At 40.5% G+C, this 63,121-nt stretch overlaps 1 protein-coding gene across 1 annotated transcript; it reads right to left on the bottom strand.

Annotated features, from left to right (window-relative positions):
- Nucleotides 1-19,524: 19,524 nt before the first annotated feature.
- tshz3b (teashirt zinc finger homeobox 3b) lies at nt 19,525-59,935 on the bottom strand. The gene is made up of 3 exons (XM_042728150.1): nt 58,811-59,935; nt 58,101-58,469; nt 19,525-27,269 (listed from the first exon to the last, which is right to left on the bottom strand). The coding sequence occupies exons 2-3, from the start codon at nt 58,138-58,140 to the stop codon at nt 23,866-23,868; spliced, it is 3,444 nt and encodes a 1,147-aa protein (XP_042584084.1). The 5' UTR covers nt 58,141-58,469; nt 58,811-59,935; the 3' UTR covers nt 19,525-23,865.
- Between the last annotated feature and the right edge of the window lie 3,186 nt (nt 59,936-63,121).

Genomic DNA, 63,121 nt, shown 5'->3' on the forward strand with positions numbered 1-63,121 from the left:
AAACGCGTCGATTTTTACAAGGCTTATCGGTCTGAAAAGTGAGGTGTGCTCTGATTGGCCAGCTATTCAGTGCGTTGTGATTGGCCGAAAGCCTCAAGCGTGTGACAGAAATGTTACGCCCCTTAACATACTATGCCATCTCCCAGGCCAGCAGCACAAGACTCAGATAGATTTGGTGAACTGGTTCGACCGGTTCACTAAGAAGATCTGGTTAAATAGAAGGATTCGTTTGCGATCCGGACATCACTAAACGAGAAAACAAATAAAACCCATTACAAACAGGCATTTGTTGCATCCAGTGGAGACATAATTACTGATTATAATGACATATACTGTCTTTTTACGCGTTGTGTTGCGTATCGCGCTGCATAAACATAAAACCATGTCTGCATTTGTGATCTGAGAAACAACAAGCCTACTCTACTGCTCAAAACTCGCATTTGAATCATCATTGGCAAATTATTTAAATATAAAAAACGTACCTACAGGTTGTGAGTCAGAAGCACCAGACTGTCCTTGCAAAGTTTGAACTGCCCAACTTTATAGAAACAGCCGTTGTGCCACAGACACATTGCAGGCTACCGGTTCAGGAAACAGTCCTCATCCTCCATAAAATGCGAAGCATCGGAATATTTGGGTTGAACTGTTCTGGAACAGTGTTGAAATACAACTTAACTACTGATTTCTAGTCATGTCCTCTTTTGGTAGGCCAAACAAAGTTTCACTTCAATGAAACACACAGCGATTCCACAACATGGCAGCTGCGGCAACAGAGAGAATAAATGGTACGCCTTCATTCTTTGCATGAACATTTGGGCGGCGTTATGGAAATCTTCCCACATACTGACGTAGAGATGTGGGGGCATGTTAGAACGAGCCGTTTTGGGGTGTGTGGTTGACTCTTAACTTTTATAAAGAATATCTCTTTGGATTTGAGACTTTAGTCTTTGCAACTTTACAGATCTTCTTTATGCACCAAGAGCTTGTAACACTCCAAAGAGAAAGGAAAAATCGAAATCGCATCATATGACCCCTTTAAGTTCTGTGTAAAAGAATGTAATGACAAAGAGAAAAAGTAATGAACACATGAAGAAAGGGAGGTGCAAAAAGGCATGGAAAGCCGAGACACCAGCTGAAATCTATCAGTAACTAGAAAGCAATCTTGCCCTTTGTCAGTGGGAATTAATATTAGCTAGTTCAGTCCCAACACCTACAGTACCAGGATGATGAAGATGAAACAAGGGTGGACATTTCAGCAAGACAATGATCCCAAACACAGCCTAGAAAACTCTCAGTTGGTTTAAGAAATAGAAAATGAAGCTGTTAGAATAGCCCAGCCAATCACCTGACTTGAATCCAATAGAAAATAAGAACTAAAGATCAGAGTTCATAGAAGACGGCCACAGAACCTTCAAGATTTGAAGACTGTAGAAGAATGGGCCAAAATCATACCTGAGCAATGCATGCAACATTTTCTCCATACAGGAGGCATCTTGAAGCTGTCATTACCAAAAAAAGGCTTTTGTACTAAGTATTAAAAACATTTCAGTAGTTCAGTACTTTTTACCTGGATCATTTCATTCTATTACACATAATTTATGAACTTACAGTATCTGTTTTGTTTTATTTTTGTATGTATTGATTACTTGGGTTGTTACCAACATCTGGTGAAAATTTCAAGTCAACATGTACCTTTAGAAATATATTTACTAGGAAACATAGTGACATGTTCAGTACTTTTTTACTCGCTGTATTTTAAAATGTTAAATCCGTGTTCATTCATTAACACAGACAGTCAAGTTGTGCAGCCAACCCTCTCTCAGACAGTGTATCCGTATCCACGTCACTCATGCTGTGGCCCAAACAGACAGCTAAAATAACACTCTGGTAGCGTAAACAAAGCGAGATTACACCCATGGGAGTGTGCAGTCTATTGTACACCCTTCACCCCTCTCCTCCTCTCTGCTTGACTACAGCCTCCTGACATTCAGCAGCACTTGTCAGCTGAATTGTTTATACTCTAAGAATTAAGTTTGTGTAGGATTGTGTGTGCCTTCTGTGTGGATGTCTTTCTGTAGGTTTACCCACAAGACTGAAATTTGAGGGGGGGAAGAGAACAAGAAAGACTTCTTTAACAGATACATAACATAAAGAATAATACAAAGGCTTGAAATTAAATTGCATTTAAAATCATGAAATAAATAAGAATATCAGAACTGAAAAACCATATCGGAGCATGTGAGAAGAATAAATCCTGTGTTTTTTGCCATAATGAGATTACAGCCATTTTGCACCATAGTCATTAGCACTGCAGTAGAATAATCCAGCCAATCAGAGTGCAGGAAAGGCATCAGCTCTGTCTCTGGTGCCCATCAGCTGTCGAGCGGGGCCAGCTGGGTGACATCATGGGGTCTGTTTCCGTGGTGATGATTGACACTGTGTCTGTCAAAGCTGGAGAGCTGCACACATGTGACTCGTCATTAGCGACGAGAGCGGGAGAGAGAGAGGTCTCCGCTGCCACTGTCCCCCATCCTGTCTAATCACCTGCCCATTGTAGCTGAAACGTGTAAACATTAGCAAAGAAAAAGTGACTGATTTCATCTCAAGGGACACATCGCAGATTAAGTTTTTTTTTCCCTACATCATTATCTTTTACGATGTGTTACACTGCATCCAAAGATGACATATATTTACATGTTTTTTAGGCTTTCTTGCATGCAACGTATGTCAGCAACACTGCTACGACTGTACTTCAATTGAACACTTTGTGCATAGTGATATTCTGACACTAGTGTACGGGTTAGTAGAATAGCTGTGTAGATAGATAATGTCATGCATATAGATAGATATATGACAATATAACATACTGTGCTTAAATACTGGCTTGTAAGGTTCTTCCCTGTTTTTCTACATATTAAAAAATGACCTCCTGACCAGTGGATGACATTAGCATCTGAACCTTGTATCTAACTGTAAAATCCTTCTTGGCTGCTGTGCAGTTGCTAAAGATGTTCCAGAGTATCCGACAACTCTGATCAGGCAGAGCAACATTTCCACCTCTCAGTGGATGTTAAAGTCAAGCGTACGTCTGTGACTAATCGCAGTGAAGGCCTTGTGTCTCCACGGGGTCAAAAGACATGCGGACCCCCAAACCAGCCAGCTTAGCCCTCAATGTCAGTGAGTATACAATGAACTGACATTTCCGATTCGCTCGTTTAGCAAGAGTGTCGTATCCACACTTGGCTACTGACCAGTGGAGGCATCATATCACACGTGAAGTGGCTCCAGATGTTTCTGCTCTGGCTGGCCACGAGCTGCACATCTGCTTAAGGCAAAGCACATATCCAGGTGCAATCGTCAAAGAAAAGATTAATTAGCCAACACTTTAAATTAATGTCTATTGATGGACCTTTAATTATGGAGTAATTAATTATCATTACAACACAGACTAATTATATCATTAAGTAAAGACAACCAAAAATAATTTCACTACACCAAAGTGGTTCCAAGACACTCTACTTATTTTCAACCCAAGCGCACGGATAAGTAAACAACATCATTGTTATTATCCGTATGTTCGTGTTCTAGCAAAACAACGGAGGTGGCAGCTAACTGCACCTCTGCTCTTGGGTGTCGGCTTCAATTAATTTCCTTACAATCTATGAAGTTATTTTGAACATTTCTGTAGTAATAACATCTCCAATACAGGAGGGGAAAAAAACCACATCTGCTTTTTGCAGTGATACAGTACCAGGACTGATTAAAGGATCCTGTCTGTGATATCCGCACTCTTTTACGCTCTCCCTGTTTTGTTTAAGATTGAAATCCCCACAAGACAGCTAGAGACTGACGGTTCTTCAGCAAAGTTCACACTGTGTGTGCCGTGAAATGCACTGAGCCCACCCAAAACTGTCAAAACGACAAACAGTACATCTCCCCTGCAAGCAGAGCCCTGATATCGCAGCCCATGTCATTGCAAATGGACGACATCTTCTGTGCATGCCTGATAAGGGCACTCACCTCACGGTGACCTGATTCGATGTACACACGCACACGCTCGCAAATATACGCTCGAACGTGAGCGTATACAAACACAAGCGCACATCTCATGCAGATACGCAGAGAGACACACAACGAATCTCTCGTTCTGTCTCTCTTCCCCATCTTGTTGCCTAGACGTGCATGTCTCTGGCAGATGTACAATGTCACAGGCAGGGGGAAGAAAAAAAAAAGTTGTGTTCCCAGGCAAAAGCGGGCCTGCCAATCACATTTCACCATGTCCAACCTTGTGACAAATCCTGTCATTCAAACCTGGCATCACAGACCTGTCCATATGGTTACCTGTCTCCTGTCACTCTGTCAATCTCAGCCTACAGAGCTAAAGCATGTGTCGGACAAGAGCGTGGACGCAAACCCCATGAGTCAGAGAAACTCTTCACCAAGCTAAAGGCTTCCAGTCCTGCAAATGAGTTGACTGACAGCTCATGATTGTCCTTCCTCAGCAGTGACACGTTGGAGTACTCCTAAACTACCATTGCCTCGTCTTCATCGGGCTTCGCCTTTTCTCATCTTCACTCATTCGTCTACCCCCCACTCGCTTACTCTCGTGCTTTTTTCCCCTGCATGCGTGTGTCAAGACGTCAATTTCGGCACGACAGGATGTGACAAGGCCCGTTGCCCAGGGGGACGGCTAGGAATAGAGGGCTGTGCAAATTGATTTTGATTTCATTCCAAATCATTCAAAGAGTTTAGTTCTAATGGGAGCTGATCAGAGCGCAGTTCGGAGCACGGCACCGGGTCTGGAGATTAGTTCTGTCATTCGGGCGATCAGGGACTGTCGGGTCCACTCCCTCGCTGGAAGACGGCGAGGGCCACATCACATCGTCAGCCAAGCTCCATCTAAAGCCTACGGTTTACATAAGAGACACGAGCGATACCCTCTACCTCACACGAGAGGTGCAGAGATCCACCCACTGGCGTCCAGAGCTGTCACGAGCATATGCTAATTCGACAAGATTGAGGAAAAGAGCCACTGCTACAAGCACTGTATGCAAACAGGCTTCTGGGACTGGAGAAAAAGACAGAAGTCTCGCTATGGATGGAAAACGAGTGGAAGCTTAGGAAGACTTGAAGGTTTTGTGGCTCTTGACTGCAATTTGCGCTTCATGCTCTGCAATCGTGTGATTTTTCAAATGTCACATATTTAGAACAAGACCTTCAGCTATCTTAGTGTGGAGTAGACTGCCAGTTATGCATCATTTCTCAACATTCATACATTTCTCCCATATGTAGCACTTTTTCCTAGCAACTAGCATGGGGAATATATATTGTGAATGTCTAGACCAGCTTATAACCAGGCTTGTGTTCAATTCAGAATTGAAAAATCTGTTATTTTTCAGTTCACGAGTTGGAAACCGAATTATATACTGGTTGCATCAGAGGAGTGACTCGAAGAATTTATAACCTTCAAACAAGCATTTTTGTTTTTATGGTTTTTGGAAGGCTGTCAAGCCAACATTTAAAGATTGTCTAGACAAATTTTCAGTAACATGAATTTGAATTCATTTTAATTTTACTTCTTTATATTTAATTTGAATGGCAGTTCTACATCATGTTTGCTACCAAAATTTTAATTCAGCTGGAAATTAAAAGATTATTAATTCAGTTCTGAATTGGGCAAAACCCTGCTTAGAGCATCATGAATATCAATGCAGTAATTGTTGCTGGTTAAGCTAGTCAAGAAGCCTTGTTGGAACACCATCCTTTGGGGACCAGCACCCAAAAATATTGACATCTTTGCAATTATCAAAGATCACCTTGTTCAGTTCCTTTCCTTGGTCAATTCCAGTCTAGGTGAGAGTCACAAAAAACTGGGGTCTGGACCTCCTGTTTTGTGGTGGGTATGAAACAAGATGCAGACGGCTGCACAATTGTTACTCCATGTACAAGGACATGCTAATTTGCAAGCAGTTGATGGGCCAGAACTTTCTGAGCCGATCAAATGTGACAGCATCAAAGAGTGAACTAAAGCAGACAAACTTTACAGCCTCTCCATCAGATATGAAATCCCAAGAGAGGGCGTAAAGGAAGACTAAAGAGAGAGAGAGCAAGCAATAAAAGAGCTTGAGGGTTATTGTGGGATAGACTACCTAATTTGCACATACAGATAGACCCACAAAGACACATGGTATATTTAACAAAAGCCACAGGTTTATGAACACTGCGAATGTGCATATACAGTATATATATATATATATATATATATATATATATATATATATATATATATATATATATATATATACACTGTATATGTGTAAGTTATGGACTGTATTTAAACACTACTTCGCCACAATCAGTCATCTGGTCTCGTCTGTATCCAGTGAGTAAAGGACTCACCTGCTATACTTACCTGCTGTTACTCCTTCTTCTTGAGCTTCCTCAGACTTTTACCATGCAGTTTGAAGATCTTACCTTACTCCATTGTTTACATTCCTGTTTAGTTCTTGCCTCTGAAGTTCGTCAAAAAACGCTCAGTGCTGATCCTATCCTCTGTGCCTCTCGCTCATACTGTGTGATAGTAACATCTAAAATTGTATAAAACTAAATACATATTGAAGGTTGAATAATCCATCCTAGTCACTAGAAAGCTTCCATCTTAAGATGTGCCAGTGGGATCAACCTCAATCAACAGCATCTCATCAGCCCAAGCTGGACTTATTAAAAACTTTCATCAGTGTGACAGAGGGGCATCGCTCCCAGATAGGGTGTGAGCGTCCGTGTGGAATGACAGCGGGGCGAGATGCCAGTCTTCTTAGGGGGCATGACTGTGCCAGAACCCTGGAGCCTGTGCCCTTATACCAAGGACAGGTGTGGTGGAACACTTGATTCAGACAAATTTGATCGAATTTATACATTTGTTTTCTTTTGTGCAACCAGTTGCATTGTCTTTTTTTAGGAATGTCTTAATTTTAATAGTGAGATAATGAACAAACTAATAAATAAATATTTATAAAAGATGTAATAAATGTATTTTATATTTTTATGTATTTATAATATTCATTGTACTTATCAATATATGATAAAATATACACAAACTGTTCGAAGAGCATGCATTTTCATTCTAAGCAAACATGACAATCAGTAACATTCAAAAATTCAGTAAGTTTTGCCTTATGTTCATTATGCAAAAATGCAGTCAAAAACAGCAATTTTGGGAAATATTTTTTCTATTTTAGTCTATTTTAAAAATGTAATTTATCTTTGTGTTGGCAAAGCTGCATTTTGAGCAGCCATTACTCCAGTCTTCAGTGTCACATGAACTTATTATTATTAGTTAAAAAATGGGTGTTGCTTAATGAAGTGTGAACAGAAAGTTTTAAGAACAGCATTTATTTGTAAAGTATTTTTTGTAACTTTTTAATGAATCCTTGCTGAATAAAAGTTTTTCTTTCCAAAATATTTTTAAAAATCTTCTTAATTTCAAACTTTTGAGCAGTAGTGTATATTTGCCTATATTAGACACTACTTGACTTTTAGTTCATTATTCTTAGATATCACACACACATTAACATGAGAGCTCCATTCAGATGGAAGGTGCAAGTTCACCTGCTAGCATATCTTGTTAAGGCTGTTTTTTATTCTGTGTGAGATCAGAGGCCAGATCCCCATGAGGTCAGCACTTTCTCTCTTCCCCCAGCGTCTCACCACTGCTTTAAGGTGCCTACTCATGCCACGAAGAGACAAGATCTAATAGATTGATACACAGGTTTTGACATGCTATTTGAGCGTGCAGCCGCCCTGTAATTGGCCACGTCATCATGCATTAAATTAACGATATATAGAGAAGTGCCCAGAGACGAGTGTCTTTGGCCGATCCATCAGCCGTCAGGACAAACTACATCTGACGGCTCTCTCCGTGGGGCTAAGAGCAGCGAGACAGGGAGGGAGAGAGAGGAGCAGGAAGGAAGGATTTCAGCAGCAGGCCTTTTTATAGTATTGCTCTTGCTGATGAGGATGTGAGATTGTGTGAGAAGGTTTTTATTTTAAAAAAGTCTTTTCAGGTTGACCTCTCAAACGTTCATCCAGATGATAATCACATGTAGCTCAATGTACTTTCTTTTTATTTGAAGTGTAACACACTACAAGTTATGTTATCTTACTTTTTTTAAGTAACTATTAAAGTAACACATTCCTTTTAATTTAGAAGGAAATATCTGAGTTACTTTTTCAAATAAGTAACCAGTTAACTTTGTTTTCCTTATCTTGACTGACAGCTCTCGTGTTGTCATGTTGAGAGAAATCGTGAGTGCGGAGGCGTTGTGTGCGCTGTGTGAACTAAATATGAACATTTACTCATCTCACCTGCACAAAAACAGATTCAGTATTCCTCAAAATGAATAAAAACAGTCAAATGCAAACTTAGAATATTATACACACCTGCAATAATTAAATATTCTAAGACAAATATAATTTATGCATTTAATCCCATTTTATTAACCAATGTCTCTACTGACCTTTGATGATCCAATTCAACCATGCTAAGCAAAAATGACACAAAATTATTATTATTATTATTATTTTTTTTTTTTTTTGCTGAATAGTGTTGAATTTTCTTTTCCTGCATATTCTTCATGCAGTTTGTTTGAGCTGCACCCTCTACTGTACTCTACATTTACAGTACTCCACCCTGAGGCATATTTATTTCGCTTTTGGTGAGAAAGGGCTTTTAAATTTGTAAAATTTATTTGTGACTAGAGAAAATTACCCTATGGCAAAACTTTATGATAATATTTTATATAAAATGTACCTTATTAAAGGTGTGGTATGTATTTTTTCCAAAAACTTTAGAAAATTTAGTTGGGCCGAGTCCCAAAACAAACTTGTATCCAATCAGCAGTAAGGGGCGTGTCTACTCATGATGGGGACGAGAGAGAGAGTGCTCAGTGCACAGGACGGACATTAGCCAAACCGAGCGATGACAGAAAGAGATGGATAAAAAACAAAAGAGTGGATAAAAAACAAAAGAGGAAAACATCTGCGGAACAAAAGGATGCCTACGATAAAGCAAGAAGTAGTACTTGTGTAAATATCAGATCAGCTTTCTAGCGCAATAGAGAACTCGAGGAGCGGGAAGGCCTGTGATCGGATGCCGAGGTTACTTTGTTTCTTCTCGATAAGTGAGTAACATTGGTTTGCTTTGTTTCACAGAACTAATATATGCTGTTAAAACACATATTCACGTTAAAACACACAGTACTACCAAAACACATTCGACCGGTATTACCATATAACACACATTGCTTTCACTTATTGATGAAATATATACCTCGGCCGGCTGGCATAGCAGATTCCACCATAATTGTTGCCTGGGTTGTGTACATATGTGTGGGGTGGAGCTATCAAAATAGGGGCGAGACCCTTTTTGGGGTAGGGGCGTGTTTTTTTTTTGGTGATTTGAAATATCAACATTGGCTACCAGAAATCACTTACCCCACCTTTAAACCTTATGTAAAACTAACGAATTTTACATTACATAATGATCAATAAAGCTACTCCAGCTTAAAATGCAGAGATATTTTATAAGTAGACCCTATAAGTATGTCATTGTAGGTTGTTTCTTATGAAAAAATGTCAACACTTACTATCAAAACATCGGTCAATGGCGTGTGTTTGGAGGCGGGCCTATTTAATTATATGACCAATTACTTTTCATTTTTGAGTGAACTTATCCTTTAATGACTTTCATAATTCATCACTGTCCTTTCTTTGAGAGGTAATTTCTGTTGATTGTGTATTGATTCTATTGATTATGTTATTGATATTGCAATAAAACTGCAGTTTTCCCATTGTTGTTTTTTTTTACTGGATTGACTCAACAGTGTAACCCTGTAAGCATCTCACTCCCTTCTAACAGCTTTTATATACATCAGCCCTTTTCTCTTATTTCCTGGAGAACCTCACTTTCCATGTATGGTGCTTAATACAGCAACCATACAATGATTAGCTGATTGGGTCCTGCTGTTAAACTAAAAAGAACAAAGGGTGAGATGGAAAATATGACATCCGTTTTTATGAAGATCTGGATTCAGCCCAGTCTGGAGAACAATTATTCTGTTGGATATATTCACGTAGTGCACAAATGATTAAAAAGTATCACCTCATGCTGCTTAAGGGTGCGAGCAAGATGGAGGTGTATAATATGGAAACACTGACAGAAGCCATTTTGATCTTTAAATTCCCTTAAACAAGAAGATTGACCTTTACTTAGAAGTTATATAAAGGTGCAATTTAAGCAGACTCTCTGGAGTTCAGATTTATTAACATGAAATCTGAAGTGGAGCATACTTTATTGCCCCATGCTCTGCCGCAGGACTTTCGGGTGCCTTTGCCATTTCAAGCTCTTGATATTACCATATTATTATTTCATTATTTCTTTATACTGATCCCTAAACTCAAACGCGGCCATAAGTGCCGACGACGTCAGTTTAAAAGGGAAAAGTACTCGCGATATATATTGAAATGCAATCATCGCAGTGACTCATATCTACAGGTTCTCACCCATGGGTTTTCTTTGGCTGAGGGTATCGCTTGCAAATGCTCACTCACCTCAGCCTCTCACACCCTCCCACTTTCTCTCTCACACACACTCCCCACCCTTTGTATTCACACAACACCGTTATAGATAGTCAAAGGGCCCAGGTTTATTTTCCTTTGCACGGGGGATGTAAGCATTGAAAACACAAGCTGTGTTTGAGGGAGGAAGTTGGCGAGACAACAGAGGATGCTTTATGCCGCCGACACAATGGGGAGAGGATCACAATGGCATCCTGCCGAGCCAGTGGCACACAACGTGGGATTACAGCAAGTGGGACTTAAAGCACTGCAGATGGGGAGGGGGGATCCACTGCAATCAGATGCATCACAAACAGAGCTCAAGAGATGCTTGCTTCGCTCCTAGTGGTGACCCAAATGTTTAAGCTGAATAAAGCTTTGAGGGAAGTGTGCCGTGTTGTATAAATACCGTACATGGCACTTGTTCTTTCCTCCCACCTCGTGATTGAACCAAAGTGTGCACTGGAGATCAGTGAGACACATCCAAACAAACACCATATCTCATAGTCAGCAGTGAAGTGGTTGCCACCTTCAATTACAGAGCATCAAAACAGGCAGTCGTGCAGTCTCTTTTTTCCCACTTCTTCTTGATACCTGCTCAGACTCCAGTCGTTAACATGCTCAACCTGGCACTTCCCGCTCATGACTTATCGCCATCCCCCTTGTTGACTTCACGTCCACATTTTAGCCCTTTGCGTGCGTCACTGTCCTACATTATGTACCTCCAGGTGTCCTTACAGAGGGCTATCTGCAGCCATCTCAGCAGGGGTGCCGAGGGGCTCTGTCACGGGCCCTGCTGTCAGGCCTGGCCCCTGTGACAGGGAGCAGTGTGGCTGCTAATAAGGGTATTCATCACGACGGCCAGGAGACGTGACAAGAGGGCCTGCGCCACTCGATTGTCCCTCAAATATGAACTTATCATTTAATTACTCTCCTGTGCCTCTTGATTGCCTTGTCAAGATGCAGGTTAGTTAAGAGAAGAGATCTCTTCTCGCTGCCCCGGCCCCGGCCCTTGCCGTGACAACTGTTCATCTCATCAAAACATCAGCTGCCCATGAGATCCTCGAAAATGAGATTCAATTTCATCCGCACTGACGCCGACAGGTTTTTTTTTTTCTTCTTTTTTTCTTTTTTTCTCCCCCCTTGCTCAGGGTTGGAGTCATGAAGTGGGAAGATCCATAAGTGAGAGAGCATTTGATTGCTACACGGTTAGCAGAATAAACAGGGGAGAGAGAACTGTGAATCTTTTTTTGGATCTTGGTGAGATGAAAGAAGTAGTGAACATTGATTTTACTCAATCATTTACTCACACTTGTGTTGTTCCAAATATTTATTCATTTTGTAGAATAAAAATAAATTAAAATAAAATTTAAAAAAATGGACAACTCACATGCACTATATTTAAAGTGTTCGGAAGCCATATGAGAGCTTTATGTAAACCAAAAGTTATTATTCTCTGAAGAACTTGCCCATTTGAATCGTTGAGTCACTTCAGAACTGTCAGTCCAACTTGTGGACAAATCATTTAGAATGTCTGTGAACTTGATCAATTAATTATTAAAAAAATATAAACATATATATTGTTAAAATGATTCATTTATGCTACTTCTCTTATTAACTATCAAAGGTGTTTTTTAAATAAATAAAGACTAAATTTGCAACTTTTTCCTTGCATAAAGCTGTGGAATATAGTACATGATTTATATGGACCACTTCTATATGAAGCCCCAGTCTTCTTTTACTTAAATTAAATCTAAAAAAGTAGCCAGGTATTTCTTCAAAAATGCATCTTCATGTGTTACTTGGAAGTCATACAGGTTAGAAATGACATACGGTTGAATAAATGGAAGATAATTGCAAAATAAATAAATAAAATACAGAGAAGAATTGAAGAGTTCCAATGAAAAAGCCTCTAAAAGCCATCTTGGTCAAAAATGAGATAATGATACTCTTCAATTAATAATTATAAGGAATGTTATCAAACTTGCCTGTAACCATACAATAAGAATTCAAACATTCTATTTGTAGTTTTTTTGTTTTGTTTTGTGTAGCATATCGTAGAGTGTGTATAATGAATGTTTATACTTTCATGCTGAAATAAACTGAAAATAACAACGTATTATGCACATAAGTGCACTAAATGCAGAAAAATGGCACTGTGAAGTCATGAAAGTCAAGAGACTCTTACGCTTCTGACATACTCTTTTCTAACTGTGCCATTTTTGGCTGGCAAGTCGTGCAATTCCACAACTCCAATTCTGTTCAACACTCATGTAATAAAATCACTCTCAGTATTAAGAGGGATCTTGGCATTTCTTTTTTTATTTCTGTGCAACAGTTTACAGCCCTCTAGGGGAAACAGAGCCCAACCTATAAAAGTTCCAGCCTGGCATGAACTGACGCCTTTCAAATGAAGACGTATGTCATGGAGTCAGAATGAGAGAGAGCTAAAGATCGAGAGATGGAGAAAAGCCGAAGTGAGGGAGGGACAACTTTTTAGTGTGTGCCGTAGATACCCTTTTAAACAAAAAGACTAATAAATTCCACCTTTCTGATGTGATACAAATGAAATTGTGAGCATGAAATTTTGGCCATTTATTTCCCAGATGACTGGAATGAATGCAGGGTAGTTAAAGTTTAATATCCTATTATGTGTCTGTTTTACTCTCACTGTCTGTCAGAAAGGTTACTTCCAGCTGAGTATCGGCTCTTATAGATGCAGACTAGCAATTGGGGACAAAAATCTTAGACCATGTTCTCATGAACTCTTCAACAATTCCTGTTTACATATTTAAATTAATTTAAATATATTTTAAGTGAAACATTGCTGATCTGTGTATTAATGCAATTTTCCATGTATATACGCAACCGCAATATGGAGCGCAAACAATCCAAAAATCCAGTCCCATCAGTCACAACACAAAGAGACTGAATATAACTGATCACTTACCTCACACCTGTGACAACTCTTCTGGCATCCCTCCACTACCGCAAATCCACCTTTATTTCAATGAACTTCTCACTCAACATTATTAATTAAATAGCATAGAGGGGAATTTAGAGCTCGGGTTCCATCTTTATGTTTGGGTTATTCTCAGTTGTAAATAACTTTGGATGAAATTGTCTACTAAATTAATAAATGTAAAAGTAAACAACTTGTTTTCACATAAATCTACGGTTCCTCGTCCCCTCATTTCATACACAAGAGGATGTATAAACTTATGTTCATTTTCAACACAGTTTAGAACAATACTTATGGACATAAAACTTTTTACAACCAGAAAGGTTCCAAATAGTGTCTAATCTTCTTGGTCTCTTAAATACAGTTGGATTACCTTAAATTGCTGATATGTCTTACAATTTATTCTTTATAATTAAAGTTGTTGCCAAGTAACATGAATTTTCTACTTTTTTTTTTCTCCAGTCATAAGTGGCCAGTTGACCTTGCACTGTAGTTTATTGATGCTCTTGTTATAGGAACACAACAATTACGCTTTTGGCAGATGCTTTTATCCAAACTGATAAGACAATTTATTGCAACCGGGTCCCATTTTTTCATTGTGTCTGTTCTCTGGGAATCAAACCGATACCGATATTGAGCTACTGGAACAGTGAAACAATATTGACTCGTGATACCTAGAGTGATCATGCATCCTCTTTTTCCAAGAAATGTCCTGGCCTAAAATACCCAGTTTTTGGATTTGTTTTCTTGTTTTGATTCTTGCTGAAGATAATGATCTGAAAGTAGTTTGACCAATATCATGCATAGCAATGCAAATACACATACATATTAGGTGTGTTGGACTGTGCAGATCGATCAGTTTATTAGCGATTCAAAACCATAAAGAGCCATCTGCTCTCTATAGCTCTCATGGCACTTTGATGTCATACGCCGATCGGATCTGCGTAGTGTTGCTTCAAGTTGAACACACCTAATATGTACATGTATTTGAATCACTTTGATCATTCTCTGTAGATCCCACCATCTCACTTGCCACGATTGGCTGATTATGTATAATGCCTGCATGTTATTGGTCAAATTACTTTTCGATCATTCCCTTCAGCAAGTATGAAAACAAGAGAACAAAGCCCAAACCTGGATATTTTAGGCATTTAGAAATCTTGGCCAGGACGAGTCTGGGAAAAAGAGGACGTATGGTCACCCTAGTGATACCATAGCACTTGGCTCAGTGTTGTACAGCCCTGAACTGCATTCATAGTATGGTAGACAACACCAAAATATCAAAGTAAAAAGACTGCAGATGTCAAATCAAGAACACCAAGATGAGCTCACTATTTCGAATGTGCATTCACCACCTTCAAGAGATCAAGGATATAAATGCCCAGCATGCTTTGTTGATATTGCTGGAATAACATGATAATGGCTGAAATGTGCCCACCCTCCAGACGCTATATGAGGTTTTTAAAGGCCTCACGGCTCTGTGTAAGGCATTTGACGCACTTTCCTTTAAAAGTGCTCTCTGTAACGATGCTGAAACCCATCTTCTCACAGCTCAAATTTTATCGCTCACAATAAATCCCAAGAATGGCAGAAAGGTGCTGCTTAAAGTGAGGTGCGTGGAACTTTCAGATGAATTGTGGCAGTCAGAATGCTGACTTTGACAAGCATATCAGCACGTCTCCCCTGGATCCCGCATCAGAGGCGCAGTTGAAAAACATACCGAGATCTACCTGGCCCGTCTCCTCCCCGGGACAGAGATAGCGAGGACGATGGGCTGAAATCACACCGCACTTCCCCCATCTGTGCCGAATCCTGCAGTGACAAGCATGAAAACCTGCGTAATCAAAGCGTAATTGATTATACTAATTGCCAGGGCATAATTGGATCCGACTCAATTAAAAAGCCTGAGTAATTGAAATGAATTACAAATGACGCATTTATTACCATCGGAATAAAAAAAAAAAAAAAAAATCAAGCAGGCACAAGAGAGGGAGAGAGAGAGAGAGAGAAAGCGAAAAGCTTGCAGGGTTGGGCTTTGTCTGCAGAGCTTGGGGTCCTGATGCACCTGCAATGCTAAATCATCAGCGCCTCACTAGATAGCGCCGGGCCGGGAATGCTTTGTGCTGTTTTTGCAATTCCTCAATGCGGATTTATATCTTTTGCTTCAGGAAAGGTTGTAATATTTCACGGCACACGGCACAGAGTGCGACTCAGTACTGTGCGGGCGTTCAGAATGAGTGCTGGAGGGGGACGAGGGGGAGGGTTGAAATACAGTATCAGCATATATTGTAATTTTATTTTGATAAGGCCACGCTTAAAAGCCGAGGAGGCTCCCATGCGCACGGAGGGCAAGTGGGTTTATTTATTTTACATATACACAAAGCCTGCGGACGCATCCTCAGCCGTCATTAGCAATCCCTCTACGACAGGGGATATCGGCAAATGAGAACAGGTGTGCCCCTCCCCCTCGCGAACCACCATTCAACAGTGGACTTGATAACGTAAAACACTTCCTGAGATGCAGCATGTGTGTAGTCGGCGTCTCCGAGCGCCTGAGTGTGTATGTGCACATGAGTGTGCTTTTTTATTCTCCAGCCCTGTCAGAATTTCCTTTCAAACTCGTCTGATCGGGTCGAGTCTCATCACGCTGTCACCCCAGCTCGCTTTTCATTAGTCTGCCTTCCTCACTCTCTCTCTTAGCCTCCCTCCCGTTCTCTATCTGTCTCTATTCGCCTAGCCAAGCAGAAGAACTCAAACACATGCGCAAATTAAATCGACATCCAAACTCTCTCATATACAAAGCAATTTAAATGATATTCATTAGAGCGATGACAAGTCCTGATGAGGCTTCCAGGAGGAGAGCACTCCTTCAGTGCTTTTGCCGACTCCGTTTCATGCTCACAGATGCATGATGCCCGTCGCCATACCATCACTTAAAATACAGAGAGAAGTGAAAGAGAGAAACGAAAGAAAACACATATCCCACAACACCTAGGGCTTGTCTTGAAACGGCTCCCCCCTTCATCCCATTCTTTCTCTTGAACACAAGCACAAATTCACTTCCCTAGACCCCTTTCTGGGTGGCTGTTTGGCTTTTGAGCCCTGTCCAAAAATCTGACCTTTCTGCTGAAAGATTAAACTTCACTCATTTTTCACCAAAAAACACTGGAAAGGGACGATTTTGGCTATTTTTGTCTCTTTTTTCTGTCATTACTCTATTTATGTCCATGGCAATTAAGTGCTGTCAGCTGCTCTTAATGTATTAAAAAGCCCAGCTCTTTCTCTCTCTCTCTCTCTCTCTTTTTATTTTACCCTTCATCCGGACGAGAGCCAATTAATTTGGGCTTTTCTCTCGGCCCCTAATTAACCCCTTCAGGACTGAGATGATGGCTAATGCTACTGATTGAGGCCAAGCCTGAAATTACCCAGAATTACCCGATTGCTGTGAGCGAGAAGGGAGATTACCGCACGCCCATTGTTCACAGGGCTGCCATTCATTAGCTCGCTTACCCATAATTCATTAGGACGGAAAGGAACAAAATGGAGTCGATAACGTAGCGAGCGTATTACATACATTTCTCTTACTTGCTCCTGGCCTCCTTTCCTATCCTCTCTCTTTGTCTGACTCAAAGCTTTGGCAGACATGAGAGCCTGATGTTGTAATCAATATATTTGAGCAGACGTGAGTCTGGACATGCGTGTTAATTAAGCAGCTTGTGGGTGGAAATAATTTGAGTGTGATAATGAGTTTTGAGAGGGGACTCGAACAAGATAACTGTCTTTGGAGTCCAGCCACTGACATGTGGTGCTGTCTAACAAACCCCGCCCGCAATTGTCAGCCCACGCTGACAGACAGGTAGCAATCAACCAATCACAAATGAGATTCATGTTAACTTGTTCTCAGCTTTTGTGTGGGGATTTAGTTGTGCACCTGTTAGCTAACTCAGAGTGTGCATATGATCAAGTCAAATGTCATCCTTTGTTAAAATTAACACCTGGACGGTGCAAGTTTCACGTTTATAGTCCCCATAAGTTTCCGAGTAAAATATAGAGATTATTCATATATAATTTAATTAAAATTATTAATAAATAAATACATACAATGAAATACTTTCATGAGAAATTTTAATACAGTTCACTATATTATGCTATTGCAACACATTGTATTACGATCGTGTCATTGTATTCACTAATAAACAACTATTTCATTAAGCATATATATAAATATAAAATAATATACATAAATACAACTCAACGTATATTCATGCATATTCATGCATTGTGTTTTGCTCAAACTAGTGGCAAGAAGATAATGATGAGAGGAAAAACAGCCTTGGGCTGATCACCACCCTTGCCATTTCACAAAATAAGATATTCGCTATAGTTTGGTCATGCTGACCTCTTAATTCTGTTATTCTGTTAGAGTTGGGGTAAAATTGAATTTGTGTGTGTGTTTATGGAGCAGTGTGAGGGGTGTTCAGGTTAAATGGTGCTTAGCACTTTCCCTTATCACCCCGCTTTAGAAGATTCACCTCTGACCTTTCTGAGAGGTCTTCTTCAGTCTGAGCCTTAGGGCAACCAACCCTTCGACATCAGCAAGCCAAACAGACACAATCAGTACACATCACTTCTCTGACTGCCCTCGAGCGACACTCGCAGAGGGATCCTTTCCTTTCCTTTCCTTTCCTTTCCTTTCCTTTCCTTACCTTTCCTTTCCTTACCAAACCAAACCAAACCAAACCGTTTATTTTATATATATATATATAAAAGGTTATGCATGAAGTCAACATCTGTAGCCTTTCTTTTCAGAACTGAAACAAACCAAACCAAACCAAACCAAATAACACTGGATTCATCTATTTAAAGATGAACGTAATGGAGGAACATTTGAAGATAAATGAACAAATGATATGAAATGTCAGATGTCAAATAACTGTTACAGTGTGAATAATAAAAAAAAAAAAATGAAAGATGAAAGCCATGCATTGGTGTTGACAGGCTTAGAGGAAACTAATGCTTCTGCACACATAAAGTGGCCATCATCCAACAACCATGTGGCACTAATTGAAACGGTATGGTGAATGCAGGGTAGGCAAGAAGACTGGTTAGCACAATTGTCATACTTTGTATCCTTGTTTTTCATTATCTCACTTTTTATTCAGCTAGACATATTAAACAAAGAAAATGTAAAATTGTTAATTGATTTAGGACTATTTACTGGGGAAAAGCTGAGCGGCAGAGGTTGTGCATAAATTCAGCTTCTGTAGCCTGCCATTGACCCCATGCTCAGGTCAAAGGGCAGAGGTAAGTGACAGGACAAGAGGACCATGTCAGGGCTGTGTTTATTTAACTCTTCAGCCAATGAAAGGGTAAAAAAGACTAACACATTAATGACAATGACACACATACAGATGCAAATTAGCCATTTGAATAAAGGATAGATAGATAGATAGATAGATAGATAGATAGATAGATAGATAGATAGATAGATAGATAGATAGATAGATAGATAGATAGATAGATAGATTTTTTTAATGATTGTTCTTCTTATTTCTTTTATAATTTTGCCTTGAATTAATTTAATTTCATTCTAATTCTCTTAAGGGTATAATTTCATATGTATTATGTAAAATATGTGAAACTTTCTGATTCACACATTCAGCCAACTAACAGCTTTGTGGCATCTAATATCATGAACACTCTGTACTGAGCATGGCGACATTTAACATGCATAATTTTAGTTTGTCTCTAGGGCATAGGTGCAGTGCAAACAGAAGTAATGCTGTTTTGAAGGCAAATTAAAATGAATTAGTACATAAATGAAGACATGGTGCAGGCATCAGCAACTCCCAACCATCTCAGACAAATTTTATTGTGTTACAAGCACTAAAAGATTCACCCTCAGTGTCTTTTATATGCATTTTATAGTGGCTTTTTTCATTCATCTGTGTTGGTGGGCTTTAACGCCTGCCGTTTGTGATGAATACTGAGGCGTATGTGTGCATCTGTATTGTAGCAACTAACTGCTTTTGCACTGTAGATAATTCTTCCCCCCGGTATGTTTGTCTCATAGACACGCAGGCCCATGTGGGAATGTGAGCGGGTTGGGAGGGAGTGAGTGTGCGCGCTCACTGAGACCTTATTACCTCTTCCTGCGTGGAGTGTGTTGTGTCTCGAGTGATTGGTGATCACATTTGTAATGGCACACTGCTGCACAACGCCATTATGCCCTTTGTCATCTTACTGAGCCACTGACAGCCAACCGGCTCTCGGAGACAAGTGGTATAAATGACAAACACACACACACGACCACGTATGTGTGATGGTCCTGAGACTACAGGTGTGTGTTTAAAGCTTTTAAGTGAGCATTAAACTCTCTCTAACTCCTAGTTCCCTAAGATGCGCAGCGTATTGATTTCTTGTTGTGAAAAGAACCGTTCAAGCCCCATTTAAGATTTCTATCCTGCAAGTAGCCGGGAGCACACCAAGGCCCCGTAAATTAGGGAAATCACACATTCATCACACTCATTATTTTAAGATACTTTGGGAACGTGACAGCTTGAAGATCTATGGCGGTGCATTACAAAACGCAACGACGCCTCCCCTTCTCTCTCTCTCCATTACTACTTGGGGTAATGTTGGGGTCATTGGGACACGCCCATGATTTAAAGGAGATTTTTTTTTTTTTTTTTTTGCTAATATCTGCTTTTTTCTCATCCGTGTGTGTAGATTGTCTACGCATAAACGTGTGATTGAATGAATTTACAAGGTGCTCTAAATTAGCATTTGTAATGGGAAGTGCTTCCAAGGTGAGACTGCAGATGGTGAGTGAATTACAGTGCATGTAAATTACACAGGTTAAGAGAGACAGCTCGCCTCAAAGGCGTCCACAGACAAAGTGAAGCCTTGGGTCAGCTCAGCAGTGAATCAATCAGGCCTGATTGTTGAGTAGCGGATGCGCATCGCCTGCATCATTGTAATTTGCTATGGCGGGACATGCCGGTGCCCACTTATTGTAAAGGCCTACTGAAACGCTCTGCGTGTGTTTGTGTGTGATAGCGCAAACACAGATACATTTCCGTTGCCGGCGTGCATAATCCGCAATTTCGTTTATCTGAAAAGTCCAGCAATACATAAAGTCCCTCAGTAGCTCAATAGCATTACAACACAGCATTCATTTGTGTTGGAGAGGGCTGCTTCAAGAGTTTCACTGAGCTTTAGACACTCTGGCCTTTTGTAACAGCGCAACAGAGATAAAGCCTCCAATGTGCAGTTCACTCCCGCACACGTAAACCTCTCATTCTGAGCAGATTATGTGTACAGACCAATTACGCTCCTCACATCCTGGGAAATATACTCATTGTTGGGGTATTTAGACACAAAGCAATTATGTAGGCCTTTTCTACACAAACATACCTTTGGCTGTGCATGTGTGTGCCTGTTTACAATTTGTTTACTCCCCGTCGTGAAGTGGGTCAAATTCAAATGCAACAGTGATCCGGCACATGCGGTGTCCTGTGCGCAGCTCAAGTTGCTTTAAAAAGATGGCATTAGCATTGGGGAGGAGTGGGATATTGTTTATTTGCATGTGTGGGAGTGTGTAGGCATTTCTTAATAGTTAAATGTCTCCATGTGTAGTTGTTTTCAAACTTAATAACCCCTAGTTTTGTGGCTTACCAGGCTGGGAGAGAGGAGAGAAAATGGCTTTCTTACACTTCAATTCCATGCACATTTTCTTTGCGACTAATGAGCACCTTAAATATGGCGCCAGACTTCAGGGAAGCCTGTGAAGGCTGACATTTTCACACACAGCAGCACCTTGTCACCACACATGATGTCCCCTCTACCTGGCTCCTGACGTCTTTGAATGTGTGTGTGTGTGTGTGTGTGTGTGCATGCTGAATGCTCTCTGACAGTTCTGACGAGGAACATATTCGGTAACTAAACAGTAAACCATTTTTGAGAAAGTGTCCCACCATTATGAGATATTATCTTATACGTGCCCCTACTTCCACTGATCTGTTCACAAAGGTTCTCTCTCTCTCTCTCTTTCTCCCTCACATACACAAACACCAAGCTGGGAATCAGCATATACAGTATGTCATTTACATATTCTTTGAGTGCAGTCTATGCCAAAGCAGAATTTTGTAGTCATACTCTAAATGCGATTCTGTTGTCATCCTGGATGAGGCCCAAACAAATTTGTCCCTGCAAAATGGGAACCTGAGCTAATTACAACAGTGAAAATGGTGAAAAAGAGACAGTTAATGCCAGAGCAATTATCTGTTACATTCCTTTGTAGAGAGGGAAAGGCGCATCGCTCTTCACGCTGCCTGATGCTTCCCTAGTTAAACCATATTAGGAGACGTTGTGAGTCGATGTGTCACCAGGCAGGGAATTAGATGAGAGGAGTGATGGGATAGATCTGCCAAAAATATATGACACCACTAAAGTCTGCCGCATAAGAGATAAACACTTAATATTTGGGAGACCAGTAGCAGAGGTCTATGCTTGTGCACACACACACAAGCCACCTGGTGGATTTTAATATGCTCATACCTGTCAGAGGTCCGGTGGTCTACCCCTACTGCCACACAAACGTCTTTCACACACTTGTCGAATGCTATTTAACTGACAGCAGTTCTCTTTAATCTGCTCATTTCTTATCCCCCGGCGCCCGACAGAATTGTGAGCCACGACACATCAAGTTATTGCAAAAAACCAAAACAATTTCAATTTAATGCTGCAGTAGAAAAAAGGTTATATGAAGTCATATAATGAGTGCTTCATTGTCAACAACAACAAAAAAAGAAACACAGCACAGAATGCATAACAGTGCCTGTGCTGTTAACATGCCAATATTTTACACATAAGATTTCCATTCACTGGCAGCTGTCAGTTACTTCAGTAAATTAACTGCCAAAATGTAGCAGAACTGTCAATTGGAGGTAAGGTAACCATGGTTACCTTTCATATCCCCAAAAATGATGAAGCTGCAGTGTGGTTTTATGGAGGAATAATTAGACAGAACAACAAAATAAAAGATACCAATCAAAAAGGCATTCTACAATATGAAACAACAACCAAGAGTGTTTATAAATAAAAGGTTACATTGTGGAATTCCTCCTTACATTATAAAGTAGCATCTTTTTATACAACCATTTAAGTGAAATGATGGAACAAGTACTGTCTTGTACAAGAAGTTTTAACCCTTTGAGCACGAGTTGGAAATAAAACTTTAGGGTGATTATTTTTTTCTTCTTCTCATTTTCATATCTTCTGATTAAATAACATATTTATAAAACTATTGTGCAAAACAATTTAATTAATGTCTTCATATATTGTGCACCAGTAGATAGTCATACTCATCTTAAATTAAAAAATATAAAATGATGCATAATTTAGACAGAAATTAGTTTATGTTTTTATGTACACATTTTTACACTGACCTGAATTCATAAAGGCCCCTGATTTGAGCAAACTAAAAAACTGCTATTTTGGATTCACATATATTTCTGCACTGCAAGCTGTGTAAGAGGTGATCCATCAGACAAGGTGATTTTTAGTATATAGTCAAAATACCCTTGAATTTACCCACTCGAATACATACAAACTCGGTGATTTCCAATCTCTTAATTTCTCTCTTTTTTATACATATATTTTTGTTTACTTTTGGGGGGTTGTAAATATAGAAGTATTTAGGCGTACTCAGAGGGTTAAATTTTTCTGCTGACACCAGCATACTTAGGTCACATTAAAAAAAAAAAAAAAAAAAAAAGAAAAAAGAGGGAAAAAATGAGAGAAGTAAAGCGAGAGATAAAGAAAAGCCCAGATTTAGTTGTTATCAAACATTGAACTAAACCATTTCATTAATGCATGCAGCTTACTACATCTCAAGGATGCCAAAAAAATTCAATTTACACAACTTTCAAATACATACAACTTCATTTTAAGTCTTTTTATTTACCTTCATATTTTACCAGTGACCTCTTCACTCAGCACTGCACAGTTAGAAAATCATTTGTCATCATTTTCTCTGTTTTCCATTGTGAACTAAAAATGCAGAAAATTAATGTCTCTAGGGCCAAATGAGTGTTCCCCAGAGGAAAACTCCAAATGATGTGCCAAAACTAAACAGTAGTTTTCTGGCATCTATGTGCAGTTAGTTCTTCGTTAATTACTTTCAGTTCTTTTAATATTTTTTTTTTCCTTAAGAAATGTTAGTCAGAAGGCTTGAAAAAAGGACAGGAAATAAAGAGATGAGAGACAGTTTTTGTCCTTGGCCATCGCTAAGGTTTCTCAAGTTCACTAACATACATAAGATGGTCCTCAGGGGATTTACCATGGGTCTTACTCAGATGGAGCTTGACAGCGTGCTTGCTGGCAAAAGTCCGGTTACACAGTTTACACTGATATGAGGTGCCATTTGCCTCCTCATCCGGGGAAGGGGAGGGGGTGAGTGAGTGAGGACTGGGGTTGGGGATTGAATGGGCCAAAGAATGCGCTTGGGTTGAAAGCAGTTTCTCAGAAAGCCCCTTGCTATGGCGTGAGATCTGGCTAACGAGATGCTCTCCAGACAACTTGGCCAGGTCCCTGAGCCGGAAGCCCAGATGTGACTCAAGATGGCTGACATAGGTAGAGGGGGAACGGATCTGTGATGCACAGTCACTGCAGAAGAAGACAGGGTGGCCAGAGTCTAGATTTTTCAAGAACTTTGTGCCACCTGTCCGCCTCAGCTGGTATTTGACGTTGGCCAGCCAGTGGCTGATGGTGGTCATTGAGAGGCCAGTGAAGCGGGAAATATGCATGCGCTCCTGTGGACTGAGGTCCGACATAATGTACTTGCCATCACCCGTTTGCCGCAAACTGGAGGCAAACTGTGCCTGCAAGATAAGTAGATGTTGTGGATTCCAGTTGGACTGCCGACCCTTTCGTTTCTGAGCGGGAGAAATCTCGTCTGCTTCCTCCGGCGTCGATCCGTCTATATCTGAGCGCTCTGAAAGACTTGTTGGTGTGGAGGACTTGGATGCATGACTCTCTGTGAGGTTACGTAGCATATCAGAGATATCGGACAGGGCATTTTCGCGCAGAGGCGAGTTGGACATGAAGGAAGCCACAGCAGATGAGGCTTTTGCCATGGTGATGGTCGATGATGGTGAAATTGAGGTGGGAGTGGAGGTGGAGGAGGACAGGGCAGCAGATCCCAGGGAGTTGCTCTTATCGCTCTTGCCTTTGGTCAGATCAATAGGCTGGTCATTGTTGATGTGGTAGAAGTAGCGGTCTAGATGCTCGTTGGTTTTTTTGGTCTGAGATGGAGTGGAGGCAGCTACAGCTGCCTTCTCTGCCAGGCTGTTGCTCATCTTAAAGAGCATGCTCATGGGGTCAAGGGACGGCAGGGCAGGTTTGGCAGCTTTTCCTAGGTGAACATTCATGACAGACTGAAGCGCACTTAAAGGGTTGACAAATGGCTGCTCTGGAGGATGGTCGGTTATAATAGCAGTGCTGCTGCATAGGGTAGACACAGGGGTTTTGGCAGCATGGTCAGTACCATTCTCCAGGGACTCTTTTGTAAGTGCATCACCGTTTGAGTCTTTGTGAGTGTTTCCGCCCCCATTAGTCTCAGGGGTTTTGGCTCCTCTCCTTTCCTTGGGGGACTCCCCTCTGGCAGATTCCCCTGCATCGCTACTGCAAGGGGAGGGTGTGGTCCGTCTAAGTGGAGAAGATCTAGCTCCAGGATCCCTCATCTTCTCCTCTACTTTGGCCACTTTTTCTGTGACTTTTTTGACTAGCTCCTCCATGGCATGGAAGTTGTTTTTGGGCAAAGGGGATGTTTGGCAACTAGGTGGAGAAATTAGAGGTTGGCATTTGGTTGGAGACAGGATCTCTTCTCCAGAAAACATATACTTCAGCGGAGAACTTTTCCCTGAGTTGCGCAGGGACAGTTTCATAATGTTTGGAAGCTGGTAGGCAGCGTGAATACTGGGGTAGCCTCCCCAGCTGGGTGTGCCATTCTGTGCTTTGTTGATGGCAGATGTTACTGTATTCTCGAGAGACTTCAGAATGTCAAACCCCCCCTTAGGGCTTTCTTCAAGATCTTCCTCTGTCAAATATGGATATTTCGATGAGACTTCAAACTTCTCGTCGGTCTCACTGTCTGTTGCCTTCTTGTCTTTGCTATTATTTGTCTCCTTGGTACACTCCACTTCCTTCTCCTCCTTTTTAATCTCCATGGGTGTGATGGCAGGGGAGATACTAGGGGGAGGAGGTGCAGGTGGTGGTGGGGAAAATGCGGTGGCAGCCAGTGGCACTGACTGTACCTTGTCTTCATTAGTAGGTATGGTGTTAGGAGCCGTTGTGGACATCGACTCCATGATAGGTTTGCCTTTCTTTATGGCAGAGTTAGTGACCTTGATGAAGTGTCCTGTCACCATCATATGGGCCGTCAGCTCCTGCAGTGTGTCATGCGAGCTTCCACACTCCATGCACTTCAGGATTTGGGATTTCCGTGACTCAAACTGCCATGCATAACTAGCACCATTCTGGTGTCCATACCGATTGTTGGGTGTGATGTAGGGATTGGGGGTCTTTTGAAGAAGGTCGTTGGGGTCAGACAAAGAAGGCTTGGGGGTGCCACCATTGGAATCTGGTGAGCTGGGTATTTCTAGCTCAATGGGAGCTCTTTTACGAGCTGAGGAGATAATCTTGGCTGCCACAGGAGTTACTGGTTCCTTAAGAGGCACTTTCTGGTAGTGTTTCGTCTTGATCATGTGAACACTAAGGTCCTGCAGTGACTCAAAGGAATGACCACAGTACATGCACTTAAGAACTTTCTGGGCATCCTCTTTTCCTTCCATCTCCAGCAGGGAACGCTTGCGAGGCTTTGACCAACGCTTGGCACCTTCACTGTCTGTCTCATGGTTATCATCTCGGTAGTGGCCGGTCTCATTCATGTGCACGGTGAGCTCGACCAGAGTGTCATAGGCGGCACTGCAGTCTTTGCAGCGGAATTTGCTTGCACCAGTGAAGATGGAACCGTAGAGTTTGGTGCTCTGCCGATAAAGCTGCACAGTACTGAAGAGGTTTGGCTCAGATGCTGGGTGCATCAGTCTACTCTGGTTCTGTGAAACATTCTGCAAGGTCTTAGCCACTGCTGTCTGGTGCCAGTCGTAACCACCACTACCACAGCTACTGCTGCTGCTACTACTGCTGCTGCTACTACTGTGACTACGTGGGGGCTTTTCTGCTGTTTGCTGAGACATATTCAAGTTCAGCGATGACCAGTAGGAGTTGGTCAGGAAGCTAGTGTAGATAGCTTTCATCTGCTCCAGGCTGTCTGGGCCTAATTGTGTCACCTCCTCACTGCTTGGCGTGGCTGTTGTCGTCATCATCACTGATGAAGTTGAAGAAAGAGATGTGAGGGGCTCCTTGGCTGAACTATCTTCTTCGTTCTTCACTGAGGCACTCTCAAAGTCTGACATTCGGTCACTGGACTCACTCAGGTGTGACTCGCTGTCCATGTCATGGCTGGAGAAATCCGCTGGTGGAGAGTCATGGAAGCCTTGCCTGTCTTTAAGGAGTAAGTCCTTGTCCTGGCACACATACTTCATGGCAGGTTCCTCCTCCACAGCTGAATCCTCTCCTTCAACATCCTCATCTAGTAAGGCAGCCTCCTTTAGCTCGTCTGGCACATATGCTGCAGGTAAAAAAAAAGAGATAAAAGAAACAGAAAGAAAAAAAACATGTTATTACATTGTCCAGTGATGAAGATTTGACACATTGCATTCCTACAATGCCTTATATGGTGGATAGACAGTTGATAGAAATGTCAGGCATCAGTATGTTTTCTCCAGGAGTAAAAAAAAAAACAACAACAATCAGTCAGACTTTTTTATATTATAAAGTGTTGCAGTAATTCCTTCTCTGCTTTCCAATTGCATTACATTGCCACATGGAATGAAGTTATGTTTCTCTCTTCCTTTGTTCTGACAAGAGAGTGCGGCAGGGGGTGGGGTAAAAGAATGGAAAAAATGACTCTTCAAACCGAAGTTGCCACCTTATTCTTCTCAAGGGGCAACAGCTTGAAGTTAAAACTAAATTTGAAATTAATGAAGCACATTCTGGAGGTGGCATTCGTTTCTGAAGTAATAAATTACTTGTATCAACCTCAGAGACAGCAGTTCCTGTCTGTCAATTAATATGTCTTACGCTTCTTCAGCAGCCCCTAATGCATTCCCAAACAGACACACTCACCATTTAAATTAAGAAAGCATTCTCACTCATTACCCAGCAAAGGCTTGCCTGCTTGTAAATAAAAATGATTGTATGTACATTTCCGACATAAAAATCCCTGCACCAAACACATTTGTGTCAATTACGAAAGATTAGAAAGTTGAAAGTTATTATTTACAGTTTAGCCTGGAGAACGCAAATGCTCATGAAAAACACGGTCATATTTGTGCAAGCCTAAAGAAATAAGCTACAAAAAATATATTCTTTTTAACTTCCAGTGGACGTCATGCAAAGAGAGAAAGAGACACAGAGAGAAATGTAATGCATTGAAATAATTCCGTGCATTCCTGACTGTGTCAGTTAATCACGCTTTTGACCAGGTATGTAAACAATGGAGAGAGAGAGGACACTCCAATGGACACATTGGTTTTCTGTGAACACATTCTATCATGTCTAAATACCACAAATGTCAAACTACTCATGCTACAACTTCAACACACAGCATATACATTTAATTCTAAATACAATATTGTCAGTTTGTATACAAGGAACATTCCAGGATTTCCTCAACAAGGACTACATCAAATTTACATCAGCCCCTCAAAAAAATTTTTTGAGAGAAAATATTTCATTTAAGTTTAACAAAACAACACTGCTGTGATGCAGATATGATGGCTATGAAACAACAACAACCAAACAGCAAAAAGAATGCCATCAACACCAGGACAGTGATTTTGTAACCCTTGGCAGAATGATGCCAAGGGACTGGCAGAGGGACAGACCCCTTTTTACTTTTTTCTAGTTGTAATGTGCATACCTCACAAATTCAAGCATTCTGTGCTGTTTCATTACACTCCACAGAATTCCATTGTTTTTTGTAATGTCAAAAAATCAAAATCAAAATAATCTACTTATTACTTAGGCCTATAATTAATTAACTAAATGATTATCAGTTTTGTTTGTATTATTATCATCATTATTTATTAACATAATGCATATACATTGATTACAACAGCTACTGAAGTGTCAAAACAAAGAAAAAAAAAAGACCATTCAATAGTGATTTTTTACAGCATTATTATTAGGATCCATCTTCTCACACACATCACAGCCAGTCTGTGAAATCGAATCGCCCCCTACACAAATCACAACCAACTGTGATCGTGCAGCACACATAAACTCACATGCACACGCTCACACACAGCCATCTGTTCTGAATCAGCCAAAACGACAGCTGTTTAAGAGAACAATGCCTTCGTTCAGGAAGCAGGAGAAGCCGAGCTTTACATCAAGGCCAAATAGCAATGTAAAAACCTGGTTCCTTCAAATTCATACACTTTAAACCTATTCACAAAGATTACAACACACACACGTGCGCACACACACACACACAAAGGTGGAGGTTTAGCATGAAATTTTTAGCTGCCGCTAAACCACTACATGTAAAATGTAAGGTCAACCTTGAACATAATTACACAAAATGATTAGCTGGTAATTAAACTTAAAAAGGAGGGTGAGGGTGCCAATGGGCAAAAAAAAAAAAAAAAACGAGAGAGAGAGAGAGAGAGAGAGAGAGAGAGAGAGAGAGAGAGAGAGAGAGAACATTTGCTCATCACTTCAAGTACAAGCAAACCTGTCTCACTGTAACCTTGACCTGAACTTGACTGTATGTAGAGCACAGAGTAAGTATTGCCAGTGAGTAGGCGTACACCCTACAGCAAATCTGAGGGAGATGTGTGTACATGTTTCTGTGTACGTGTGTTTTGTTCAAAATTCATTTTCCGATACCAAACACAGAATTAGCACTGCTTGACAACACAACAATCGGTCATAAGCCCCAAGGTATCCTGAGAGGGGTGGAGAAAGACTTGAAGAAAGCAGAGGCAGGGGCTAACAAGAGAGAGACCCGACAATCTGTGACACACACACACACACACACTTGCACGCACAGAGTGTTGGTGCATGTCCTGGCTGTATTCCAGGTTCCCAAGCCCCCAGTGTACCTAGAGTCTGTGTATTCTGGCTGGGAACAATATTAAGATTTCATCCCTGGACCTTCTGAAGCCAGTGCTCCGGTACAGGCCTACCCACACCACACAGGTGCTGTTTTAATTAGAAAACAGGATGCTTGGATCCAAGAGTGGTAGGGTGGGGGCAAAATGAGAATGACCTCCCAATGATTTGGCATCAGATTGGAAGAAGAGCCTGATCTAATTTACACTCGGACATCCAGGGAGACGACCAGCAGAGAATGCTGTTTTCTAAGGCAGTGGAGAGCATAACCTTGCAAACTTAAAGGGCCGCCTGGGTCTGGACTATTAGAGCACATACTGTCTTCAAACATATCAGAGTAAGTAAAAACCTTAATACATATCACAGTGATAAATCTAATACTCAAGCCCTTTAATCAAGGAACACGATGAATGTTAACTAAGTTATGCAAATATGACTAAACCATTTGTGATTATATTGTTTGAATGATTGCAAGAACTAAGACTTTTTAATTAAAATAAAGCAGCTACTGTCAACCATAAATCTAATTTATTGAATATTTACGTAATACATTTAAAAGTGATAACAAATGAAATGTACAAAACATTCTGAAATTATATATAATAGGCTATTATATTTAGGCTATTAATAGGAATGGTATCCGGTATATAATAAATAGTAGCATAAATAGTAAGAATATTGTGTGTTTGTGTGTGTGTGTGTGTGTGTATATGCATTACTGCTAAAAGTGATTAGTTGGAAATAAAAAAAATTATAATTTTATGACGGCAAAGCTGAATTTCCAATGGCCATCAGACTTCAGTGTCACATGATCTTTCAAAAATCATTCTAATATGCAGATTTTTTGCTCAAGAAACATTTCTTATTATTATCAATGTTAAAAACAGTTGTGCTGCTTAGCATTTTTTGTAGATATTGTGATACTTTTAAGGATTCAGCATTAAAAATATATATAAGAACAGAAAAAAATTCTCAGCCTTCAGTTGTCATGTCTTTTTGCTGTGTGTTTCTTTCTATACATGGACAAGAGAACTTTATACAGTACGTGTGAACCAAGTTAACACCCCCCAAGGCAGCTGCTGCTATTTGTTCTTGTTTGCAATCGGCCTCACTTATACAGACAGCCGCTGAAGTCGGCAGCCCGGTCCAATACTTCTGGGTGTGCAGATGAGCTGAAGAGAGTGAAAGAGTAAGTAGTTGGTAATTAAAGCTGCTATATATAGCCCCTAAAGCCCACATTTATAATGGGAGGTATCTCTCTCTAATATGCCACTATCTGCAATGTGATATCATTAAGAGGAAAATGGTTTGTAGCCTTAAGCAGACAGGCTGTCTGTGTGCAGCTGGAGAATATGAGATAGCACCAATCCACTTCTCTTCTCCTCTTTCCTCTCGTCCTATGCCCTCACTACTTTCCTCACCTCCCCTCCATCTCTCCTCGGCTATCATGACCTGCGTTAATGAAGTTAATTGAATTTGAGATCAATAATGCTTAATTATTGCAATTTGACATGCACAGACAAATTGGTGGGGAGGCCAGACGTGTATGTACGCATGTGTACATTAGATGTGACTGTGTGTGTGTGTCCAGCACTGGGGTGGGTGAGGGGGCATGGCTGGACAGCAGAGGCAGAGAGAGAAGGATGGACGAAGCAGACAGGCGTGCCATCGATTCCAGAGAGACGCCCCATCGACCAGGCCTACTGACTGATGGAGGCCCTGCTCCAAGGCTAGCTGGAGAGAAAGAGAGAGCTCACTGAGACCATTTTCGCCAGCCTGGCCTGCCCTGCCTATAAACGGCACATTGAGATGGATTGGATGGACAGAGAAGCGTAACACAGAGAGAAAACAAGAAAGAAAATGACCGACGCAGTCACAGATAAAAGGCCTCTACCTATGGAATCATTGGTGTTTTGTTTATAGAATGCGTGCCTGTTACCAAGTGATGGTTACCATGGCTATAACTGTAACAAGTTTTGTTTCCCTGCATTGTCTCCGCAACCAGATGAAGACCAGAGGTATTTTCATTTATGAAAACATTAAAGGAATATTCTGGGTTGTTTACAACTTAAATGTTTATGGACAGCATCTGTGACTTTAATAGCAAAGTTGATAGCTGCATATTTTAAACGTTTATTTGTGATGTTGCATACTTGCCTGCTAGGTTTATACTGCCACTGCATTACCATAACATGGTAATTGCGTTAATGGAAATTGTTGTTACAGCATGCCACAGATTTAGTACACAAACATTTAAATGATAAATAACATTCTTAAAATATTACTAAATTCCTAAAATATTAATCGAATGTGAATTGCCATTTGCAACCGATTTTACATCCATATTTCCCGGGGAAAAAAAAGGTGACTCGATTTTATCTATCAGTAACTGATTGGATTGTGGAAAGCATGTTACATACTGTAATGTAGCCAGACTGAATGAGAGTTTGATAAATATAATGATTTCAGCAAAAAGAGAAAGTCATTTCCAAAAAAAAACAAAAAAAAGGAGCTAAGATTAAACATTATCAAGACTTTTTTTTTTTTTTTTTTTTTAAATAACATGTAACATGAATCATTCCCAATAAGACCAGGGACAATAAGAAATTAAATTCTGGTCCATTTTAATTATTTAAGGTTCACTTTAAGAAAGAATCACACCTATTGTACAATAAAAAACCTTGAGGAAAAAAAAACTGTTAAAAAAGAATCACAGGTATTTAAAATCTTTAAAAATGCTCTCATCATTTTTTATAATAATGTGAAAATGTGAGCTGGTGGAAGAGTGTGAGAGAGAGAGAGCGAGAGAAAGAGCAAGCTGGTGTGGATTAAAGAAAAGAAACAGGGCTGGAGGTGCATCGGCGCTGGCAGAACTGAGAGAGAGAGCTGGTAAACACAGACGCTAGCACGGCTAATCGCCCGCTCATGCCACTCAGCGGGAGAGCCCCTGACAGTGTGTGTATGTGTGTGTATGTTTACACACCCCCGCTCTCCCCCCTGCATGTGCACAGCAACCGGTAACCACGCTGGAGAACAGAACTTCCCCCTGCTGCCATAGCACCTCCACTGGAGTTAACACTCCTACACGGCATCAAGATTCGACAGCCTCGAACACACACGTGAGCGCTCAGTCATACAAATGATCCTGTGTGCAACACAATAACGTACAAACAAAAAGTTGATTTATATTCAAAAGCAGGCTCAGTGCTGATGCAGGCATTTAGAAAGCCCTTGCTAAGGAAACGTAGAGGGGGTCTTTAACCTCTGATGAGAGTGTTTTAGCACCGATTATTACAGGAACTGCTCGACTGAAATAATGTTTATTCATCGACTTCAATGATGTATCGCTCAGTGACCGAATACAGTTCTGTTGACAAAATCGTTCTGGAGCCGCATCCTCACGAGAGGCCTCCAATAAAAACCTTACATGTGCTTTTTGGATCAAATGTTTGAACTGAGAGGTTAAAAAAGCACAGCACAGACGTTCTCAGAAGTAAAAACATGCTCCACCTCTTCCAAAATGCTATTAGTCACTAATGAACACCAGCATCTGCCCTGAATGTCCCCAACGATTTTGGCCAACACTTCTTCCGAAGGTCTGCCCCACTGTTGCTCCTAAGAAAGATCACATCACTAGGCCATCTGTCCTATCAGACGAGCATTTCCACGTACACATTTCTAACTGCAGGGAGTAGCCTACCATGCTCTATTAAAAAAAGACAGTCGCTTTATGAAAGTAATACTAAGATAAGATTTTAATACTAATAATCTATAGAGCTAAAAGTGTGTGGATTGAAAGCACCATCACTCCTACTTTTAACAGTGTGTTTAGTGATATTTTTAGGTCTTAAATCTTATTATGTTTAGTGCACCAAAGCATCAATTTCTGTTCTGACACCGAGGTGAAGAAACAGTCTGTGACTTTTACTTTTTTTTTTTTTTTTTTACATGTGTAAAAAAAGACCAGTTGATTTTGGGGCAAAACTGATAAAATTCTGTCAAATTAATTTTAATTAATTTAAACAAATCTGAGCTGAGAGTATGCAGTAAAAAATATAATAATAATAATAATAATAATAATAATAATAATAAAAAAAATAATAATAATAATAAAATATCTTATTTAATCATTCTATTCTTTTGTTGATATAAGGTAGTCATTTTCATTCAGTCATATTAAATAAAATGTTATATTCATAAAATATGTTAATTTTACATGTTAATGCATGAAGGGCATTTTTAGGTTACAAAACATTTTACACTGTGTACTACAATTGAATTGGTAGCTGAAAGAACAAACAAAATCATTAAAATATTTAATAAAGGAAGCAAAGAAAATGGAATACACTACCATTCCATAGTTTGGGGTCATTTTTTTCTGGATTTTTAAAATATTTTTGAAAGAAGTTTCTTACACTCACCGACACTGAATTTAATATTCAAAAACCTAATAAAAACAATCATATTGTGAAATATTTTTACAATTGAAATTAACTTATTTTATTTATATATTATATATTTTATTAATATATTTTAAAGTGTTATTGTCTTAAAAATGATTAATTTTCAGCAGCCATTACAAATGCAAAACCAAATAATATAACCAAGCCCAGCTCCATCACTACTATGATCTGTGTTTCAGGATGTCACACTGGAAATCAGCAGTGACTGAGGCTTTTGTCTGAATGATGAGCGAATGTCCTCGAGGATAGACAGAAATCTGTGATTGCAGCAGGTGTTTCCTGTACTGAACAGACAATGAAATGAACTTACAGCTCACCTGTGCAGATATAATCAGATAGAAATGAAGAAAAAATCTATATTTGTACATATCCTGTCATATGTGTGTACAAATACAAATATACTTAACTGATTTTTTATTTTTATTTTTGACCTTTGACTTTTGAATAGTCAAATATATCCTAAAAATGGGCACAGATATGAAGTTAGTTAATAATCAGTCTAGTGTGTGTGTGTGTGTGTGTGTGTGTGTGTGTGTGTGAGTGTCTGTCTGTTGTCTGAAGCAGCTCTCAAACAGACACCACAAACAATTATAAAGCAGGAGGAAGATGATCTCCAGCAAATGATCCACCTGCCTGCCTTTGTTATTCAGATGCGCTCCACTTGGAGAAGTCACATTCCTAAAGCACAGGGCAACCAGAGGTCAGACACATCTACACAAACACTGGGAACTCCCAGGAGGACTAAAGAGAGCGGGAGAGAGGGAGGGAGGGGCGACTGAATGAGTTTACATGTGTGTCTTACTGAGAATCTCTCGGTTTTGCTCTGTGACTTGTGCTGTTCCTTTTCCTCTTTTAGTAAGCCCTCCCATAATGTGTCTTTCCCTCCCTCTCTCTCTTCCCTCTGTCCCACTCAGAATCACAGGAGTGTGTCAGTCTCCCATTAGAGAGGGTTGCTGGGTAATGGGAAAGAACAGATCTGCCTTGCTGTGATCCCCAGGGCCTCACTCGGCTCTGCTACCACATACACACACACACAAAACACATATTAACAGCACAATATAAACATGCTTATGTCTGTGCACAAAGAAGAAAAATATATGTATAGAAAGAAGATGAATACGGAAAAAAACAATGCATTTTCAAAAAGCTATGGCTTCTCTGAATGACGAGTTGGCCAGTCAGGATAGTTCAGCAAAAAATAAAAATTCTGTCATAATTTACTTTCTTTCTTCTGTGGAAGTCTCTTTTTTGTCTATACAATGGAAGTCAACAGTAACTGAAATGGTTTGGTTACCAAAATTCTTCAAAATATGCCCTAGTTAAAAATATACTATGATGTGTTAATGTATTTGAAATACTTTTATTTCATGCTAAGTATACTACAATTACATTTACATTTATAAAAATTCCCTGCAATTGTACTTTTGTTATAAAAAAAAACAACAAATAAAGTACTCAAAACACAAAAAAAAAAATTTCTAAAAAACAACTAAAGATATACTGAGGGACATTCCAACTAAAGATATACTGAAGTATATTTGTGATAAAGTGGAACTATTGCAAGTATACTTCAGGTACACTTTAAATATCTTGCTTTTAAAGACCGATTAAGCTTACTATTAAATGTGCATTGTGCACAAGTGATACTCCATTCCAAATAAAGATTAATTGTATATATATAAGTATTGAGTGATATATCAGTATACATGTTAATAGATTTAAAATATAAATAGTATGAAATAAATGTATTTTAAATATCTTACTTTTTTACTAGAGTCTTCATGTTCAACAGAAGAAAGAAAGTCACACAGGCTTGGAACAACATGAGGGTGAGTAACTGATGAAATAATTTTCATTTTTGGTTGAACCATCCCTTTAAGGAACATGTTTTTTGAGGGCGTTTACATAATACATGTTCTTGCATTTTTAATAGTTTGACTACTTTTAATTTGACATGCCATGACGGGACGCTCAGCGCAAGACATGACGCAACGGCCAAAGACCATTCCATCTGAATGTGTAACTGCAGTGTTGCTGCTTTAATGCGTCCGCTAAAACATGCTCCTAGCACGCCAATTAAAGCACCACACTTACAACATCAAAATAAAACTAAAAAATCTCAGGCACGGACAAGTCATCCAACAAGCGACAGTCGTGACCCATCCCTCCCGCAAATGCACAAAGACAGAAAATAGACAAGATCTCTGATTTGAAATGAAAAAAGTGGCTGTGTCTCTCCCACGTACACAAGCCCTGAACTTGGCAGATACGTTAGGCAGCAAAATAATAGGCATTTTCCAACCCATAATGCAGAGTGTTAGCCGGTGGCAGTCCACTGATTTAGGTACTACGTCGAGACGTCAATCTGAAGGCCTTGGAAGAGAGAGAGGAAGAAGGAGGGGGATGTAGATACACAGAGAGAGTGGGTCTGCAAAGCAAAGACGAGCTAGATAGAGAGAGCGAGATGCTCCTAATGTGAGACATGCAGTCATCTAGTCGCTGGCTCTCTCCATTCAGCGTGTCACTGGGTATCCATTACCTGCCACTCTCCTCTGATCTCTTTGGACAGCTCTGATCAAAAGATGTCATTTGACCTACTCGCTCGCTCGTGCCAGCCCGCCGGGGTACGTGGTCCGCCAGTGCGGGCCGGGGAGGGGGGCTGCCTCGCCCGTAAATAAAACGACATCATCGCTTCAGCGTCCCGTCATGTTCTCGGGCCGATTATTATAATAGTGGATCTGTCAGCACGTAAACGGACAGGGCAGCCACGGCGCTAATGCACAGGATATAGCCTCTCTGCCTCCGCCGCCTTAGTTCCTGCTCGGCTCTTTATTGGGTCGACTTTTCCCTCGCTCTCTCATTGGATGGCACCTGAGAAGCAAGCCCTGCTTGTTGAGGATGTCAGGGTTAATCTGTTAGCATCGAGCTGGGCCGCGGAGGCAAACAGAAAGAGATTTGCCTTATTCTGATTTGGAGGCAGACAGGGCAGAGGGTGTAGATGAGCTGGGAGGGGACTGATTGGCTATGATATTGTTCGAGAGTCCGCCGTCGGGCTGCAGGGCAGACGTGAAAACAGACACATAATCTAAACAAAACCAGACGTAGAAACAACACGCCGGCGCATGGACACATCATAGAAGATGAAGAAAATTACACACAACGCCGCATGAGGAGAAACACACACACACATATGCCTAGCCTCGGTGGAGGCAGGACGGCAAAAGGCAGGCAAACGTGCAGGGTTTTAGAGGCGAGAAAAACGGCGCACAATAAAGCGAGAAAACAAAACAACACTGCTCCGAGGCAATTTAGACTGCAAAACACAAACCATTAAGTTTGTGCATTATCTTTTAATTTAATCTGGAATGATTTATAATCCATCACGCAAGGATTCAACCATATCCAATTATTCTCTGTGCCTTGATTGACAACAAAGGTGATTTATTAAGCTAATAAAAAGTGATGTGCACCCAGCCCCCCCTCTTTCCCCCCCTCAAAACCCCCCCACCCCCCTGTGAAAATAGCCAGTGAAAGAGACACTCTGCTTACAGCAGTGTAGCCAATCACTGCCGCACCACCCTTTGCCGCGGGGCTGGGGTCAGGTTTATCGTTCTGGAGATGTAGTTAGAAAACAGATCTGAGATCAGAAGCGCCAAGACAGAACATCATTTTCTGAATGACTTCATTTTATCTCTATGCAAAGAAATATGCTGGTGTAGTACCGCTCTCCAACTACCGAGACATGACAGGAAATTAGCAGTAGCCTGATTCTTGTGAAGTTAACACACTATTTGTTTATCCCCGTTGACCAGAAAAATTACAGAAATGCATATTCAGAGGGAGAGAAAGATGCTCTCTGGGTTTTGGCAGAGAAAAATGACATTATGTCTTGGATTCGTTCATTCTGAGTATGCATGTGTCATCTTGTCGCAGCTGCTATGGGCTAATGTTCTGCTCTGGATATTATTTGTGATTATTAATGAAAAGCCGAGGACAGGAATGATGCTTTTCTTCAGGAGCCTCATAAATAATATTAAAACTGTGCCAACAACACAGTAGCCCCTCACTGCAGAACACAAGATCCAGGGGGCGTGGTTGGATCCACATCTAGGGGGTGGAGTTTGGTAAGTTTAGGGGTGGAGCTCTGGGAGATGGGTAGGTTTGGGGTGCAGATGGGTGGGTTTAGGAAATCGGGGGTGGAGACGGGTAGGTTTAGGTATATGTATGGTGGGAGGTGTTGGATTCTGGATCCAACCACACCCCCTGGATCTTGTGTTCTGCAGTGAGTACCATAGCCAATAGGCCCGGCCACCCAATGAGCCTTTAACCCTATGCCTCGTGTTCATTTTAGGCCTATAGCTATGAGGGTACGTTCACGCAGTTGTGTGAAGAAGTAGAGCAAAGAACCCACCACTTTTTTTACCAAAAATAAAAGATATGGCTTTAGGGTACAGGATAGTTCATGTGCAGATTCTTTCGACTTTACAGTATATCGTCACGTGAACTGTCGATTGCATGTGTGTATATGGGTGCACATGCTCTGAATGGCTCATAAACCACAGGAGGACACATTAATGTCCACAATGTTCAGCCTGCCCTGGTAAACACACAACCCCCTCAACTAATGATGCAATAAGAAAACAAGCCATCACAGCCCCTCCACAGAGAGAAGCACACATACACACCCGCTGTAGCCGACAACAGATTTAAGATCTTAATATCACATACTTAATAAGGGTGGGGAAATATGTTGGTGGTCTACCAGAGAAGTATTAACTTGTTTTTTTTTTTCTTCACAAAATTCTCAGAAACCTCAGGGAATAGCCAGAGAACAACAGCAGAAACACAAAGATAAGAAACTGAAAGGTAAAGAGTCACTGAATGGACAACTTATAATGTTGTAAATAGCACATTTTCCTCAGCGTGTGTGAAAGCGAGGCTTGAAACTGGCTTCTTTTTGTCCAGATAAGCAGACGCAGCTCTGGCAGTACATTCTCTTAGCTCATAAAACTGGGGCCCAGGGCAGAGGACCCTGTTCGCTCTCTTTACAGGCTTCCACTGTTAACGAGAGAACGGCTCTCGTTATAGCTGCCCCAGCACTGCTGCGGACCTTTGCTTTGAGACGTTTAAAAATGTCGTCCAGCTACGCCAGGTCACTGTGATGCTACAGAGCCATTATTTCGCTATCTTTATCTCCTGCCCTTCTCTCTCTTATATTTGTGGCAATTCTATATATGTACAGATCTACAGAAAATCTATATTATACACGTATAGATGAAAGTGCAGGGCAGAGGAAACTCACTTGTGTGCTACGTGCCGAAATGAAACACAATAGGATGTAAACAGGATGTGCAATTAAGACACCACCAATCCAGACAGTTGGGCTGCTGCATAACACACACACACACACACACACACACACACAGATAAACATGCACAACAAAATACAGAATGTTATTTTAAATAGTGATATCTAAATCATCAAACTAAATAAGAAGGTTTTATCAGTTTCATCCTGTTCTAGAGGAAGTATAATTATGAATATTTTTCCTCAAAGCAGAAAGGCATCGCATGCTTTTAAAGGGTAATACAATAATTTCTTATAATAAAGTCATTGCACTATGATTGCATTTAAATCAGCTGATTATTGCTTTTCATTAATAAATAATTATGAAATTCCTCTCTGTGGATTTTACTTTTAAATCAATGAGGGGGAAAATATTGTATAGATATATTCAATAATAAAATATCTAGCTGATTCAGAACCATGTGTTACATTAATTTATAGTACCTATAGTAAAATATAATAATTATCATTGTTGTTATTACTTAAAATAGTTTAAAATTGCAACAAGGTCTGGTTTCTATTTAAGTGACGAGAATCCAAGGTGCTGCATATCAATCAATTTTCAGAATTCTTTCGGGCCATCCGAACGAGGTTTGTTTCCCTCAGTGTCATATTGCATCTTGCATATTTTCTGCTTAATTTGATATTTCAAAAACCTTATTTGGAATACAACTTTGATTATTCTGTTTGTCTTTCTATGATTTATTGCACGACTGAAATTAAAATGCAACTCTAGAACTTTTAAAATGGCATTCGTTCTAAAAGGGCATTCGTTTACTTTGATATTGCATTACAGACAAGTTATTCCTAAAATCACAGTGAATGATGGATAGCTAGTGCTCCATAGCCATCAACACCTCTTAGTGGGAGCCGCACTCTGATTGGTCGAGTGCCGCAGGGCCCTCTCCTCCCCTCCCCTTTGAGTCCTAGGGGCCGCAGGGCCACTGATCTGGGCTGGGAACTGATAGAGTATCCATTTCAAAGGCCTGGCCTGTTCCACGGCTCCAAAAAGGCGGGGGGGGAGTGAAATATAGCAGGAAGAGGGATGCCACATTTAATTATCTCATTATCACACAACGACAAACGAACATAAATGAAACAGGCCAAAGAGTGATCCCTGAAACTCAGAGCGTTAAAACCACCCCCTTTGTGTGTGTGTGTGTGTTTGAGAATCGTGTGTCAAAGCTCAAAGAACTAAAGGCTTGTATTTAGATGTTTAGATGTACAAGCTCTTTTAAACTGCCATTTAAACACACACACACACACACACACACACACACCCTCAGGGCTTATGCTCGGGAAGATCATTAACCTCTCCATACCCAATTAAAGTCTGTGCGAGTAAGTGTGTGTGTGTAAGAGTAAATGTTTGCTTCCATGTGTGTGTGTGTGTGTGTGTGTGTGTGTGTGTGTGTGTGTGTGTGTGTGTGAAATATTGCATCTTTTCCTTTGTGTGTTCTTGATGTGAATGTTTTGTAAATTAATCACACTGTGGATAAAAAGTGTGCACAAATAGACACACATACACATACACACACACACACGCACACACACAAGCTAATCAGTGTGTCTGTTGTGAATGCAGTAAGGATGAGGAAGAGTTACCACCTAGCATTGTGTTTGCAGGATGGAACTCCACAGGGGAGCTCGGAGAACTGCGCCATGGCCATGAACCTCACAATAACACCACAATACAATCAATACCGCACACACAAACACACACACACTCTGCACACAACTCACGGCTACTAACAAAAACCAGAGTTCCTGCAATAACCTGCAGCATAGACGCTGCTGCACGCTACAAAGAACCAGTTTCGCCTTATAAAAAACAATCATAAATTCTGTGAATGCTGCACATGTATGGCCGTGGTCTCCTCAATAATATGAAGCACAAACAATACACACACCGCCTTCCTCACTTACCGAGAAAATGAGAAACTCTAAATGTCACAGATGTTCTGAAACACCTGCTTTGGAAGCCGAACTTACTCAAAAAAACAATGAGAATTGAGACTGCTTAGCTCAAGGCCAGTTTTAAAGATTAAGAGGGTTTTAGTCATTTTTATTCATTTTAATTTAGCTGCTGAGTACATATACGACTGCAGAGGGAGGACAGGAAGTGCAGGATCAGGATATGACATGCCGGATTGGAACAGGAGTCGCCTGCATATGAACGTCACAGCTTGATATGTCAGAACGTGTGCAAACCACTTATTCTTTGATGTTCGGATTAATTGTATTTATTTCATTTTAAATTTTGTCATAATAAATCCAGTGGTCAGTATCACATAATATTTCATTATCAAGAAAACTTTCAAAACACGTCACCACCCTTCACTCCAGTGGAATAAAAAACCTGTGAGACAAAGACAGACAGCATGAACACTCCCTTCTTCCTGAACAAATCTTTGTGTGAGTATGTGTGTGTATCAGGGAAGATAAAAAAAAAAAAGACTCGAAAGTTTGCCAATTTTTGCTTGATACCATCTTCTCCCTAGTCTCGTGTTTTTTTTTCACTACCACTTCTACACTCTCTCTTTTCTTGCAGCACCTCCAAACAATAAATAAAGCATGTGTGTATGTGTGTATATGTGTGTGAGCACGGGCTCTGTTGATAATCCTCCAGAGCTGAAGCTTATCTGCATTGTAGAGAGGTGCGAGGCAGACAGTCCCTATCGCAGGTATTAATGTAGCGCAGTTCCCTGTGTCACGATGGAGAGATAAGCAAACACACAGCCACAGCAGTCCCCAACACTCCAAACACACACACAAACACAAAACATAGCCAGAGGTATAACAGATTGTTTTCCCCCTCAGCCTACAATAGAAACACTACTAACAGAGGAATAGTGAAAAACTGAGTGTAGCTTTAATACTGATATAAAATATAGTAATATTAGTGCACACATAGCCTAATATAAATGTGTGTGTGTGTGTGTGTGTGTGTGTATATATATATATATATATATATATATATATATTATGTGTGTGTGTATATATATATAGGCTATATTAGGCTGTGTGCATTAATATTACTATATTTTATAGAGTACACATTTGGATTCAGTATTTTATATATATATATATATATATATATATATATATATATATATATATATATATATATATATATATATATATATATATATATATATATGCTTTTTTATATATAGGAATAAAGCAGTGTATGTGTTATTATGGTGAAAGAGTGATTTGTAATGGTTGCTGGGAGCTGGACAGCTGTACGTCCAGATCTCTTACCCAACTGCTACACTCATGTGCAGCATGTATGCAATTCAATTACATAGCCAAAAATTAATTTGAGTCATTCAAACCTTCGTTTCACATCCACTCATACACACACACACACACACACAGTGAAATACCTCCTGCTCAGACATGCATATGTGTACTTAACGCGCTACGGTAAAGATCGTCAGCGTCATAACATTTGTGGTTTTATACGCACAGCTGGGTGCACAGAGAAGTACTCTGGCACACACACTTTCCCCCCACTGAATTCCAGGGTTGGGTGACTGGATCGAGCCAGAGGAATTCATAAACAGTGGGGGCCTTATCAGCCGGGAGAGGGACATCCTCTCAAGAGCACAGCAGACGTGATGTGGACCGTGTCATCAAAAAGCGCCACAGACAGCCGCAGGAGAGGGGGAGGAGTGAATTGCACTCGTTAGTTTCTTCATTTTTTTCTTAAATGAAAATATAAGAAATATGTTAAGGAACAGCAAGAATGAAAACGTCTTAAAATTCAAGAATAAATTCAATTAGAAATTCAAAATAGCTACATAAAATATGCATCAATGCATGCAACAAAGTAGTTTAATGCTACTACTAATAATAAAACAGATGTTCCTACTTTCTAAACATCATTTTAGAACAATTTAAAAAGAAGTATTATATTTTAGTATTAGTTTTTTTTTTTTTTCATCTGTAGTTCACAGATGTGATTGCAAGGGACTTCAAGGCCAAATCTAAATGTATGCAAGTCAGTAAGACTAAAAGAACCAAAGCAGCCCCGAAGCCATTTTTTTTGAGGAAAGATTATATTAACAATCCAGATGTACATGGCTAACCACACTGGGGCCATTTTAACCATTTGGTTTCAGAGCCTCTTTTCTTTTCTTTTTTTTTTTTACATTTACGGGCCCCCATCAAATTAGGTCTCTGTATTGGAGCGGACAAAATTTGCATCGGCAATCAGTCGCGAGAGTTAGTGTAATGTTTGACTTCAGTGCATAACTAGCAGCTACAGGGACTGACCCAGGACCAGGTCAATATATAACCTCACAGCGACTCAATAAATCACTTAAACCCATGTTTGACACAAGTGCAACTGCGAAGAGAGATTACGCTGATAAGCCATTTAGCTACACATTTACTGAGCGCCAGTGACTGAACTTGCGATTGATTATGTTCTGAGAGCAGAGCGGGGATGCTAGGAAAACATTTGAAACATTCTGAAGTGCCCTAACATAAACTAGCATTCAAAGTAGGGGCTTATATTTTATTTTGGAATGAGTAATTTTATATCACAATGTTATATACCACAATATAGTAATTTTTACAGGAAATCAGAAAAAAAAAAAAAAATGGTTTATTTTAATGGCTATTTTTGGATAATGAGTTGTATCCAATACTTTACCGAAGGGTGCTTAAAATAATTTATTATTTTCTCTTTTATGATGAATCCAAACATAACATAACCGATGAACGATACGTCTCACACCAGTGAAAAAACAACTCTGCATTGTGCAACACTTGTTGAAAAGTTGAAAACAAAAGTCATCAATTCTGTACTGTTTCGAATAAACCCTGTTTTGTGTCACATGCCTTCAATTCTTATTCATTTAATTTTTTGGGGGGACATATCCAGGTCTGTTTCTTCTTATTAATAATGTGAGATGTCTACTAAAAGTGACACACATATAACACACCACAGTATAAATGATACAACAAAATATCTAGCAGCTGACAAATTTTCATAATACCGAAAGCAAGGCTCATTATATTAATCTGCAGACTAATAGTTTCATGTCAAACATATCAAACGCCAATCAGGTATAGCCTGAACAACACCTTTTTTAGCAACCATCCTGTGAAAAAAACAACTCTAACACTCTCACAGACACTGAGTTAAGAGCCTTGACATTTCCATCTCTATAATTTTATCAGAAAGGTATGTTGAGGATGTGTGAGAGTAGTCGTGTCTATCTGAGGCATATTTGTGGTACGAGCCGGCGCAGCAAAGCTATTTTTCTCCATTTACACAAAGGGCAAACCATGTCAGTGTGACGTCTATGAATGCGTTTTACACTGTTTTGACTGGACTTTCAGTCTGCACCTGTGTCAGAAGATTAGAGCGACTCTTTTATCTGATAATGACTAACCAAACACTACTTACAACACACAGCACAGATGCTCCCTAATGTTTCATATAGCATGTGGGAAAAGTGTCATATTAATGTTTTACAAACCTTTATTCACTCTTCAAAGTTCAAGCTTTACTTTGAAGAGTGAGTGTTGCACCTTTGTTCAGCTCATATGTTTTTTTGATTTTTGGTTGCACCTCCTCTTCTGTTGGAAGAGCACCTCTTTTTTACATTTGTTAAAAATCTTTATTACCATTCTGAGCCAAAACACTGAAATAGTATGCAGGACAATTGCTGTGTGAATTCTGAAATTTACCATAAACTTTGATATGAATGTAACATTTGGAAGAACGCTTTGGTTTAGGAGGTGAGCACATTGTTCTGGGTCTTATCTATGTACGTAAAGTGAAATGATGGAGAAAGCCAGCGAGAGAGAGAGACAGACAGAGACAAAAAGACAGGCCCATGGGAGAGCTGCTGCTAGAGGCAACATGACCTCACATTACCTCAGAGACATGTAGGTGCAGGAGACACTGCTGTCTAACCAAGTGAACAGAGACACAGGCACAAACACTCCACACACCATGTCACTGCAAATTATTACATGGCTCTCTAGAATACTTGATTCAGATCGTTCAATGCAGGCATTCTGTGGTCAGATATTTTTGGATAATGACAGCTAAACTGTATAATTGACCGTCTGCCTCTACATTATACCGGCTTACACCACACAAACAGACATGTACACACAATATTGTGACAGTAATAAAACGCAAATTCATGATTTGAAAATTAGACAAAAAGGTCTATGACATAGTGAAAGAGTGATAAAGAAAGAGAAAAATGGTGAAAAAAACTACAACTTTTTTTTTAAAGAAAGAAAAATAACTTTAAATTTAATGTTTAATTTAAAAATGTCATGGTGTAACCTCTAATTAAGAAAAAAAGATAACATTTTACATACATCTTAATTACATGTGAGCATTCACATCATTAATATGGGACCAATTCTCACTTTTAACTAGTTGCTTATTAGCATGCCTATTATTAACATATTGGCTGTTTATTAGCACTTATAAAGCACATATTCTGCATGACCATATTCTCCATCTAGTCTACCTTATTAACTGTTAATAAGCAGTTTATTGAGGCAAAATTCATAGTTAATGCTTTGTTAATAGCAATAATTGGACTCTAAAATGTGTGTCCATACAAATATGATTTTCTTTAAATAAATAAAAAATGATAGACAGACAGACAGACACACAGATAGATAGATGTCATTGACCCAAACTTTCTGCATTATACGAGTGACTGACCCTGCGTAGGTGTCGATAAAGCTGTCCTGAGGTTTCCAACACGCGGTCACTCATTATTCTGAACTGCAGGGCTGTCTGTCTCTCGCTGTATCTGAATAACATTAGCTGACTACAAGTGTGTGTGCGTGCACGCGCATTTCAACAGAGACATCTTAAGCTAGAGTTAAAGAAGGCACACCGTGTAGGCCTGAGGCTTTGTGGGAAAGTCGCAGCGCATACACACACACTCAGAGGCACACAGGAGAGCGAGCGACATGGATTTGAAGAGGAACACTTTTAAGTACGCGTTTGTAGCATTTGCTCGTATCAGAGCGAGGTACTCAACCCTTTCATGTGGTTTCTCTCTCTCTCTCTCTCTCCCTCCCCCCTCACTCACTCTCATCTCCTCCTCCAGTCCTTTTATTATTTCTCTCCCCTTACTCTTTCTCCTCCGATCTCTTTTTAATTAATTACAACCTGGTCTAGTGACGGAGAGAGAGTAAGCTTTATCTTCCTCTGCTCCACTCCCTTACTGTGTCGAGTGAGTGAGACTGAGTTAAAGAGAGAGAGAGAGAGAGGACATGCCACACGCCAGTGCTTTCCTCCTGCTCCACTCTCTTCCTCTCTTTTCCTCGTTTTTTCCCTCTTCACTCTCTTCTCAGGCAACCCTGAGCAAGTGCTAGCAAGGGTCATATCTTTTTAATTATCTTTCTTGCCTTTGATTAATTATTCCGTCTGACAATAGCGTGTTTCTAATGCTTTTCACCTGCCCGTCTTGATTGACAGTGCCTCTGTCTGAGTCAAAGCAAACAGCTGCTGCCATGATTGCCTAGCAACCAGGAGGTGATGGATGAGACCCAGAGATGGATGGCCACAATAAATCATGTCTCCTGCTATAAAACTGGAAAAAGAGAAAGAGAGAGAGGGAGAGGGAGGGAGAGAGGGGTACTAGGAAGGGGAAGAAATAGAGCATACAAAAACAAAACAACCTATTCTCTCCATCCTGTTCTTGCTTTCCTTAACGCCCCTATGTTTTTCGCATGCGCTCTCTCTCTCTCTCTCTCTCTCTCTCTCTCTCTCTCTCTCTCTCTCTCTCTCTCTCGCTGGAATGGGTTTGAAGCTCTCTTAAGAGTTTGACCCAAGCTTTCAACCTCTCTTAGAAGGGTGCAGCTCAAAAGTGGGGTTTGCAGGGGCAGATGAAGCCCATAGGGCTTTATAAATGCAGATCGCTGAAACCCAAACGCTGGAGGAGTTCGTCATAGGGTGGGGCCTGTCATGAGTTGAGACACATTCTAGGTGCTGGAAAATTCAAGAACAATGAATCCAAGTACACCCACCATGTCCAGCAATGAGCCCTCAAAGCAAAATAATTCATCAAACCCATTTCAATGCGGCCAAAACCACGACGCATCTCACGTCAATGGTCGTGCAGTCCCCTACCGCAACAATGAACAAATATATCAAGCATTGTTGAGCAATCAGCTGCCACCGCCAGAGATGACAGAAATCTGACCAGCCCATGAACTGCAGGCACACAGCGAGAGCGCCGTTAACCGAATTATCAGATGCTTATAGATACTGTGAAAATACAATTCGGACAGATCTCATCTTACGGTCATAAAAGGGACAGAGGAAAACATGACAGAAATGTTTTCATTAACACGGGAGGATCACGTGCGATTCGAGCACTCAGATATGCATTGCTTTTTCTGCTTTCGGTAAAGGTCGGATTCATTTCCTGCTAATGAAGCCCAGCTGTTCCCGCTCTTTTCGCGTCCATGACGACAATGGTCACCTCGTTCCTGAGGGGCTGTCGACAAAACTTTACGACCTCGATGAAAAACGTTGTCAGCGCGGGGGGAGGAAAACAAAAACGGAAAAAAAAGTCAGGGTTACCCAGGTTACAGGGCCGGGTGATGACAAACAAAAACACTTTGAGTTTTGTTTTCAAGCGCCGCCACCCCTTGTTTTATTTTTGCCCTTTCAGGCACAAAAAAAACGAGTAGCGAGTGGGTGAATGAGTGAGCAAAGGAGTGCGGCTCCTCTGGTATCTGGTAACGAACAGTGCAAGAGCTCAGCCCATCCATCAGAGGAAGCCCACGTCCTGCTCCGAGCTCTGTCTTGTTCCCTCTCTCTCTCTCTGAGCCCTGCTCAGGTTACAGCTTTACACGGCCAGTCTAAATAATATTCAAAATGATGAATGACATGGCCAGCCTCGTATCCATCATCAATTTCTTTTTTTAAGGAGCATCCATCTTCAGTAATGCTCCTTTGAATCATGGGAAAGCGAAAGAGCTCCGATTCACTCGTGCAGGCCCCTGGAGAGGCAGAAGGAGGGACAGGAGGAGGGAAGAGGGAGGGTAGGGGATGGCGGATTTGGGTTCTGACTGATACCTGACAGCCAGACGTGCGCACGGATGTGGTCTTCACGAGTCGGATGCATGTATGCTAACTTATAAAGCCCACAACTTCCCTAGACCTCAAAAATAAACACAAACTTATGTAAGTACGGCATTAAATAAAAAGAAAAGAAAATGTGCAAACATAAAAATAGAGGAATTCTGGGGAAAGATTTGAGTGGCATTGTTAGCGGACCTACTAAAGCTGTGTCTCCCCCTCATCCGCCGTCCCCTCCCCTGGCTGTGCAGACCCCTCGGTGGCGTGGAGGCAGTGGCAATTCTCTGAGGGGGGGACAGCCCCTAACACTGGGCTCCTTGGCAAGGGCCTGTTTGATAAATGACACATGCCATTCTGTCAGGAGAGAAGGGTGGGTCCATGATGTATGACCGTGCTGAGGAGCTAGGGAAATCGACTGTTTGGCATGGAGCGCCTCTCTCTCTCGCTCTCTTTCACTCTCTCTGGTCCTGCTATCCGGGTTCAGGACGGCATCAAAAAGGCTGAAGTGTTGTATCTGTGTGGGAGTCAGAGAACAGGCCGGCTTTTCTTTTTTCTTTTTTTTTTTGTCTATTGCTCCATCTCACTTTCTTTCTTTCATACTGTCCTTTAAAAAAAAAAAAAAAAAAAAAACAGGACACAGGCCAACGAAGGAAAGAAAGGGGAAAAAAAACTATGTATGAGAAAGAAACAGACAAGCCCTAAAAAAACCTGGCTCCGAGTAGTGCGAGAGGGCAAGGGTATCAATCAAAGTCAAGTTCGGCAACAACGCGACTACTATTTCAAATAAAAACTACATACGGCAGACAAACGACCTCAGCGCAGAAACGAAACCCGAAACGGCTCGCCGACCGACCGACCGAAACTCCCTACTCATCCCTTCTCGTGTCTCCTCAAAGGCAGGCTTCAACTCACCCCTCCTTTACTGTAAAAATTGTCCTCTCTTTTTCCTTCCTCTATCTCATGCTCTTTTCTTTTTTAACACACTGGCAGTGGGGGCCTGACATCTGCAGAGTGCATTTAAAGAAAAAAATGTGTCAAGGAAGCGTGATCCCCCCTCCACCCTCTCTCTCTCTCTCTCTCTCTCTTTCATTAGCTCACTGGCAGGGTGGCACTTCTCAAGCTCATTACAGCCAGAGGATTTATGGTGCCGAACCCAATGGCGGAGAAAAGGCATCTGTCAATAATTGCAGGGAGCAGCGCACACACATCTCGAGAAGCTTTGAAATCTCATTAGGTATGCAGTTATCAGGCATAAAGATCAAAAACATTACTCAACTCAGACAGAATCCTACCAAGAAACATTAATTAGCAACAGGCCCGCAGTATAAAATAAAACAGACTTCCTCTCTCGCTCTCTCTCTCTATCAGCCTGCCTCCCTCGCTCTGCCCCTCACACCTGCCTGCCTCTGCCAAGAACTGAAGCGACTAACTCAAGCAGGCGATGCGTACGAACACATTCAAACGCGGGAACGCACAGGAAGGAAATGCCGGCACACAGGAAAATGCACATCATCGTACGTAAACACTCATATACGTCTACCGAGGTCACGCAGATGTGGACAAACACACACGCACCAGGGACTCCGGCAGAGTTAACAACATCCCCAACCCCTGTGCGGCGCGTTCCCCTCGTCTTCCTCTGCCCTAATTAAATAAAACACAACGTGGAGGGAGGAGGGATAATTCCCAGCATCTGAGACTGATCAGGACATGAGAGAGCAGGAGTTTGTGAGCGTTTGAGGACCGCCCCCTCTCTCTTTCCTCTAGTCGGGGTAGTGAGGAGAGAAGGAGGAAGAGGCCTGTCAGGCCGGAGAAGGATGTCAGAGCTCAGGCTGGCCCTGATTACTAGGGCCCCTCTCTCGCTCTTATTCTCTGCTGCTCTGCCTTTCATCACCGGCACCACCATCAAAACGCAGCCTGCACATCACACACACACACTGTGATAAAAAAGCGGCACATGACTGATGGCTGTCAGTTTTCAGGCTCCGAGTGAAAGAGGAGGAGGTGCTGAGATGAGTGGGGCAAGACCCCTGCCATTTCTGTGGAGGAATCGTAAACACACACACACACACACACACACACACACACACACTCAAGTGACACTCTGAACCAAACCAACAACCAGCTCCCTGCCAAAATCTTTACTGTCTAGTCCCTGCCCCCAAACTAACTCTCCCTCTGTGTGATTTTCTCTGTCTCACTCGGCACGTCCCCATCACTCTTTGACATGACAGGGATTATTTCCACCCACCCATATTTCACTGGACTACACTGGAACTCTCACAGTTGCGTGTAGCTGCCAAAGAGGACCGGCCTCACGGATAAACACACACAAAGAACTACAGTATCGCACAGAGTGGGACAGAGCAGGAAGGCGGGACAACTCGAGCAGACGGAAAGAGCGCGGACCGGATGATTCATTAGTACTGTGATACTCAGTGCCACCTTTGTGCAAGGCTAAGCTAATATCCCTCACAGTACCGCGCAGGGTAAAAATAACCGTCTACCACAGCCAGACACACAGATCCCAGAAACCCTCTTCATTTCCTGTCTCCTCCCAGATTCCCCCCCAACGGAAGAGGTGTGGGCCACGGTAGCAGCAAATCATGCAGCGCTCCCGAGAATCTTGACCAATCGCCAGCGTGAAACAACAAGTAGACTGGGAGGTGTATCACAGCATAATCGGCAGGATTCAGTGTTCATTGTTGATCAGTAAAATAAACAAGAATCAGCTAGATGAGCATAAGGATCTGATCAACACTTGCGGTGGTACATTCTCTCCGTGGGAACTGCTTTGTAAAACATGTTCAACTATCATGGTGCATGTAGTTCCAATTCTCTCAACAACAGAGGAAATCATCAACAAACTACAGCGCACAACCATCTGAACTAAAACGATTTAAACTTTTCATCAAATCAAAACACACAGAAACCTCCAAGGGGAACATAAACATTTAGACATGTTTATTTTTCTTGTACTTTTTGACGTGTAAATGGCAGATAAGCTACTCAAAATGTTTAGTTTAAATGTCACTAACAACGCTTAATTTATTTTCAATTTGTGTGACTTTCTCAACAGTGAGAAAAAACCCCAGACTAGTCAAAACTAGAATGATGCCCTTTTTTCGTTTTATTCTTTAAAAGATAAATAGATTCATGTTTAACCAGAATAAAATGAAAATGCATCATAAACCTATAAGCCAGGGAGCAAATTTAAACAATGTGTCATATTTAACAAACACTAAAGTCATGATAGATGCTAATCTATATTTTTTTTAATGTCCAGTGAATTCCGCAGTTATTTCAAACCACATATTTTAACGGTGTTTAGAGCTTCACATTACTGTGTGCAAATTACAGCATTTTAAACAATCCATTAAATCAGGTATGAAAAATATATGCCTGTTTTAGTATAGGGCTGAAATAGCACAATTCTAACTAATAAAATAATCATAATCGATTAAAAAAATAGTTACCAGTTTGGTATTCACGTTGTGCACGGAGAACCTCCATCAACCTAACTTTGAACCTAATCATAGTAATTAGTAAAATTTGTTAAAAACACATATGAGAAAGCAAAAATACAATGTAATGTATAACACTGTACTTATATTTTATTTTATATTACATTCTTATAATGCAAGCATTTTCTATTTTGCAAAACAATATGAACTAACAGCAGGCGAGCGATTACTGTCAGCATTAAAATTAAAATGTGTCTGCATTTAGATCACTCTAAGCAAAAAAGAAAGGGAGGGAAATTCTCTTGATCAAAAAAAATGCACTTTTAAACAGTGCATTTAAGTAAGCCTTAAATCTTAAATACATTGCATGTAATGGGATTTTAACATAAACAGTAACTTTTACTGATTTACTAAAAATAATGAATGTCCCTTACATTACTTAATTACAGGAAAAAGAGCATCACTATATTTTGATTATGGTCAATACGGCCAGAGTAGTAAAAAATAAAAAAAATTTGTTTACCTTTTTAACAGTTTTTTGAGGATCAGCATTTTTGGCTATTTCAACTGTCCTGCTGGTATCAAACTCATATTGTAATCTTTATATTACAAACCGTTTTTGCACACAGCATGTAGTATAACTTCTGGATGAGAGCAGTGGCCAAGATGCAGAACATCTGACCAACCGATGATTAAAAAAAAAAAAAAAAAAATCAACAGATAAATCGATTGTCAAAACAGTTGTTAGCTGAAGTGTGTGTAAAAAGCGAGTCGCACACAAAGAATGGAATCGCCCTGCACTCTCATTAACCCTGCTGCAGTCACCATTCATCGTCAGATCTTCACCAAACAATCTCTGGAAAAGAAGGGATGAAAAGAAAGGAAGTGTGAGAGAGAAACAGAGAAGGAGAGAAAGAGAGATAGTAAGAAAGGGGGAAAAATGAGGGAAGGATGCAGCCTTGTGAGCCAATTTAAGAAATAAGTGCTGATGCATCAGCTATTGACTGTGTGAACGCTCCTGATAACGCTCAAGGCGAAACTGTGAGGGAAATGACAGCATCAACCGCCTGCAATAAACTGCAGCCCGCGAGACCAAGGGAGCCCTAATTGACAGCTGTCAAGCTAATGGGAGCCATGACGGAAGATTCGGGAAAAAAATTCTGTTTATCAACCATCAACCCTGGTGTGGATCCACAGGGAGGAGAACTGCCCTCCCTCCCTTCTCTCTCTCTCTCTCTCTCTCTCTCTATCTCTCTCCTTCTGTTTGGCTGTTAGGTTATTCAGCTTTTTCCCTTAACCCCCATCCTTCTTTCCTTCGTTCTTTCTCTCTTTCTCTTCATTCCTGTGCTTTTTCCCCGCCTCTTCTGCTCTTAACCCTTCTCATTGTTGCTCACTTCTTGCACTGAAAAAGGCGGAGGACAGCCATAACTAATCATAGTGTCAGTTGGCTGCCTGGGAGCGCAGGGTTTGGGCCAGAGCAATGTGAGGAGGACGAAGACTCAGGCCCCATAATCCACGCGCACACACACACACTGCTGAAGGGACACCTACACAGGGCCAAATGCTGTCCTCTGTCCAGCCACTGTGTAAATAAACGCAAGGAAAAATCTGCGACTACAACAACTCATAATTTCAGTGTAACAATATATCCAACCGGCAAAGTAAAAAGCCTCTCCCTCTCCTACTAAAATGACCATCTAGTTATAACAAAATGTTACATCCATAATGCTGTCAGATAAGGAAAACTGATACAGAAATACTCAAATCCCTATAAAAGAGCTGCAGATGATATTTAATTAGATTTCCTGTTATATTTGAAGATTTTACTCTCACGATTATTACATGCATAACATTTAGATTAAATTTCTATCCGTCTGGATTTGCATTAGTATGCACACTTTTGATTAATATTTTTGTGAATTAAATAATTGTATATATTAAACTAAAAAAAAAAAATCAATTCATTTGAAAAGCAAAATGTAATTCTGGACAGTGGTGTACATGACATAATTTTCGTTTTTCTTAATAATGCATATGATTATCATGACTAGGTTTTAATAAGGATAATTAACATAATCAAGTCACCATGATGTTTCATTATAATTTAAGTAATTAAATTGCAGCAGGGAAAGAAAAAAATCTTGAACCAAAGTGGAAGACTCTTAATTTGCAATGAAGTCAAAGGACATTACACATACACAGAAAAAAAACTAACTATTATAATATACTTTCTGAGACTTCGTCTATACTAATAACTAACCCTACATGTTCCATATAAGCGTACGTGTGGGTGATGATTATGCGGTGTTCCCCATATGATCCCACACCCTCGCCGGAACAGGCTTTGAGTTTGATTAATCTTTGCTCCCTGTCTGCAATCAATCAAACACAGACGAAATCACAGAAATCAGCTCCTTTCCTCAACTGCAATCCATCTCAGCGCAGCCTCCGTTACATTCGTCACAACCCAAATATTTTTATAAATCATATTTAGCCGCTCTAAACAATGCTGAGAGTTAGCATTTATTCTAACGCAGATGAGATAAACTAACTTTAAACATGCTATGAACGCTATCATAATGACCGATATCAACATCATTTGTCTTCATACATCAAATCCGCTCGGTTCAAACGCACATACAGAGATTACATTTCACCAAACTAAGAGCTGGGACCGACCCGTCAACATGGAGACTGTAAGTTTAGGTATTGTGGGTACTTGGATGTTTCCATCAACGGTGTGCTTTAGTAGCTAACTTTGATATTAAAAATACGAGACGGACAAAGAGATGGCTGGGGGGAAAAAAGAGTTTGATGTTCTCTTCGACTCCCCAAAACAATTGATATGTTTGGTCTGGCAAAAGCTTTGAAGCCTGTGAACAAAAACACGGTGTGTACGCTGCATTGCCTGCGTCTGAATGGGTGTTTTTTTTTTTTTTTTTTGCGGGGGGAGAATCACCCTCGCTAGACAGAGAGTGCTGTGTCTGTCTGTTAAAAAAGAGAGATAGACAGAGTAGACTGAACAAATGGATAGCAGGCAGTTTTCCCCACTACTAAAAAAATAAAAAATCACGACAAAGGTGCGCATGAGCCCGTGACGCACTTCCACCCCGTTCCTTTCACAACACGATTTTTCTGTGCCTTTTGATTCTGTTTTGTCACCTCGCCGCTATTATTGCTCTTAGTCTCTTGACCATTAAAAGCACTCTATTTCAGCCAACATGATTACCCAGGTACCCCGGCCCATTTGTCACCTGCAGCAGCAAATTGAGTTAGTGCACCAACTAAAGGCATGGAGGACTGTGTAATATCAACTTGATTACATCAAACTAGCTGCAAACCTAATTGGGCTGGATGACAGTGTGCGGAGCTTGTCATCTCCAATCATTAGGCCTGTCAGGAATCCATCAGCTTTACAGCTAATTAGGTGAACACTAATGAAGCTGGCAAAACAACTTTTCTTTTTCTACGGCTGAGCGGGCCTTCCAGACTTGGTGGGAGGAGGGAGGTAGGGAGCGAGAAAAAGAGAGACAGAAATTGTGAGGGAGGGCGAAATTTTCTCATGCAAAGCTCAAGGTTACAGGGGACTGGATTTCCCAAAGTTCCTAATCAAGGCCCATCATCTGCCATCTTTCCTTTGCTCTTTCCATCACGACGGCACAATCAATTTGTCATCACTCTTTGTATGCCACAGTGCAGTCGTCAACCTTATAACTTGCAGCTGTGAGGGCTGCTGGGAGGGAGGGTGGGATGGAGTGAGAAGAAGAGAGAGAGAGAGAGAAACGAAGAGGAGGGGCACTGGTTTGAAGAAAGGAGAGAGGGAGTTAAAAAAGAAAAAAAAATCACAGGAAGTTGCCTTGTCTAAAGAGAGAGAAAAAAAAGGCTCTTAGCCTGCTCTTGTATTTGTCTTCATCCGCTCATCAAAGGCATAAATGCCTGATTTTTTTCTCTCTCTCACTCTTCTGAAATGAGAAGCCTCTCAGTCACCCTTGTTCCCCTCCTCCCTCCTTCCCTCTACCTCTGCGCGTCCATTAGGCAAAAGCATTTTGATAAAGTAAAGCACAAGCCTATCGTATTGGGGGGGGGGGGGGGGGACAAAATGAGAGCACTCACTCTGCCAACTTCTGATTGACCATTAGAGCTATTGATGAATGTGGCTGTCAAAGGAGAGACAATTAAATCAAATATGAAACAAAGTTGCTTTGACGGGTCAGACTGATGGAGCAAACCATTCTTCCGTCTCCAGATTAGGTTATTAGTTTTGTGTATGTGTGTGCGTGTGTGTTTTTGTAGGACTGTAGGTGTGCCCTCTATCGGACCGTTCATGAGTGTATTATACTCCAATGTTATTCGTATGCGTGCAAGAGCATCAGTGTTAATCAAACAGTATGGATCTGTTCTATATGACTTATGCATAAACACTTAACTTTATGCAGCTGTTGAATCTGATTGTCAATAGTCTACCTATTTTTATTTAGATAGGATATTCACCTGAAAAAGTTTAAGCGGTAAATATTTAGCCGTCTATCGTACACTAAAAGTCTGTAATTCATCCATGAATAAACAAAGACTTCTTGTGTCTCCAAGCAAAGTTTAGATAAGGATTCAAAAATCACAAGATGTATGTATTCTAGTTTTTTTATCACAACAGTGACTGGTTAAAAAGTGGCTACAATGTAGGCCTGAAAAGACATTAGCAGCAGTTAAGCTGACAGATTTCTATTTTTGTTACTTTGACTACATAATTTTTCCTTGTTACAAATTTGTCAGCTAACAATCAAAATGTCACAAGGTATGTTATTTTTAGACAGTTCTTTAAAAAAAGAAGAAGAAGCAAAAGAGTTTTAGATGTCGCCTATCGTCATTCAGGCGGTCTGTTTTTCATGTTCCTCGTGTTAGTGGTCTTTGAGCAGCGGAAGTAAATGTGGCCTTGTGCCCGGCCTATGTGGAAAAAAAAAAAAAGTAGAAAAGCGGCAATTAAAGATGTTTTAATGGGCGGTTGTCAGAGCAGACGTGACGTCACGGGGTTGTGGCGTTGCCATGGCGAGTGATTTATTGATGTTTATCAGGAATGAATAGATCAAAGAGCAGCCGGATGACAGGCGATCAATCAGCCGTCAAATCAAAGATGGCAATTGTCCATTAAAGGCTCTTCTTAGACCCCTCGCGCGTCGGCTACAAAATAATCTTTGAGTCTTTCCCAGAAACGGAAAATAGGGATAAAATAATAATAATAATAATAATAACTAAAAATAAAGTTGGCTTTTTGTGAGCAAATGTTTTAGCACCAAAAAGCCCAAAAACAACGAAGGCGAGCATCCAAGAGAGTCGTGACAGTCAGCTGACACCCAAGCCCTTTTTTCCTGCGCTTCTTTATAGATCTCTAATTCATGGAGTCAATATCTACGCCCTGCGAGGAAAGAGAGAACAATCAAAAGACTAACAGTCGGCTCAGCTTCAGCTGCATGGGACCTGACCGAAGAACGAAAACTGCGCGAGTAAAATAGTCACAGGAATAAAGTTAAACACTGTTATTCTTATTCAGCCAGTCGACTACTGTCCTTAAAAAGAAATGGGCCTCAAGTGATATTCTACACTAACATAAAAAAAACAACATAAAAAAACAACAACCCCAAAAAAAAAAAAAAAAAAAAAAAAAAACTTTTTTTTCGTATACATATCATTTCGCTAAGTAAAGGAGCACTGGATAATTCCAGATCACTTCACACACACACACACACACACTCTCTCTCTCTCTCTCTCTCTCTCTCTCTCTCTCTCTCTGTCTCTCTCTCTCACACACACACACACACACACACACACACACGTTCAGCGTTGCTATGAAAATAGCGCAAAAAAATAAAACTAAAAACTAAAAATACAGAGGTGAAGAAGAGCAAATGAAGAAGAATAAGAGCCGTACCTGCCGAGCGCCGGGGCGCTTGCTGTTTCCTCCGCGGCATGTTTCTCTTTCAGGTTTTTTTTTTTTTTCTTTTTTTTCAGGAGCCCTGAGATCCCGAGAGCTGCTCCGCTTCTGCTCTGATACACGGCACCTGGGGCGCTTTCACACGCCTGACATGTATCGGCAGTTTTCAAACCCCAAAATCAGACGGCTAGATCTGAAGAGGATGAAGACGAAGCGAGATTTTCCCCCTCTCTCTTTCCTCTTTCTCTTTCCCTCCGCGCGTCTTTTGGATATGACGGAGAGTCGAGCCGTTACAGTGGGGAGGAAACCCGCTCGTGCCTCAGTGCGATTCTCACTCACTCCGCGCTGGAAGCTGCAACAGGCAAGCTTAAAGGAAAACGAAATGATCGCGTCACTCAAAGTCGGCAAACAGAGGCAAACATCAAGCACTGTCATATTAACTCCTTCCATCTCGAATGGGTTAGCTAGCTCATGTCATGTGGGTAGGCATATGTCTCTCTCTCTCTCTATCTCTCTCCCTACCGCAGCCAACCCCAATGCACTCTAATAGTAAAAGTAGCAGCTCACAAACACAACACTGTAGAAATGCAATGATGACACTTAAATGTGTGTAACGTTATATCGTTTAAGCGTAAAAACGCGTGCAAGGCAGGCAACAGTCGCCTTTATTAATGGTTCATGAAGGCAAAGAACGAAGCTTTACTTACTCGGTCGCTTGAATAAACGTGTTATCCATGAGGAATCCGGTCAGAGTAATCGCATACAATTTGAAAAGCCAAAAAATAAAACAAAACAAAAAAATCGCGTAGCTGTCGCCGATAGCTTTCTGTGAAAATCCCAAAGACTCCAAGTGCCCACCGCCTTTCAAACGTCCATCTCTTTTATAATAAACAAACCGGGGAAAAGACAAAAAGCTTGAAGGAGGAGATGGACGGACTTGTCGCCCGCGCGCTGCCTCGTTTGCTTATTTTGTCCGCGCGCGTTGGGAATCCGCGGAGAGAATCGATGCGATAGGTGTTTGATTGGGTATTCCTGCTTGTAATAACGCACATCAGAAGGAGGGGATGGACTCGGGCTGCGCCTCAGCTGCTGCTGCTGCGAGAGCATGGATCACTGAGCTATTGCCAAACACTTTCTTGACCGCTAATAGCACTTTTTAGCCTTCTTTGTGGGGCTCGTAGCAGGTAGGCTATTTAAAAACAGCAACTGGCGAAGCAGACGCGTCTTCCTCTCGCGCTCTCCAGTAATGTCACTTCCGAAAATCCTTTATCAAACACTTTCTTCACAGAATGGACTTTTTAAGACGGTAAGATCAACATTTTCCAGATATGTCCATCATCATGGCACCTACTACTAACAAAAAAAATCAGTGTTATAAAGAGAGAGGTTTTTCTTTTTTCGGTTTTGCAAGCGTAAAGTGTGAACTCTTTGTAGTGGAGAAAGGGCGAAGTTGTCCGTATTGGATGAGAGGGGGAGATGGGAACTGTGTCCTCTCTGTTTACTAGCTGAGGGTGAGTTGTCAGACACTGCCTCTTCCACTAAACTCCGCGTCTTCGCCTCGCGATCGTGCTGTCTCCTCTCACATCTGACCGCAAAGAGAAGCGCATCGAGCCCTCGGAAGGGGGCAACTGGGAGTCGTAGCGTTCAATAAAACTAGAATGTCCAGAATCTCTTCACTGTCCGCGCGCCGAGCTCACATGGGCAGATTGAAAGGGAAGAGCAGTCTTTCACGGATCCGGGATGTTTTTGCCCGATCTCACTCGTGTGTGCATGCCGTTAGATCCGCCCAAGCATCTGTCCGTCTAACCATTGGCGCATCCATCAGTGTCACACACACGCACACACACACACACACACACACACACACACACACACACACACACACAAACACACACACACACACACACACGCCGCACGGAGTCGCTTTAACTACGGACAGCTTCTCTTCTTCATCAAACGACCGATAAAGCAAGATTAGAGTGTTTAACGGGGGTGCTTTCCGATGTTATATCCTAAAAGAAACAATGCATTGTCAAATTGCTATTGGCGAATGGTACATACAACTTTAGTGGACGAATGTTTCTCTCTTATTACCCACACGTTAGCCTATATTATTGCTGCAACTATTAATAATAACCCAGAGACGAGTAATGACAGCGCGTAATTGTTTAAAAATGTAAAACATTTTCTTAAAGATTTTCTTAAAGTAAGTCAAACAAGTTGATGCAAAGAATGTTTTGCTCTTTATTTGGTTATTATTCTTATAATTTAATTTGATAATATTTTTGTCTTTTTGGCAGTTGTAAAGTCTCAGTGAGGTGAATGTATTTGTCTTGTACTGATGTGATTTGCTGTAAATTACCGCGTGGAAAATATCCTGAACTGTATTGTTTATTTTTATGGCCATATTTCACTGATTGCCTCAGTGTACAAGCATGTGACTACAAGCGAAACTACTTTGATTATATATATCATAAAAGTTTCTTGAGAACCGCGAATGTAATTTTACTTATTCAAAGTTATACTGTCTGTAAAAGGAAAAAAAAGCACAAAGTAATACACTGGAGTAATGAGAATGTTTAATGACTATCAAACAGAGCTATTAAACAGGTAAAACTCTTCCTCAAATATTCACTTATAAATGCAGGTATCTAAATTGAAATATATATATATATATATATATATATATATATATATATATATATATATATATATATATATATATATATATATATATATATAATTAACGGAGATGAAAAATTGCATCTATGTAATAATAACTACAAGTCATTTACTGAGTGTGTGCGCGCGTGTGGAACAGAGAACAGCTGCATGAGTGTATGAACGTGAGCGCGCAGTTCATTGTATCCGCCCCCTTTTATGTGCTTATCCTAAAATCCCAAAAATGTACTATTTTAAATTACACCGACTTAGAAAGTTTTACAGTGTTATTTCTGTCAAAATTACAGCACTAACCGTGACTGTACTCAGTTATCCAAAGAGAAGAAAAGGTACGTTGTCTGTTTCACTTTATTTTCTGTGGGTTTCTCCATGTGTATATCCTTCATGCGTTTAATAGTATGTTTTGACTGTATCATTTCTCTGTTAAACTGTTAAAATATCAAATAACCACTGTTTTTAATGTCAAAATTAGAGACATCTGTTTAACTTGAAACATAGGCCTAACAAATCTTTACAGCTTAAAAAGTCTTAAAGTGTGTGTTTTATAATTATTGTTATTATTAATTTTAGTATTAGTATTAACAATTCAGGTAATCAGGTTTGTGATGTGTTGTTGTTGAGGGAGAAGAGAGTGGCATTATCAGAGTTTCTAAGACTGTAAATGAACTTAGACATCATTCTTAAAACTTGAGATAAACTTTGTTCTTTAATGAATCCTTTACTATTAAATTATGCTTATCTCAATTTCTGTGGATGTTTGTTTCATTTTGTTTTATAATTACAGTAGGCATTTCTGCCACTATTTATAGAGAAAGAGAGAGAAAGAATATTTGTAGCATAAACAATGAGTTATTTAGTACCACTTGGAGGCTCATTTTAATTGCCACATTCGCTGAAGACAACAGGAACGCTAATATGTTTTATTTGCCGCAATAGCATGGCTCATGGTGGTTTTGTTAAACATTCCTGGTTAATAAACTGCTGTTAGTTCAGTTTAAAGAAGGAACTTTTCATTAAAATTTCCAGTCGAATATGAAGGAATAAATGCAAGTGCAATATGAGCAAGAACACACGCTGTGAAAATACTAATTCTACAAAAAGTCCGTAAACTTTGAAATTCAGAAAAATAAAACGCACCACGTGATAGTACGGAGGGGGAAAAAAACAACAACAATTAAAAAGTCTCAAATGTGATTTTTTTTTCTTTGCCTCCGCATATCAGTGCAGCTTTCACGAACCGCAGAGGTTTGAGAGTTCGTTTCTACCTTTAAACTGAGAGCAAAGTCTGAAATAGCCCCAGTGGATACAAGTCATTAAAGCTGGAGCAGCATGACCCCAACACGACTTTAATCTTTAACGTGTATGTATCCTATATGATTTATAGCCTAAACTAATACTTTATTGGAAAGTTCCAGCCTATTTTAATTACACAGATGTCTAAATACGGGAGATTAATGAATTTATTTCTCCATGCTAATCCAGATTTTAGCCTCAGCTCTAACATTTCTTTCAGTCTGGTTTCCAAAAGTGTCCGATGCAAGCACGAAATTAGACGAGCAAGTAAACATGGGGAAAAAGTGCTGTGTTTATTGCGCCCTATTTTACAGGCATGTGAATATCTGTACGTTCATTTCTTTTCCGTCTTGTGTTAATAAAAAGGAAGAAAATAGTGGCAAAAAAGGAACGTATTAAATTTAATCTAAGCAATCACTGCCATGCACATAAGCTGAATAGTGCAGACTACGCAGTGTTTGATTTCAGTGTTTTTACGCAAAATTTTGGGAGAGGAAATAAAAACGTCAACAGCGTATAACAGCTTTAATCAATTCAGCCCTTTCGGAAAGTTGCTAGATAAATTAAGAAATAAAAATCACATTGGTTGTTTTGAGGTTGATTGTCTCATTGCAGCATACTAGTAAATGCAAACAAAAAGTTCAACACAATTCCAGACGCTTCACAATCCCTCTCTAGTTAACACCTGTTTTCCATTGTGTGATTTCTCTCTCTGTACACAAACTGACACGACACAGATCTACAGGAGGGATCACAATTCATCCAGTATCTCGGTACGATCATATAGAGGAGTGCCAAGTAACTAACGTGACAAACGACGTGAGGACCATGATTTCTAGTCCTGCTCTACTGAAGGACTGTTAAGTTTACTCTGTTTGTTATGTGGAATCATTTTGACTAGCTAACTAGTAATTTAAATCAACATTAGTTATCTCATAGGACATTTTATGTTAAGGTAGAATAGCAGGATTTTGGTGTTTCAGGTGTGCAGGTTTAACCTCTTTTGAAATGCTAAAGGGATTCAATTAATGAATTGTGTGTGT

The sequence above is a fragment of the Cyprinus carpio genome, chromosome B7, assembly GCF_018340385.1.
Source record: "Cyprinus carpio isolate SPL01 chromosome B7, ASM1834038v1, whole genome shotgun sequence".
NCBI lineage: Eukaryota > Metazoa > Chordata > Actinopteri > Cypriniformes > Cyprinidae > Cyprinus > Cyprinus carpio.

Excerpts from the sequence above, each read along its gene's own strand:
- tshz3b (XM_042728150.1), bottom strand. The coding sequence starts at position 58,140 with ATGCCGCGGAGGAAACAGCAAGCGCCCCGGCGCTCGGCAG. Across the intron at positions 27,270-58,100 it reads AGCGCCCCGGCGCTCGGCAG|CATATGTGCCAGACGAGCTA; the intron begins GTACGGCTCTTA and ends TTTTACCTGCAG.